At 52.3% G+C, this 70706-nt stretch overlaps 1 long non-coding RNA gene across 1 annotated transcript; it reads left to right on the top strand.

Moving 5' to 3' along the window:
• Positions 1–37800: 37800 nt before the first annotated feature.
• Positions 37801–51196, top strand: LOC148221332 (uncharacterized). Its single transcript, XR_015808186.1, has 7 exons — positions 37801–38021; positions 43864–43943; positions 45226–45345; positions 46535–46649; positions 47829–48636; positions 49135–49373; positions 50727–51196. It is a non-coding gene; the product is annotated as an uncharacterized LOC148221332 (long non-coding RNA).
• Positions 51197–70706: the final 19510 nt, after the last annotated feature.

Genomic DNA, 70706 nt, shown 5'->3' with positions numbered 1-70706 from the left:
GCACCTCATCCCTTTGCGGCCTCCCAGCGCCCCGTCCCCTCGGGGTCTCCCTCAGCCCCGCCAAGCTGCCCGGCAGCAGCACAGCCCCGACGCAGCTCCGCAGGAGCCGGATCAAGAGGCACCTCGGAGCCCTCAGCAATCCAGACAGCGACACACAGCCAAGAGGACACAGATGGCGCTTCCTGGCTGGGAGAGGCCTTATGGCCATCTCCAGGCACGGGTCTCGCAGGGATCCGCGCTGCTCCGGCCCCTGCCCACCCGCTCTGTCGGCAGCGTTAAGGCTTCAGCGGAGCCACCAAAGGCCTAGGGGCTTCTTGGCCATCTTCCCTTCCCTTCCCCACTGCACGCCTGGGCAGCTTGCTGAGCACAAGGACCCATCTTCCCCTCTTCCCCTATCCCCTGCGGACACTGGGCACCACAAGAAAGCTCCTGGGAGTCTGGGTATTAGAACACATCCTATATTTACATCCTAAAGAAAAAAGAGGAAGAAAGGAAAAGCAATCTTAAAAGAAAGGAAAAGCAATCCTAAAGGAAAGAAAAATCCCTGCTGGCTCAGGTGGCCCAGGTGACAGAGAGCCTCTCCACTCAGCTCTCCTCAGAGCACCAGCAGCAGAGCCGGCCACGGCCCCACAGACAAGACCGTTTCTCGCGTGCCCTGCGAAATCGATCTCGCAGCTTCTGCAAGACGGAGCCCGAAGCTCTCTCGATTGCCCGCAGGAGAAAGGCTGTTTCGAGAGCCTGGCTTCTGATGGCAGGGCTGATGTCCTCTGCCTTGTCTTCGAGGGCTGCAAGAGAGAGGAACAGAGCCACGGTCACATCCTGCATTTTTGGAGAGCCGAGGAGACCCCCGTGCGGGGGCCATGGCAGACGGCTCTGGCCATGGCCAGGAGGGAGCAGGGACCAAGGGGTTCAGTCCGAAGCTACTGGACACTATTGCCCCACGTGCCCCTGAAGTCCGTGTGGGTGCTCTGGCCACGGCAGCTCTGGTCCGCACAGGGAGCAGAGCCCTCGGCAGCCAGATTGCAGCTCCCCCCCGGCAGGCGGGACTGACAGCCAGCTGGCTTCCTTCACTCACCCTCACAGATGTGCTGGAGCTCTCGTTTGTGACCCCTGAGGTGCCGCCCGGCCATCCCTGAGAACACAGAGCCTGTCACAGCCCGAGCGGCACAGCTCCCTGCCCGCGGCGCTGCCAGCCCTGTGGCCGCACGCCCTCGTGCCCCCCGGCAGGGCTCAGCCCGGGCCCTTGCCGCACGCTGGCACCGAGGGCACGGCTGCGAGAGGGCGGCAGCAGCCCCGCGGGCAGGCGGGGCTCCACGGCGCCGGGCCCGGATGGCGTTGCCGGGGCAGCAGGCAGGGCTGGGGCCGAACTGCGCCGGGGCGGGGCGGGGCGGGGCGGGGAGGGGAGGGGAGGGAAGGGAGCCCGGGCTCGTGGCTCACCAATGAACCTGATGGCCGCCTGTCGCAGGGACTCCTGCGGGCTGTCCAGGTACAGCAGGGCGTGGCGCAGGTGCACGGCAGCTCGGCTCCTGTCCTCTGCCAGCTGGGGAGAGCGCCAGGAGGGTGCAGTTGGTGCAGGCTCAGCCCCTTGGCCGGGCGCTCGGTGCGGCCACCACTGGCCTCCCCTGCCTGCACAGCCCTGAGAGGCGGCCAGCAGCCGCTGGCGCCGGGCTCTGGAGGGGGCAGAGGGCCGGCTGCTGCCCGGGGAGCTACGGTGCCGCCCCACCGCACAGCCCAGCTGGGCCGGGGCTCCATCGGCACCCGGCTCGGGGCCACAGGAAGTGGGAGCAGAGCCCGCGTGGCCCAGGGAAGGGAGCAGCGTGTGGCTGCAGCACCGGGCAGGGGCGTGGCTGCCGGCCGCACACACTGAGCAGCGCGCTCAGGGGCCTCCTGCAGCCCAAGGCTGGGGCCTCCAGGCCGCCCTTACCAGGTGCTCGCCAAAACTCCAGGTCTGATCCGCCTGCAACATGTCCTGGAGATCCTTCCTCTTCAGGAACCTGGCTGAAGAATGCAGCATTTCCCGGGAGGCCTGGAGTGCAGCAGAGATGCGCAGGTGGCACCACAGCCCAGGGCACAGCAGCCACATCCCTGTGCCACGGCCGGAGGAGGCTGCAGCCCGCGAGGCGCAGGAGCAGGAGGCAACCGAGCCCCCTGCCAGGGGAATGCCGGCAACCGCCGTGTCCACACCTCAACCACGCGCTGGTTCTCGTTGTGGCAGTGGAAGAAGAGGGGGAGCAGGCTCTGGCGGACGTGTGACTTCAGGGCCTTTTTTATCCTTTCCGATGAAAAATCCATCATGTCTCGGAAGATGAACATGGAGCACAGCTGCACCTGGCTATCATCCTGTATCAAAGGAAGAGAAGAAGACCTCAGCGTGAGCTGCTTCACGCCCACCTGGGCACAGGCCTGAAAATGCACAGGCCACAAAGTGTGCGAGCAGCACCCAGTGGCTGTGGCTGGAGGCACAGAGCCTTACGTTGTCAAAGAGTCGCAGGAGCGCCTCAGCCAGCTGCAGGGCAAGGGAGGTGGCTATCAGGGTGCCATTGTACGGGAACAGACAGCTGAGGAGGACGATGCTCATCCTAACCACGTCGCTGTCATTTTCCCACAGGAGTTCCACGAGCCTTTCGTGCAGGCTCCACATTCGTATGGCCTGTGTGGGACACAAGCGTGTGAAACGCCACCCTGCTGCCGCAGGGCCCAGAGGCCAAAGGCCTGTGCCAAAGCACTCGGGCAGCTGAAGGGGGAGGCAGGAGAGCTGGGAGCAGCTGCCTCAGCACCCGAAGGCCAGCCTAGCCCAAGTGACCGCGTTCCCCGACGCCACGCCGGCAGCACGGCTTTAGCTGCTGCCCCCTTCTCACCATGGAGATGTTCTTGCCAAGCACCACAAGGCCTCTGAGTGCCAAGCGATGCCTCTCCCTGCAGTCGCTCTGCAGGTTCTTTGACATGATGTCCAGGACGCGCTCATGCCATTCATTCCAGTCCAGGTGCTCCAGGATCTGAAAGGCACAGGGTGCTGACAGGGGAGCCGGCGGGCAGGAGCCCAGAACCGCACAGGGCTGAGCCCAGGCAGCAGCACAGGGCGCAGGCACCGTCCCAGGCAGCTGTGGCCACGAGAGGGCAGAGAGCTGGAGGCAGCTCAGCGAGGCAGCGCTGCCTTTCAGGCTCACCTCCACAAGGAACGCCATGGTGGCCAAATCCCAGTACGGCATGTCTTTGCTGAGCAGCCCGAGCAGGTAGAAGGCAATCTCGGAACACAAGGCTATGGAGGCATGGCGCATTTCTCTGTCAGGAGGAAACAGGAATCAAAACCCTGAGCCAGCGGGGGCAAACCTCTCCCCGGACTGCCTCACAGAGGTTCATTCTCCAACCACCCTGCAAAGGGACCCGGGCCCTTTGGGAGGCAGTTGCTCTTGGGCACCCTCCACTCCCAGCCTTTTTGCAACCTCCTTGGCCCTCCCTTGGTGGCAAAGCCCTCTGGCCCACGACCACGGGGACTGTGTGGGACGCCCAGGGCCCAGGGCACAAGTGCCGGGGGCAGCTGGGGAGAAGGGGGTCTCACCTGGCCAGCATGCCCACAGCATAGTGGTGGGTGTCAGCACAAAGCAGTGTATCCCAGGCACGCTTGTCTTCCAGTGCCACCACCACATCCTTATAGTGCAGTCGGCAGAGCAGGGCCTTCAGGGTCTGCTCTGCAAAGCTGTGTGCAAAGCAAAGGCCAGGTCATGCTGGGAGCACTGTCTCCTGCCCTGGGGACATGGCAAGGACAGGAACACTGGCACGGAGCACCTGTTGGGGCTAGCGGCAAGGCCATGTTGCTGCTGCCACTCCTTCCAGAAGGTATCGACCGCCTCTGGCATATCCAGTGTGCTGGAGAGCACTTGGAAGAGCAGACGGGCAAAGAGGCGGGGGAAATGCACGGTCACTACATGTGGGACGCAGGGCATGTGGAGGATCTTCCATATCACCACAGTTGCCTGCAAAGGACGGAGCAGCCCGCGACAGCGCTTAGTGCTCTGAGGTGTCCACGTGGCAGGGCGCGAGCATGGGAGGCAGAGGCCAGCGGAGAGGCAGGGACAGCTCCGGTGCTGGTGGGCCTGAAGCTGCCCCTAGGCCAGGTTTCAGCCCAGCACCTGAGGCAGGGAGATGCAATGGGGGAGGGAGGATGGAGACCTGACGGACAGGTGACCTTGGGGTGAGCAAAGGCCAGTTGCAGAAACTCACAGCTAGGGCAAGGACAGCCGTGCGGTCCCCATCGGAGGTGCTCGTGCTGTGCTCTGGCCAGTTGCCCAGCACATCAAGGAGTATCAGCATGGCTGACTCTGCAGTCCTGCACGAGCACATGATGCTCTTCCACATGGCCATAGCATCTCTGTGGGGTCAGAACTGTGTCTCAGGGCGGTCTGGGACACAGCGCTGTGGCCTGGGCAGCAGCGGAGAGCTGAGCTGGCTGCCAGCCCTGCTTCTGCCCACTGTCCCTCACTGGCAGCAGCCAGGCAGCCCAGCCCTGTGGGGACTGGCCCCTGAGGGGCAGGGAGGGAGCATGGCAGCACGCTGGGGGCTGACATGTCAGGGCTGGCAAAGGGAGGAGCCAGAGGGCCCTGGAATTCTCTGTTTGCCAGACACCTGGAACAGGCTGTACAGGGTGATGGGCTGGTGAGCCCTGAGACCTCTGGGCACGTGGGCCCCATACCTGTCACATAATGGGGCCACACGCAGGAGAGCCATCACCACGTCAGCAGGCTGTGCCTCTGTCAGATCCAGAAGGGGCCTGAACACATTGTAGTCAGGCAACTCGTTGGCCATGAGCCACTGGTGGATGTACCTCACCATGGCAGGCACCTGCAGAAGGCATGGGGAGACTTGGAAAGCTGCCAGAGAGACTAATGCACCCAGCTGCCCTAGAGAAGTGACCCGGAGCTTTGGCCCCACTCGCATGGCCTCTGAGGCTTACAGTGACCAGCAGGCGTGGCTTGGGAGGCCAAACAATTCCTGGGAGGATCAAAGCCAGGCCACAGGCTGCTTACTTGCTTTGGATTGGAAGGACCTTCCTCCACCAGCATATCCAGCAGGGCAGCACTGGTCTTGGTTTTGAAGATGGGAGAGTACGCTCTGATCACAGTGCCCATGACGCTGGTCTCTTCCTCGTGAATTCTCTTCATGAATTTGCAAACCATCTGTAGCAGGACGGCAAGAAGGGAGAGATGTTCCATGGAGTGCTGCAAGCACGGTGCTGGGCTGAGCAGTGACAACAGGCCCAGCCCAGGTGCGGCTGGCTGCAGGTACCTGCGCTGTTCTGCAGAAGAGGCCGCGGGTGCCTTGCTGCTCTCGTGTGTGCTCCATGGCTGCACCTGGCAAACAGCGAGGGCAGCCCGAGCTGAGGGGCGGCGGGAGAGGCCGGAGAACAGAGCCCAGCCCTGTGCTCCCCAGGCAGAGACAGCCCCGGGATGCCCTAGGGCATGGAGCACAGCTGAGGGGTGTCTGCCTGGGCCCTCTTCTATCCCATCCATGGGCATGTCCCCAGGGGATGGGATGGGATGGGATGGGATGGGATGGGATGGGATGGGATGGGATGGGATGGGATGGGATGGGATGGGATGGGATGGGGCCAAGCTGTCTGCGGGCACCAGCCCTGAGGCCCAGCTCTGCCACTCACCCTCCGGCGGTGGCTGGAACTGCTTCACCTTTTCAGGCTGTGCAGGGGCAGTTCCAGCACCTTCTTTCTTCTTCTTCTCCCAGGCCAGCTTGAGCAAGCTTAGGGGTTTCTGCTCTACGTCACTGCCCGGATTCATGGCTACTTTCAGGAGTGCTGGCTCGGAAAAGGTCTGAGTCAGTGAGTCCTGCAGTCGTGTCTTGAAGGCACCTGCAAGAGAGAAGTCTCGGCAAGGCTACAGGACAGCGAGTCCTGCACTCGGGTCTCGAGGGCTCCTGCCACAAAGGCGGGGACTCCTCGTCAAGGACTGTGGTCAGCAAATGCCACAGTCTGGTCTTGACAGCAGAGGCTGCAGGGATGGGAGATGCCTCGAGAAAGCTCCAGGTCACCAAGTGCCACGGTGTGCACTGGAGGGAACCTGCAGAAGAGAAGCCTCGGGAAAGCCACAGGTCACCAAATGCCGTGGTCTGGCCTCGAGGTCACCTGCAGGAGTAACGCCTTGGAAAAGCTGTGGGTCAGCAAGGAACGAGTGTGCTGTGCGGATGCTCCTCACGGCAGCTCTCTGTCCCGTCCTGTCCCGTCACGTGCACCAAGCACTGTGGCGTGGCCGTGTCACCACCAACAGCTATGTCACTGCATGTCACAATGGCCCCTTGGACACGATGTCCTGTTCCATCCAACTATGACCACGCTGCACCGTGTCACAAAGGGCCCTTGCACACACTGCCACCTGCCCTGGAGCTGCCCCCAGCCCCCCCAAAGTGGCCCAGGTGTGAAGGAATGCCTTGCCCCAAGTGTCTCAGACAGCCTGACAGGATTCTTAGGAACGGCTCAAACCATAAGCAAACGCTCCCCTGCTCTGCAGGCTCTGGGCAGCAGAAGGAGCCCCCGTGGTTGCCAAGGCAGCTGCGACGGGAAGGGCACTTCCGCAGAAGCTGGCACGTCCTCCGTGGGACACGTCCCGCCTGGTGGCCGTCCTAAACGTGGTGGTGTGACACAGACGAGGAACGTGTGGAGCAGGGCACGAATGCTGCTCTGACCCCTGGGGCCCGGGGCGCAGTGACATCAGCAGGTGTGGCAGAGTCCCTGCCGAAGCAGGCCTGCCACTCCCCCGAGCCCTGGCAGCGCTGGTGCCTGGCTCCTGCCCCAGAGACCTGTGCCCCGGAGGGGCTTCTGTGCCACAGGGCAGCCAAAGCCAAGATGCATTGAGGGCTGTGCTCCATCCTACAGGGGCTGTTGGCAGGAGCGCCTGCAGCAACTGGTGGCAACACTTGGTAGTTGTCAGATGATGTTGCTCCTCCTTCCTGGAATGCTTTTTTTCATGGGAGGGATTAGCAGTAGCACAAAAGCACCAGCAGCTACTGAATTTCACAGGACAAAGAGACTCTGCCCACAGGACAGAGACATTGCCATGTTTCCTTGTGCTTTTCTGTCTTTCTTGCATTTTGGGAAAAAAAAGGAGTTGGCCCAGCCTCTGCTATTCCACACTGCAGTTGCTGTGTGTCTGCCTCTGGCAGCTCATGTCCAAACGCAAACGGGTGCCTGCTGAGCAACGGATGGCCTCAAACAGGGAGGTCCCCAGTGAACATCAAGGCAGACACCTGGGCAAGGTGCAGGGGCTAGGGATAACTCTGGGAGGAGAAGCTGTTCTGTGTCTCTGATGATGCTGCCAGCCCCCTGAAGGAGCAGCCAGGACAAGTGCTGCGAGCTGGCATGTCCTGCCCTTTTCTGCCATCAGATGCACACGGGACAGACTTGCTGCCACAGGTCCACTAGACTTGATCCAGGAACAATGGAGGGCCATGCATTCATTGGTAGGGAATGGCCTCCAGCAAGGGCAAAGCAGGACCTTCTATCAGTAAAACCTGAGCCTGTGAAGCGGGCCACCTCCTCAGCAGACGCCACGGTGCTTCCCTCCAGCCCTGAACATCGGCCACAAGTGCCTGCTTTCTTTCAGTGCCTGCTGCTTCTTCCTTTGTTCCAAGCCAGTCCAGGATTTCGTTTGGAAGCTCATGCACGTGTCTTTAAGGTGCCGGCACGGAGGAGAGGCATGGCAGCTGCAGCAAAGGGCTCGCGTCCCTCTCCCGATGGCAGCAGTGCCGCTGCCTTGGGGTGCCTGCCTGTGGAAGGCGAGTCTGCCCTCAAGCACGGCCATTGGAGTCAGTCGGGGCACAGGCTGCAGCTGCAGCTGCCAAGCGTTACTGTGAGGCTGACAAGTCAAGAGCAAAGCATTGTGGCCAATTCTGCTGAAGCCTTTTGCCAAAGCACGTGCAATGGTGCCCACAGTATGCCCCCTTTTGGCGTTGCGGCTGGTGCGGATGCCTCGTTGAGCAGCTGCTGGCGTTCGGGGTGCTGCTGTTCCTGTGCTGGCTCGGGTGCTGTTTGTGTGGCGCCCAGAGCCGCTGGGGCAGCAGCGACTCGGCAGCCCTGCTCGAGGAGACATGGCTCCCCTCCCCATGGAGGCAGAAGCTCTGCGGGTGCAGAACTCTGTGTCAGGGTATCAGCTCGGTATCAACTCGGTATCAGCTCCGTGGCCTGGGCAGCCGTGGGGCCCTGGCCTGGCCACCAGCCCTGCCTCTGCCCACTGCCCTGGCAGCCCCCAGTGACCGTGCCCTGGCAGGGCTCCTTGGCCTTCTTGTCCCCAGCCAGCCCGGCCTGGGCACCTCGGGGGTGTCTCCACCCTCCTGCTGAGGCCCAGCCTCGAGGGCTTCTGCCACAGGCGTGGCAGACTCTCTGGGGAAGCTCCAGAGCAGCCAGGTGGCAGGAACAAGGCGGCTGCCTGGGGGCTGCTTATGGCCTCTGGCACCCAATTCCTCAGGGCTTCCCACCAGCCCCGCCCCTCAGGGACCTCCTGACCCTTTGGAAGCTCCTGCCACCCACTCCCTCCCACCCACGTGGCCCTCGTGCCTTCCCACGGCCTTGTCCCTCCCATCAGGGCCTCCGCAGCACCTCATCCCTTTGCGGCCTCCCAGCGCCCCGTCCCCTCGGGGTCTCCCTCAGCCCCGCCAAGCTGCCCGGCAGCAGCACAGCCCCGACGCAGCTCCGCAGGAGCCGGATCAAGAGGCACCTCGGAGCCCTCAGCAATCCAGACAGCGACACACAGCCAAGAGGACACAGATGGCGCTTCCTGGCTGGGAGAGGCCTTATGGCCATCTCCAGGCACGGGTCTCGCAGGGATCCGCGCTGCTCCGGCCCCTGCCCACCCGCTCTGTCGGCAGCGTTAAGGCTTCAGCGGAGCCACCAAAGGCCTAGGGGCTTCTTGGCCATCTTCCCTTCCCTTCCCCACTGCACGCCTGGGCAGCTTGCTGAGCACAAGGACCCATCTTCCCCTCTTCCCCTATCCCCTGCGGACACTGGGCACCACAAGAAAGCTCCTGGGAGTCTGGGTATTAGAACACATCCTATATTTACATCCTAAAGAAAAAAGAGGAAGAAAGGAAAAGCAATCTTAAAAGAAAGGAAAAGCAATCCTAAAGGAAAGAAAAATCCCTGCTGGCTCAGGTGGCCCAGGTGACAGAGAGCCTCTCCACTCAGCTCTCCTCAGAGCACCAGCAGCAGAGCCGGCCACGGCCCCACAGACAAGACCGTTTCTCGCGTGCCCTGCGAAATCGATCTCGCAGCTTCTGCAAGACGGAGCCCGAAGCTCTCTCGATTGCCCGCAGGAGAAAGGCTGTTTCGAGAGCCTGGCTTCTGATGGCAGGGCTGATGTCCTCTGCCTTGTCTTCGAGGGCTGCAAGAGAGAGGAACAGAGCCACGGTCACATCCTGCATTTTTGGAGAGCCGAGGAGACCCCCGTGCGGGGGCCATGGCAGACGGCTCTGGCCATGGCCAGGAGGGAGCAGGGACCAAGGGGTTCAGTCCGAAGCTACTGGACACTATTGCCCCACGTGCCCCTGAAGTCCGTGTGGGTGCTCTGGCCACGGCAGCTCTGGTCCGCACAGGGAGCAGAGCCCTCGGCAGCCAGATTGCAGCTCCCCCCCGGCAGGCGGGACTGACAGCCAGCTGGCTTCCTTCACTCACCCTCACAGATGTGCTGGAGCTCTCGTTTGTGACCCCTGAGGTGCCGCCCGGCCATCCCTGAGAACACAGAGCCTGTCACAGCCCGAGCGGCACAGCTCCCTGCCCGCGGCGCTGCCAGCCCTGTGGCCGCACGCCCTCGTGCCCCCCGGCAGGGCTCAGCCCGGGCCCTTGCCGCACGCTGGCACCGAGGGCACGGCTGCGAGAGGGCGGCAGCAGCCCCGCGGGCAGGCGGGGCTCCACGGCGCCGGGCCCGGATGGCGTTGCCGGGGCAGCAGGCAGGGCTGGGGCCGAACTGCGCCGGGGCGGGGCGGGGCGGGGCGGGGAGGGGAGGGGAGGGAAGGGAGCCCGGGCTCGTGGCTCACCAATGAACCTGATGGCCGCCTGTCGCAGGGACTCCTGCGGGCTGTCCAGGTACAGCAGGGCGTGGCGCAGGTGCACGGCAGCTCGGCTCCTGTCCTCTGCCAGCTGGGGAGAGCGCCAGGAGGGTGCAGTTGGTGCAGGCTCAGCCCCTTGGCCGGGCGCTCGGTGCGGCCACCACTGGCCTCCCCTGCCTGCACAGCCCTGAGAGGCGGCCAGCAGCCGCTGGCGCCGGGCTCTGGAGGGGGCAGAGGGCCGGCTGCTGCCCGGGGAGCTACGGTGCCGCCCCACCGCACAGCCCAGCTGGGCCGGGGCTCCATCGGCACCCGGCTCGGGGCCACAGGAAGTGGGAGCAGAGCCCGCGTGGCCCAGGGAAGGGAGCAGCGTGTGGCTGCAGCACCGGGCAGGGGCGTGGCTGCCGGCCGCACACACTGAGCAGCGCGCTCAGGGGCCTCCTGCAGCCCAAGGCTGGGGCCTCCAGGCCGCCCTTACCAGGTGCTCGCCAAAACTCCAGGTCTGATCCGCCTGCAACATGTCCTGGAGATCCTTCCTCTTCAGGAACCTGGCTGAAGAATGCAGCATTTCCCGGGAGGCCTGGAGTGCAGCAGAGATGCGCAGGTGGCACCACAGCCCAGGGCACAGCAGCCACATCCCTGTGCCACGGCCGGAGGAGGCTGCAGCCCGCGAGGCGCAGGAGCAGGAGGCAACCGAGCCCCCTGCCAGGGGAATGCCGGCAACCGCCGTGTCCACACCTCAACCACGCGCTGGTTCTCGTTGTGGCAGTGGAAGAAGAGGGGGAGCAGGCTCTGGCGGACGTGTGACTTCAGGGCCTTTTTTATCCTTTCCGATGAAAAATCCATCATGTCTCGGAAGATGAACATGGAGCACAGCTGCACCTGGCTATCATCCTGTATCAAAGGAAGAGAAGAAGACCTCAGCGTGAGCTGCTTCACGCCCACCTGGGCACAGGCCTGAAAATGCACAGGCCACAAAGTGTGCGAGCAGCACCCAGTGGCTGTGGCTGGAGGCACAGAGCCTTACGTTGTCAAAGAGTCGCAGGAGCGCCTCAGCCAGCTGCAGGGCAAGGGAGGTGGCTATCAGGGTGCCATTGTACGGGAACAGACAGCTGAGGAGGACGATGCTCATCCTAACCACGTCGCTGTCATTTTCCCACAGGAGTTCCACGAGCCTTTCGTGCAGGCTCCACATTCGTATGGCCTGTGTGGGACACAAGCGTGTGAAACGCCACCCTGCTGCCGCAGGGCCCAGAGGCCAAAGGCCTGTGCCAAAGCACTCGGGCAGCTGAAGGGGGAGGCAGGAGAGCTGGGAGCAGCTGCCTCAGCACCCGAAGGCCAGCCTAGCCCAAGTGACCGCGTTCCCCGACGCCACGCCGGCAGCACGGCTTTAGCTGCTGCCCCCTTCTCACCATGGAGATGTTCTTGCCAAGCACCACAAGGCCTCTGAGTGCCAAGCGATGCCTCTCCCTGCAGTCGCTCTGCAGGTTCTTTGACATGATGTCCAGGACGCGCTCATGCCATTCATTCCAGTCCAGGTGCTCCAGGATCTGAAAGGCACAGGGTGCTGACAGGGGAGCCGGCGGGCAGGAGCCCAGAACCGCACAGGGCTGAGCCCAGGCAGCAGCACAGGGCGCAGGCACCGTCCCAGGCAGCTGTGGCCACGAGAGGGCAGAGAGCTGGAGGCAGCTCAGCGAGGCAGCGCTGCCTTTCAGGCTCACCTCCACAAGGAACGCCATGGTGGCCAAATCCCAGTACGGCATGTCTTTGCTGAGCAGCCCGAGCAGGTAGAAGGCAATCTCGGAACACAAGGCTATGGAGGCATGGCGCATTTCTCTGTCAGGAGGAAACAGGAATCAAAACCCTGAGCCAGCGGGGGCAAACCTCTCCCCGGACTGCCTCACAGAGGTTCATTCTCCAACCACCCTGCAAAGGGACCCGGGCCCTTTGGGAGGCAGTTGCTCTTGGGCACCCTCCACTCCCAGCCTTTTTGCAACCTCCTTGGCCCTCCCTTGGTGGCAAAGCCCTCTGGCCCACGACCACGGGGACTGTGTGGGACGCCCAGGGCCCAGGGCACAAGTGCCGGGGGCAGCTGGGGAGAAGGGGGTCTCACCTGGCCAGCATGCCCACAGCATAGTGGTGGGTGTCAGCACAAAGCAGTGTATCCCAGGCACGCTTGTCTTCCAGTGCCACCACCACATCCTTATAGTGCAGTCGGCAGAGCAGGGCCTTCAGGGTCTGCTCTGCAAAGCTGTGTGCAAAGCAAAGGCCAGGTCATGCTGGGAGCACTGTCTCCTGCCCTGGGGACATGGCAAGGACAGGAACACTGGCACGGAGCACCTGTTGGGGCTAGCGGCAAGGCCATGTTGCTGCTGCCACTCCTTCCAGAAGGTATCGACCGCCTCTGGCATATCCAGTGTGCTGGAGAGCACTTGGAAGAGCAGACGGGCAAAGAGGCGGGGGAAATGCACGGTCACTACATGTGGGACGCAGGGCATGTGGAGGATCTTCCATATCACCACAGTTGCCTGCAAAGGACGGAGCAGCCCGCGACAGCGCTTAGTGCTCTGAGGTGTCCACGTGGCAGGGCGCGAGCATGGGAGGCAGAGGCCAGCGGAGAGGCAGGGACAGCTCCGGTGCTGGTGGGCCTGAAGCTGCCCCTAGGCCAGGTTTCAGCCCAGCACCTGAGGCAGGGAGATGCAATGGGGGAGGGAGGATGGAGACCTGACGGACAGGTGACCTTGGGGTGAGCAAAGGCCAGTTGCAGAAACTCACAGCTAGGGCAAGGACAGCCGTGCGGTCCCCATCGGAGGTGCTCGTGCTGTGCTCTGGCCAGTTGCCCAGCACATCAAGGAGTATCAGCATGGCTGGCTCTGTAGTTGATGAATTAATGCACATGCTTCAGAAAGTAATGTGAAATGGACGGTCTGTGGAAGTCCGTTGGCGTTCATCAGAAGGACGCCTGTGGAAGACTCATTGTCTTCCTCCTTGGGAACACCAGAGTGTGCTGCACTTGCTTAGTATAGGTGCTAGTGATCGAATTCTTGGAAGTAATTTGTGTAACCACTTCTAACCAGGGAAAATAATGAATTTGTATGAAATGTAAGCATATATTGTGCTGTGTAATGTGCTGTGAGTGTGTGTTAGGTGGAGCAATCCCCCCCGTATCCGGCGCCCAATAAAACAACTACTCACTTCACTGACTCGGTCTCTGAAGTGACTCTTGGTCAGTGTTGGAGCCAATCAGTTCTTATATCAAAATGTTAAAACTTACTGATATCTATGAACTACAACACAACATCTGTGTTATATATGAGTTAATCTTCTATGTTATATTGTAAGTTATTGTTTCCTACAATGGAGTTTTGAAGTGTTGATGAATTGTTATAAAGTTGTGTGTTGTTGAATGAGTGGTTGTGTAAGAATCGTTGATGGACTGTTGCAGGCAGGTTGTGGGTTGGCAGTTGCTGTAGTGTGGGTGTGTGGCCACTGGGTGGAGGGCTAATGGGTGTTCGGTTGGTTGGATGAAGGGGACATTCTAGAACATTACCTAATGATGTGAGTACAGCAACTTGAACCATTATTGGATGATGAACCAGGTCTAATATCCAAGTATTCCAAAATGATTGGTCAAGATTCCTTCCTCAGTATAGACCTACCAACGTCCAGGAAGGGGACCAGTCACGGCGAAAATCCAACAACGCACCAATTGGCGTGAAGTTGAAATTATAAAGACTGCCCAGGTGCTCAGCGCCTGGTCCTCCGGCAGAAACCTGGGTCCAAATGAGCACCCAGTGCGTCTCTGTTATTTCATTTTTCTGGGTTGTCGCGTGGGACTCGGGCTTATCCCGAGTCCCCGTTCTCCACTGTTAATTAATTAATAACCTACAGCAGGTCGCAAGCCTTGTTTATAACATGTGGTTCTGGGAAAACAAACACACTACTTTCCTTCCTTCAACCTTTTTATTTCTGGACGAGTTTGTTTTCTTGATTTCTAGATTAGGTACCATACTCTACATATGCTGCAATTATTAACACAACCCCCATCCCACTTAGTGCCAGTATCACAATTGCAGGATGTAGCTTAGGTTGGAAAAGCCTGTGGTAGTTGAGGACCATCCAAGCAAGTTTTCTCACCAGTGATTCTCTCCATGCTCTTTATTTGTTCTAGGACATGATGTGCCTTTTCTATATTGTGAGGGACACTGATCAATGTCTTCTAACTTTTCTTCTAGCAGTTTTTTGACCATGCTAATGTTTATTTCAATTGGTGTTAGAGAAAAGTTGACGTGTAGGCTCTGTAACACTGCTTCTGGTAAGTGATAGTTGAAATCACATCCTCCTCTGTTAGTAAAGTTAAAATACCTACTTTTGAATGGTTGGCAAGCTGGATATGTTATCTACTGTTAAGTTGTCACAGGGGGTTCTGAAACACAGACATCCTTGTCTTATCCGTACTAGGATGGATTCAAGATCGTTGTTGGAATACATTTCAATGTGACAGACCCTTTGTTCTCGGCTTTCAGAGGATTACTTTCACGCTGTCTTGAGGGGTGGTTCATGGTGATATGAGGATATCCCAGGAACTGTCACTCTTTCCTACCCTGTGTCTCCCAGGGTTTGGGGGATATCAGGAGAGGTATAAGCTCCAAGATTCCAGGATCCCACAGAGGGTGGGGCCAGAGCTGCCTCTTTCCTTCCAGTGGGGGGGATCTGAGGAGCAGCTGTGGGGCTGTTGGGGTGTGTGTGTTTATCTAGCCAGGGGTATTTCTATGTTGTAACTTGGCGCTAGAATCGCATCTGCCTGCCTTCAGTGTTTCTGTTGGCTGCTGGTGGGTGACACTGAGATACATTGCTGCTTGATCCGATCTGCCTGCCCTCTCTGTTTCCTTCCCGCTGCTGCTGATGGTGCTGAGGCTGGTTGCTGTCTGTGAATTCACAAAAGGAGCGATTTCCCCTCTGCCCCTGACCCGAGACTCCATCGCACCTGGGGAGGGTGCCGGGCTCTCGTCGGAGCGCCCCCTGCTTGCCACGGGGAGTCATCGCTGCCGCCCTGCCTCACTGGGGCCTGCCCGCGCCCTCTGCCGGCTGTGGCTGTAACTGCACCAAAGGGGAAAGTGGTACTTGATGGGTGGAAAACTCCTCTTATTGTTTTTTTCTTGTTGTCTGTCCTTGGTTTTCTTTATATATTGTCGAGAACTCTTATTCCTTTTCCTTTCTTTTTGCCTGGAAACCCTGTAATTTTGAAGTTGTAATCATTTGGAGGGAGGGGATCATCTTTTCACTGTCCTAGCAGAATGGGTATGCAAGCTGAAGGAGGAAACTGCTAAGGGAGCGAATTGCACCAAAATGAATGTAGCCACAGCTTCCCGTGACCAAGCTGCCAGGTAAAACAGAAGGGAGGATAATATGTCAGATCTTGAAGAAACATCCAGAATATATGCCCAGGGAGGGAATGCTAGCCATGACTAGAGAGGCTCTGCCTCTAGCCAGGTAGAAGCCAGGGAAAATTGTTTCTTTTGGGCTGTGTGGATCCCATGGCCTGGCACATCAGAACCATAGAAATAGAAGGCTTTTGTCGACAGTGGTGCATGAGTGTAATCCCATTGGGACATGTGAGGGCAGAACCTGCTCCTATTGCTGGTGTGACAGGCGGATTGCAGCAGTTGACCGTGTTGGAAGCTGAGGTGAGTTTGACTGGGAAAGAGTGGAAGAAACATCTGATTGAGTGGAAGAAACATCCTATTGTGACTGGTCCAGAGGCCCTGTGTATTCTGGGCATATATTTCCTCTGGAGTGGTTATTTCAAAGATTCAAAAGGACTCACATGGGCTTTTGGAATAGCTGCTGTGGAGGCAGAGGGCATTAGACAATTGAAAGTCCTTGCCTGGGCTGTCCAAAAATGCTTCTGCTGTTGGACTCTTGAAGGTTGAAGAACAACTAGTACCAATTTCCACCTCAACAGTGCACTACCGGCAGTATTGGACAAATCGAGGTGCCATGATCCCCATCCACAAGATGATCCGTGAGCTGGAGAGCCAAGGAGTGGTCAGCAAAACCCACTCACCCTACAACAGCCCCATCTGGCCTGTGCACAAGTCTGACAGACAATGGAGATTGACAGTGGATTATCGTGCATTGAATGAAGTAACTCCACCGCTGAGCACTGCTGTGCCAGACATGCTGGAACTGCAGTACGAGCTGGAGTCCAAGGCAGCAAAGTGATATGCCACCATTGACATCACCAATGGATTTTTATCCATTCCTCTGGCAGCAGAATGCAGGCCTCAGTATGCTTTCACCTGGAACTGACTGCCCCAGGGGTGGAAACACAGCCTCACCAACTGCCATGGACTGATCCAGGCTGCACTGGAAAAGGGTGGAGCTCCAGAACATCTGCAGTACATTGATGACATCATTTTGTGGGGAAACATGACAATGGAAGTATTTCAGAAAGGAGAGAGGATCATCCAAATTCTGCTGGGAGCTGGCTTCACCATCAAGAAGAGCAAAGTCAAAGGGCCTACCTGAGAGATCCAGTTCCTGGGAGTAAAATGGCAAGACAGACAGTGCCAGATACCACTGAGGTAATCAATAAGCTCACAGCAATGTCTCCACTGACCAGCAAGAAGGAAACACAAGCTTTCCTAAGTGCCATAGGCTTTTGGAGAATGCACATTCCTGAGTACAGCCAGATCATGAACCCTCTCTACCTGGTCACCCACAAGAAGAACGATTTCCACTGGGGCCCTGAGCAGCAGCAAGCCTTTGCCCAGATCAAGCAGGAGATTGCTGATGTGGTAGCCCTTGGCCCAATCAGGACAGGACCAGAGGTGAGGAATGTGCTTTACTCTGCAGCCGGGAACAATGGTTTGTCCTGCAGCCTTTGGCAGAAGGTGCCTGGTGAGACTCAAGGCCAACCCTGGGATTCTGGAGCCAAAGTTACAGAGGGTCTGAAGCCAACTACACTCTGTGTTAGTTTGAAAGTAAAACCAGTGTGAGACTCCAAGTCAGTAATACAATTTAATAGGAGAAAAGAGAAAAAATAAAATACATGCAATAATATAAAAGAAACAACCACCAACACAGTCAGAAATACAACCTGACACCCTGTCAGTCAGGGTGTTGGTAGCAGTCCGTATAAATGGTGGCTGCAGTCCTCCTGGATGACAGATGTGGTTCCGTTGAAGCAGTGCTCCTGTAGAAGGTGCAGTTTTCCTCCGAAGATCCAGTGACGATGTGGAAATGATCCGATTTTCCTCTGGGATCCAGTGGAAAGGTCTGCCTTCACGTCCCAAACCCCAGTTTTTTATCTAGGTAGGAAAGGCTTGGCTCCTGCCCCTGGTTGGGGCATCTCCCAATGGGATGATGTAATCTTATCAGTCACACAATAGGACTTAATCGCCCATTAATGGAATATATCTTCTGGAGGAAGGATGGGTTGTGAAAAGATAAGATGATCATCCCCCGATCTTATCAGATGGCACATCAGCATAGGATATCTCCCATAGAGATAAGGATCACCACCCCTCCTACATTTCAACAGATGGTGATAGAATACACATTTTTGCATTGTACCCCAGGACACACTCCAATAGAGATTAAAATCTTGGCCACCTATGAAGGAGTTCAAGGTCAGAAGTGACTGGCACAGAGATACAACTCCTTCTGGCACCCAGACTGCTGGTGCTGGGGTGGATGTTTAAAGGAAAGGTTCCCTCCAGCCACCACGCAACTGATGCCACATGGAACAAATGGATTGTCCTCATCACACAGCACGCCAGTGTTAGAAACCCAAATTGCTCTGGGATCTTGGAGATAATTATGAATTTACCTGAAGGTGAGAATTTTGGTCTACCAGTAAAAGAGGAGCAGGAATAGGTGTCACGTGCTGAAGAAGCTCCATCTTACAACCAACTGCCACAAGAAGAAACATGCTATGCTCTTTACTGACAGTTCCTGTTGCATTGTAAGGATGAACTGAAAGTGGAAGGCAGCTGTGTGAGCCCTTTGCGACACGTTGCAGAACCTACCAAAGGAAAAGGTAGATCGAGCCAACTTGCTGAACTCAAAGCCATCCAGTTGGCCCTGGACATTGCTGAGCAAGAGAAGTGGTCAGAACTCTCCCTCTGCACTGACTCATGGATGGCAGACAATGATCTGTGGAGGTGTTTCCTGCCTGGCAGGGTGGAAAAAGGCCAACTGGCAGCATAGGGGAAAACCAATCTGGGCTGCTGATGAATGGCAAGACATTGCCACCCGGGTAGAGAAGAGAAACTATTTATGAAAGTGTGTCATGTAGATACCCATGTCCCCCAGAGTCGGGCTAATGAGGAACACCGAAACAATGAACAGGTGGATCAGGCTGCAAAAATCAAGGTGTTACAAATAGATATGGATTGGCAACACAAGGGACAGTTGTTCCTAGCTTGATGGGCCCATGATGCCTCAGGTCATTAGGGGAGAGATGCAAACTATAAGTGGGCATGAGACCGAGGGGTGGATTTTACCGTGAACAGTATCTCTCAGGTTATCCATGACTGTGAGACATGTGCTTAGATCAAACAATCCAAGAGGTGAAGCCCCTCTGGTATGGGCTGCCTTGGTCCAAATATAAGTATGGGGAAGCCTGGCAGATTGACTACATCACACTGCCTCAAACCTGCCAAGGCAAGTGCTACATGCTGACCATGGTGGAAGCCACCACTGGATGCTTGGAGATCTTCTCTGTGCCTCACGCTATGGCCTGTAACACCATCCTGGCCCTCAGTGTAGTTCTGTTGGTGCTGTCAGTCTCGGGTCAGCTGTGACTGCAGCAGGGACACCTGGAAGAGGCACAAGGCCTGGCTCAGATAAGTCCACGCTGGCAGGAGCATCCGCAGCCCATGGTACCGGCTGTCGGGGCAGACACAGCCTCCAATTCCAGCCCTCACCAACACTCTGCCCTTAGGGAAGGGGAAAGGAACAGGCTCCCAGACTGCCCCTGAACAGAGCTCAGATGCTCAACAAGTCCAGTTCGTGGCAGGCAAACCCTTCCCACGTACATCCCTCAGCCACCACAGCTCTATTAGAGAGAGTTCAACAGCATTTAGGAGCCCAACTCTGATTTCTGAAGCACACATTTGGGCCACTGACCCCTTTCTCCACAGGCTGTGCATCAGCAGGAGGGCTGCTGCTTCCCTGAGCTACTGGAGGACTCTTCTTGAGCTGTGGGACAGCCAGCCCAGGCATGAGGGGAATTTGGGGCTTGGGGTGCAAAAATGCCTCAGGAAAGCACCAAAAAGCCCCATTTTGCATGTCCCCATTTTAAAATTGTAACTTAACTACAGCTTTAACTGATTAATATTTATTAATCTTCATTATGCTTCTGCTCAATTTTAGTTAATTTTGAGGGATTCTTAAAGGAGTTTGGAAGTTTTCTTGGTTTTGCCACATTTTAGTGCACAATCCACCTTTTCAACCCTCCATTGTTTAAATATAACTAAAATATAGCCATAAATATTTCATACTTATTCAAATTTATTAAATTTTCATCAGTTTTGTTGTGACGTCAAAGATGTTTTGAGGCTTCTTTGGGTTATTCTGGGTACCAGCTGAGGGGAGTTTGGCTGAGGCGGGAACTGCTCCCGCCCCGCCCCCGTCCCGCCCAGCCAATCCCTGAGGGCGCTTTTCCCGCCCACGGTTTGGGTGGGAGCCGCCCCCCCATTGTCAATCCCTGAGGGGAGTTCGGCCGAGGCGGGAGCTTCTCCCCACCCTCCCCTCGCCGATCACTCCCGCCCCTGCCCTGCCTCGCTCCCAGTGCCCCCTTGTGACTCTGAATTCTGCCCAGCTGCCCCACTGTGGACTGGATTATACTGGTTAATTCTCCCCCCTCTCCAGTTAGAGGAGCTTCGGTGTCCCCTATCCCCATCCCCCAGAGCGCAAAATTCACATTGCTAGAGGTTCGTGTCTGTGATAATTGATAAAAGATTCATGTTAATCACAAAAGCATTGGGGTTTGTATAAATCAGAATACTAAGCTCTGAAGTGAAGCATGGACACTAGATAAAGGAAATTATATGATAAAATCATTCTGTTTAAAATCGCCTTGTTATGTTGTATTATATTGTGTTATATTACATTATATTATGTTATATTATGTTTTCCAAATAAGTTGTCTCGGCTACCAGCTTGCAAAATTAGACTTTCCAATAGCCCTTCCTGCCTTTGTCTGATCAATACTGCCTATCCCAAAAACCAGACTCCCAGAACTTCTCTGGTGATTATCTACAAGGCCCAGATGGCTATCTGTGACTGATTCACAAACCCAAAGGCTTTGTGAATTTGTGTAAAGATGTTTATTCAAACACCACTGCTTATGATTGTAACGGCTTTTTCCCGGCCAAAACAGAGTCTTTCACCCTTCTCCGGTCTAGCTCAGGTGTTGGGGTGATATTCCCCTGGGCCCTAGCCACAAAGACGTAGATAAGATATCAAAAGAGGCTCTTTCCCCTGATAAAGTTACAGGTTTATTTCTCGTGGGTAGTGAGTGAAAAGGGAAGGGAAAAGAGCGGGGGAAGAGAGAGAAAAGAGGGGGAAGAACAGGGTAAAAGCGTGGGGGGGGGAAAGAGAACGGGGGAAGAGAAAAAGGGGGGGAAAAAGAAAGAGCGGAATAAGAGATCTGGGGGAAAAAAAGAGATGCGGGAAAAGAGAGGGGGGAAAAAAGAGAGAACGGGATAAGAGAGCGAGGTCAGCGGGTCCTGACCTTTTCTAGGGTCTGGAAAGGGGGGGCGGGGAGAAATTGGATCCCAGCCAGCTCTATGTGGCCAGGAGGGGAGAGGGACCAAGATACAGGGTACAGCAGGGGTCACGGGATGTACCATTTACAATGTATCTAGGGAACGCAACATCTCCCGGTTTTTTGTTTAACAAAGTTGAAAGAAGGATATTGGTATTATTCAAATTACGATTTTGCCCACCACTTGTAGCTGGCGGGAGGGTTAGATTGTTTCAAGTCTTTCATTTCTATGTGATTGACTACTGAGGTAGAGGGAATGAGACTATGAATAGCCTTGAAAACCAAGTGACGTAGGATCCCGAATGCCATTATTACAAGGAAAAGAATAACAAAAATTAACATAATTGTTTTGACTATAGATGTCCACCACCCTGTGAGTCCCCAGCCTTTGAACAGTCCATTGAACCAATCTTCAGATTCTTGCTTTACTTGTCCGATTAAGTTGTTCATGTTTCGGAGGGCAGCATGGATGTTAGGAGCTCTCGAGGTCAGGTCCATACAGCAAAGTCCTTCAAATTCCTGGCACTCATGTCCGTGTAGTAGCAAGAGAAAATCTATTTTCTTGTTGGAGCGTCTGTGCCAGGGTCACCCAGACGTTCTGACGTGGCTGAGGGACAATCCATGCAGCTGCTAGACTGTTCAGTGTTAGCAGGAAGACAGTTTGGATGGGGTTCATCACGGGACTGAGAGAAGAGAAGGTTTTCTCTAGAAGGAAAAACAAACATTATAAAACCTATTAAAAGTCTCTATTTGCCGGAATGCCACCTTCTATGAGGATTTCTTTTCCTTTTTTTCTGCGGCGTCTTCTTTTTGAAGCCACTGCTACCTGCTCCTCGTTCTCCTCAGTTGGAGCAGGATGTTTGGGAACAAATGGTTTCACCCACTTTTGGGGAATCCACCGAGGGCCTGAGGGAGTGGATACACACGCATAGCCACGCCCCCAGGTAACAAGCTCATAGGGACCTTTGATTTCCCAGGTTTCTGGATCCCTAATCAAAACTGGAGGATGCTGGGATAACTTGAATTGTTTGCTACTGTTAAAGTGACGTACCACAGGTGGACTCATGTTTTCAAATGAACAATTCAGGAAATTGATAGTAAACATGGCTTTGCAGAGCTTCTGCTGTGGAGACATCCACACAGTTGAACTGCTCTGTTTAGCCAAAACCTGCTTGAGCGTCTGATTGGCTCTCTCCACTATACCTTGGCCTGTGGGGGAGTGGGAGGTGCCAGTTTTATGTTCCACTCCCCACTGCTGGACGAATTCCAGGAACTCCTTGGACTTATACGTTGCGCCCTTATCAGTTTTGATTTCCTTAGGGATCCCCAACACTGAAAAGGCTTGCACTAGGTGTTGTTTGGCATGCATAGCCCTTTCTCCTGCATGGGCAGAGGCATAGACTGCGCCTGAATATGTGTCTATGCTTACATGCACATATTTGAGGCAACCAAAACTAGGAATGTGTGTGATGTCTGTTTGCCATACCTCACAACTGCCAAGACCTCGGGGGTTAACCCCCATGCCCATTGAGGGCATGGTGTGCAGCTGACAGTTGGGACAGGTGGCCACAATGGCTCGAGCCTGACTCCATGTTAGCTGGAACTGACGCATTAGACCTGGTGTATTCTGGTGATACTGCTGGTGGCTCAGCTTTGCCTGTTGGAAGATGTCAGGAAGGCGTGCTTGTTCTGCTGGGGTTGCTTGTTCTGCTGGGGTTGCAAGGGAGTCTGCCTGACGGTTCCCTTCTGCAATTTCGCCTGGCAAATCTGTGTGTGATCTCACATGCATCACATAGAACGGGTGTTCTCTATGAGAAATCAAATAAATTAGTTTGGAAAGCAACCTGAATAGCTGCTCATTTTCGATGTTTCTGAGCACTGCCTGCTCTGCCCTGGACACTATCCCCGCTACATAGGCTGAGTCTGTCACCAAGTTTATTGGCTCTGAGAACTTTTCAAAGGCTCTCACGACTGCTGCCAGTTCAGCTACCTGGGGTGACCCTTCCACAAACTCAACATCAGCTTCCCAATGCTGAGTCTGAGGATCTCTCCAAGTCATCACCGACTTGTGGGATGCCCCAGATGCATCTGTGAACACTGTGAGAGCTTTGAGTGGTCTCCGACTCCTCTTCTCACGAGGAATGAGGTGGAATTCCTCATTAAACAGCTTGTGAGACGGGGCATGGACTGATATTTGTCCTCTGTAGCTGTCCAGGGCTAATTGGAGACTGGCATTGCTCTGGAGCAAATGCTCAAACATCTCTTTAGTCAATTTTTCAGGAGAGTTCTTTCCCTCCTCAGACAGTTTAACAGGGAGGTGAATACATGTGAAGTCACAGCCAGCTAGTTCATACAGTCTGATCCTTGCTTTCCGAATCAGCTGAGCTATTAACTCTTGTGGCTTAGTGATAGTTTTGGATCTCTGGTGGGAGAGGAAGACCCACTCTATGATTAAGAGTGACTCTCTCTGCTCCTTGATCCATTGGAATATTAACCCGTGTAAGTGTGGCAGTTTTCCTAGGACAATGAATTTGAAGGGCAGCTCGGGCTGGTAACGGTGAGCTTGCCTCTCTCCTAAGGTCTTTTGTACCTTTTCGATTGCAGTCCTTGCCTCTGGGGTCAGTTCCCTGGGAGAAAGCAGCTCTCTCTCCCCTTTCAATAAATTGAAGAGGGGTTCTAGGTCCTCATTAGTGAGGCCTAGCCAGGGCCTAACCCAATTCAATGACCCACACAGGGAATGGAGATCTGCTAAGGTTTTTGGATTACAATTAATTTCCAATTTCTGCGGAACAATGGTCCGTGCAGTAATTTCCAGGCCCAGGTACTTCCAAGGTGGCATCCTTTGGACTTTGTCCTCCTGCAATTCAAATCCAGCAGAGGTTAAAACTTTAACCACTAGGTCAAGTGTGTCCTGGAGTAGAGAGTTATCGGGTGCACACACTAGCACATCATCCATGTAATGAAGGATGATGGCCTCCCCTCTCTGGGCACGCACCTGGGACAGCAATGAGGCCACATGCCACTGGCAGATGGAGGGACTACATTTCATTCCCTGTGGAAGAACTTTCCAGTGGTAGCGCTTCATTGGGGCCTCTCGATTGATGGTAGGAACCGAGAAGGCAAACCGTGGGGCATCCTCTGGGTGTAAGGGAATATGAAAGAAACAATCCTTGATGTCTAGAACAGCCAATTGCCAATCTCTGGGAAGCATTGTTGGAGAAGGCATTCCAGGTTGGAGAGAACCCATGTCTTCAATTACTTTGTTTATTTCCCGGAGGTCGTGGAGCAGCCTCCACTTGTCTTTCCCTGGTTTCTTTACCACAAAAATCGGGAAATTCCACGCACTTGTGGTCTCTTCTAAGTGGCCTTTAGCCAATTGTTCCTCCACAAGCTCCTCAAGCGCCCTGAGCTTCTCCTTACTCATCGGCCACTGTGCTACCCACTTTGGGGGATCATCTAGCCATTTTAACTTTTGGGTAGGGCGCCCCACAGTGGCCGCTTCTAAAAATCCCGAGGAGTTTTAGGAATAATTAATTTTACCCCCCACTGTGACATGGTGTCTCTCCCCCATAGAAGGCATTTATAATCTGTAACAAATGGACGGATGCTAGCCAATTTTCCATCCGGCCCCTCAATTTGTACGATGCTTTTTGATATTTTTGCCAATTTTACTCCTCCTACACCCTGGATTCTGCCTGCCACAGGCTGAAGTTCCCAATGTGACGGCCACATCCTTTCAGGTATGATAGTCACATCAGCACCCGTGTCCAGTACCCCCTCCACATGGAGGTGATCTGATCCACGGGTTAAGTTGCATGCCAGAGAGGGCTTGTCCTCACCCACCACTTCTGCCCAGTAGACTTCAGGTGATTTTCCATCTACTGGGACCTCCTGTGGAACAGGAATGGCCTGGGCAAGGATTTGTCCCTCAGCCAGGTAATATGGTGGTAGAGGACATCGTGCCAAGAGAATGAGGCTAGTTATGCTTCCCTTGATGGTCATGGGAACCACCTCAATCTCTAGGGGTGTGTGTGCTGTGTCACCGACAACAAAGTACTCACTGTCCAGTTTCATGTGGTTTAACGTCACGTCCTGTGTACTGTTAGGTAAGTCCACTGTTATGACTGTCCAATCAGGTGACCTGAAATGAAAACCTCTGGTAGTCACAAGCCTAAAACGGCCTAGTGGCTTCCAAACCTTGTTAACTGAACATTTGATATTTTCATTGACATACATCCCCACACCCTCTATCCCATCCTCCCCCTTTTTGTTTATGAAGAGAGAGTCTTTTGCCAGTGTGGAGCCCGCAGTATTTATAGCCGAGTGCGCTATGGTGTTAATGGCGGGTACGCGCTGTAAAGTTAGTTTTTTTGTTTGTTGGTTTTCTTCTGTTTCTGGTTGTGTGGACAGTCCCTGGCGAAGTGTCCTGGCTGCTTGCACTGGAAGCAGATGATGTGCTGCAGTTGCTCTGGTGACACTGGTTGCTTCTTGGCTTCCGGTGTTACAGCTGCCATGGTCCTTGGGTGTGCCAGTCCTGGATTTCTTTCATGTCCACTGAACAGTTCTGCTTTTCTGGCGCAAGCTTCCATCATCTGTGCTAAGCTAGGTGCTGGCTCCAGGGGAAGGCCAAGGATAACCCTACGGCAGGTTTCATTAGCATTCCTCTGAGCCATTTCTTTAATTAATTCAGCTTGTAATACTGGATCAGACACTTGTCTTTCTACTTGCGTACGAAGGCGGTCCACAAACTGTAAGAAACTCTCAGAAGTAAACTGTTTAATGTTAATATAACTGCCTTTAGTATCTACTGTTGGTAATTGGTTAAAGGCTTTTTCTGCAGCATTGCATATCTTATCTAAGACAGACTTAGATAGTACTCTAGTTTGGTTTTCAGGGCAATGCCAATCTTTCTCCCCACATAGGTGTTCATATGTGATATCATTATTATCAGCATCCTTTGCATTATCTGAGCTTTTTAAAAGCTCTTGTAAAAGCACTTTTAAAGATCTTTTCCATAGGCTTTCCCATAGATCATATTCGGAAGGGGTTAACAGACACCGGAAAAGCTCTTTGATATCATATGGAACCAGTTCGTTTGAATTAAAAGTGGCTCTCATTATGCCTTTAAAGATTTCACTATTCCTACCAAATTCTCTTTGTACTTTACAAATTTCTTTTTTATCTTGGTAGGACAAAGGTTGATAACTTCTTTTTCCGTTTCTCTTACCAAGATAAACTACAGGAGCAACTGATGGTACATACTCTTTCTCCTGGTGCTGACTTTCAGGTTTAGGCACCCCCCCCCCCACCGGGCCCGGGAGGCTGCCCACCTCCCCCCACCACGGGAGCACCATACATCCCCCAGGGGCTGTGAGCTGATCCCTCCCCACCCCCACCCTCACCAGCACTGAACCCAGCAGGGGCTCCATCGCCCTCCCCCACCCCGCAGCAGCTTGGAGGGAAGGAATGTGAAACCGGAGAGGGGGAGGGGTGGTGGAATCCAGGGTTGCAACACCTGTGGGCGGGGTCGCCAGGTACCAGGCAGGACAGGGTCTTGGAGGGGGGAGGGGGCGGTGGAGCCGAGGGCAGGGAGGAGTTATGGGAGGGGACAGGCTTAGGGGCTGGGACCAGAGGGTAAAGGGGGTTGCGGGATGAAGGAGGAGACACGTGGCTGCCACCATATCGGCCCCCCCCCTCTCCCTGGACCGCATGTCCAATGCTATCTGGGACCCCAACCTGTCCAGATACGGCCACGTGTTCGTGGCCCGCGGGGGAAGGGAACAAGGAAGGAGAACAGTTACAGCCGTGCTGAGCACGCTGCATTCCCAAGGGAGACCCTGGGGTGCTTTCCAGGTTATGGTTATAGGGATTTTTGGAAAGGGAAGGTGAGCTTGAATAATTTTGCTGCTGCTGTCTGTTGTTTTCTGTCTGAATTAAAACTTTCCGAATTTGTAAGAATATCGGAAGGAATACAGAGGCAGTTTTATCTCCATTTTCTACTTTTAAAGTTAATAAATCCCCTATTTCATCCCAAAATGAAATCGAATTTACATTTTGCAATTCAAGGTCAGATTTTTCAACAGACAGCCAGCTGGCAAAACGGGCTAGTTTTTTATTAGATATTAAAACATTTCCTGAACTTAGTATTTCTTTGAGTTGTTTTGTTATACTCTTTTGTAAAGCAGATTGCTGTATCCCCATAGTGTTAGCAATTTGCACTATATCTACCCCACTACCGTTAAAACACAGGAAAGGAGTTAGTTGTTAAGACGTACACCACGGTTTTCAGGCTTTACTAGATGCGGAACCGATGTTAATTTCGCCGTTTTTTGTCAGCAAACCCTATGTGTGGCGCCCGCGCCGCTATAGGGACCGCCCCCGCGCCGCAACAACCCGTAAAAACCGCAAAAACGCAAAAAAAACCCCTGTGCCGCAGCTCTGAAACCGATCAAAGCTGCCTGCCTGCTGCGCCGCGCCTGGGGTGGCCGCGTCCAGCCCTCCCCCCAGCCCCCGCACCGCACCACGTGGCCGAGGGCTTCCAAGCCCCGCGCACGCTGCAAACGCCTGTGCCGCCTCTGCTCCCGAGAACAGCGCCGGGCCGGCAAAATGCCACCGGTGAGACCCCCCGCGGAGCTCCGGGAACTACCCGCCGGAAAGGGACGCTTAACTCACCTTTTCTCTTGCAGGCAGACACGTCTGTGTACACGGTAGTGGATCCACGTCGTGAACCGACCTGTCTGGGACTGACAGGCTGCCGGTTCGTGCTGAAAAGTCTTCGAACTGCACAAAATGCAGCTTAAAGAAATTTTAGCTAGTTGATCAGCTCCTATGCTGGTTGAATCCCGAAATTAGGGATCACAGCGAAACGTGGGTGCTTTAAAGAAACCACACACGTGGGGCGCCAATTGTAACGGCTTTTTCCCGGCCAAAACAGAGTCTTTCACCCTTCTCCGGTCTAGCTCAGGTGTTGGGGTGATATTCCCCTGGGCCCTAGCCACAAAGACGTAGATAAGATATCAAAAGAGGCTCTTTCCCCTGATAAAGTTACAGGTTTATTTCTCGTGGGTAGTGAGTGAAAAGGGAAGGGAAAAGAGCGGGGGAAGAGAGAGAAAAGAGGGGGAAGAACAGGGTAAAAGCGTGGGGGGGGGGGGAAGAGAACGGGGGAAGAGAAAAAGGGGGGGAAAAAGAAAGAGCGGAATAAGAGATCTGGGGGAAAAAAAGAGATGCGGGAAAAGAGAGGGGGGAAAAAAGAGAGAACGGGATAAGAGAGCGAGGTCAGCGGGTCCTGACCTTTTCTAGGGTCTGGAAAGGGGGGGCGGGGAGAAATTGGATCCCAGCCAGCTCTATGTGGCCAGGAGGGGAGAGGGACCAAGATACAGGGTACAGCAGGGGTCACGGGATGTACCATTTACAATGTATCTAGGGAACGCAACATATGATGACAAAAAAAAAAAATAAAAATTGATTACAACAAGAAACCACAGTATAAGAAGAGGCTGCAGTGTCCATACAAGAAGCAAAGGAGTTCTATGAAAGTCCCTTGATTCAAACAAAGGGAGTCCATCAGGCGTGTATCCAGCGGGGTCTCTCTCAATTATTTGGAGCAAGTAGCCTTCTTTGCTCCTCATTTCCAGGCCACATTTTCCCCTCATTCCCTTTCCCCGTTGGCTGAGGTATTTGGAAGGTACTCGGGACTTCCCGATCCGCCTATCCATGCCCCCCTTAGTGTGTACCCTCTGTAAAACACATGATCCGTGATCATTACAACCAGCTAAATCAACTGATACTTTTTGTAAGCTTTACTAATTGACGTGGGCTGCTCCTCAGTCAAGTTCACACTAAACTCCTGAACTTTGGGTAGAAGAACAAAGACTTTATAGGACTGTGAGAACAAAGACTTTATAGGACTGTGAGAGATGAGGTGCTATTTTGCTAAAGCCAAAGGTTATTCCCCCCCGCCCCACCCAGTGCCACTGGTACTCACAGAGGGCCATGGCCTGAGGGGACACCCTGGTGGCCTTCAGGTGGGAGCTGACGAGGGCATCCTGGCCAAGGAGCTGTGGGGCTTCCGCCCCTCTGGGGGAGGCTGGGAGGAGCTGCACCCCTGAAATGGTCCCCGCAGCCCCCTCAGCCATGCAGCTGCACTGGTGCATGACTGGCTCTATGTGTTTGGAGGTGGGAAGGGGTCTCAGGGAGTCCAGGGCAGCTCCTGGGGGGCTTTGTAGGGGCTACAGTGGCTGGGGGAGCCTCAGGGCATCTTGGGGGCATGGGGGCAATTTGGAATGGGAGGGATATGGAGGGGCCAGGGGCAACATTTTCTATGTCTTTAAAGCTGGGGAGGGGACTGGGGGCCTGATTTTGGGGCCCCCTCTGATTATTGGGTGCCTCACCCAAGCAAAGGGCCGAGGTTGTTTTCTTCTTCCATCTGGGTGGGCTTTGAGGATCCTGTCTTCTTTGTGGGGGGTGCCTTTGTCACCGAAACTTCCGGAAAACTAAAAAAACCTTCTCCAACAGCATTTTTAGTGTTAGAGAATCAAAGTCATTACTTTATTCTGGCCAGGATGTGCAACAAATCATTTTATCCACACATTGGCCAGGTGTATGGAGAAAATCATTCCATCACTCATTAATTTTACTAGATTTTTCATATACTTACACAGTCAAAACCCATCAAAATGCATGGTTCGATGTACACTGGTCCCACGTTGTGCAGTTCTCAGTATTTGCTTGCCTATTCCTTACAGATCTTTTCACCTCTGATGCTGATTAGGTTCTTCTTTTCTCTCTTTTCCCAGACCAGGAATCTCCAACCAGGCCGGGGGTGATGTTTAGAGCTGATTGTTGTTAATGGTTGTTAATGGTAATTTTCTTTTGTGTAGTTTCTGTGCTACTCCCAGTCTGTTGAGTTGTTAAGCTCGTCAGACCTCACCTGCTGGACCAGTCCCCTGAAAAAAAAGTTCAATTTCCTTACCCCGTGCCAAGGGTGAATAGAATTGACTAAAGTTACATAGAAATTTTAACCTTTGTAGCATTTCCAACACTTTCCTGATTTTGGGGTCTCCCCTGTGATTTTAGAGTTCCCTTAATTTTGGTGGTCCCCCCAGGATATACCTCCATGGACATGTTCTCCTCCCATCTGAGGAGAATCGGGGGTCTCAGCTTCTTTGGCAAAGGTGTTGCCCTGATATTGGGGGCTTCCAGCAAGATTTTGGGGTGTCCCCCTGTTTCAGAGCTCCCTTAATTTTGGGGCCACCCCCGATTTTGGGGTCCACACATTATGTGTTCTTCTCCCACCAGAAGGTTGGGGGTCTCTACTCCCATCTAGGGAGGCCTAGGGGATCTGGGGATCCCATGTACTGATGTAGGTATTCCCTCTAATTTTGTGGGCCCTCCTCCTATTTTTGGGGGTCCTCTCCCCAGGCCGCACAGCCAAGGATGTTTCCTCCTTGGAGATGCTCTGGCTCCCGCTGTGGGGGAGGCCAAGGGAGTGATTAGGGGTTTAGAGGCAGGGGAGAAGTCCCCCAGCCACCCCCAGCTACTTCATGGTTTTCCACCTCCCTTTCATGCCCTTCTCGTCTATGGAGATACCAGCCCTCTACTGCTACATGGGTACATGGAGAGGGTACTGGGAGTGCTGAGAGGGGATTTAGGGGGAGATATGAGAGGAATATCGGGGGTAGAGAGTCCTGAAGGTCTCTGGGTAGTCCTCAACAGGGGGACATAAGATGAGTTATGGGGTCTGCGAGAGCTCTTGGACTCTCTGGGGGTGGTTATTGGGCTGCCCCTCACCTGACCTTGCTCATTCCTGCCACACCCTTCCCCTCATTCTTCCTACCCTGTCTGGCCCCTGTCCTGCCCCTCACCTGCCCCACCCTCTCACCTGTGCAGGTCCAGTGTCCAGGTGAACTGCACCAATTTGTTCCACATGGATTGGCAGCACTGCAGGGCCGGGGTATGGGGGTGGTCTGGAACCCCAAGAACGTGCCTTCCCTAAAGCCACCATCACTGGGGACTACTGATGCCCAAAACTAGACAAGAAAATAAAACTATAGTTGACTCAGCTACAGAGCAGGTATCTGTTTATTCAGTGCTGGAAGTGAGGAGAATCTCTCTGCCAAAAACTCATCCAATCTCTTTTAGCCTTCAGTTACATTTTAAATGTTCTTCCTTGCAACGTCTTGTTTACAACTTATTATTAGCATACTCATATTTGCATAAAGCTGTCATGGTTTTATAGCAGTTTGTTGCTTTCATGCATGCGTCATTCTTCTTGTGAAAAAAAAAGGTTCACTCTTTAAAATTTTAAAAAATTTTAAAAGGGCTAAGAGGGACAGTAAACAGTGCTGGGTGCTTGGAAAAGTGCTAGAGGCATGCAAGTTAGTATAAAACAATTTTCTTATGTAGCTTTTCATTTCATTGGTTAAACGTATACTCAAGACAATCATACATATTCAAACATTCTTTTGAGTTTACATTTTCTGGGAATTCCTTTGCTTGGTTCAACTCTTCACCCATCTTCTTAAAGTACATGCCATACCACAGATGAAATTTGTATCTTTTATGTCCTCACAAGGCCCTCTATTCTGTGTTTTGATAGTTCTTCATAACGGGAAGGTCAATGATAAATTCCTCTTTGCATTCTTCCTTTCAATGTTTATTTTCCTGGTTCTTCTCAATGTTATCTTATCATACAGATAAGTACACAAGTACATGAAATCAACATTAACTGAGTTATTCTATTGTAGTTTAGTTACACAAATAAAGGCACAAATAAAAACAACAGTAGTAGTACATACTCTGTATTTTGATATTTTGCGAGATTCTAAACTATAATATTGTCCTGGGGTACAATGCAAAATGTGTATTCTATCACCATCTGTTGAAATGTAGGAGGGGTGGTGATCCTTATCTCTATGGGAGATATCCTCTGCTGATGTGCCATCTGATAAGATCGGGGGATGATCATCTTATCTTTTCACAACCCATCCTTCCTCCAGAAGATATATTCCATTAATGGGCGATTAAGTCCTATTGTGTGACTGATAAGATTACATCATCCCATTGGGAGATGCCCCAACCAGGGGCAGGAGCCAAGCCTTTCCTACCTAGATAAAAAACTGGGGTTTGGGACGTGAAGGCAGACCTTTCCACTGGATCTCAGAGGAAAGTCGGATCATTTCCACATCGTCGCTGGATCTTCGGAGGAAAACTGCACCTTCTACAGGAGCACTGCTTCAACGGAACCACATCTGTCATCCAGGAGGACTGCAGCCACCATTTATACGGACTGCTACCAACACCCTGACTGACAGGGTGTCAGGTTGTATTTCTGACTTTGTCGGTGGTTTTTTTTCTTTTGTATTATTGCATGTATTTTATTTTTTCTCTCTTTTCCTATTAAATTGTATTACTGACTTGGAGTCTCACACTGGTTTTACTTTCAAACTAATACAAATATGTTAATCACACTATATAATTGTGGTTTCTGCGCTGCAAAGAGAGAGAAAAGACAACACACATGGACCTCTTTTGGGGGAAAAGGCCGACTTTATTGTACAGACATCCCGTATTTAAAGTGTGTTACGTGCAGCTAGGACAGGACTGTAGTTCATTGGACAATTGGGACAAACATCTCTTGGGACAGCATGTCCGGATGTCCCATGGGAAAGACAGCAGGCGTTAATCTTTGTTATGAATTCCCTTCTGTTTTTCACCAAGTTATCACTCTGGGAGACTGCCTCCCTTAACTGAAGCTGTAATCAGCTTGTCAGCCTGGGAATGGACCTGAGAGACAGGAGAAATCCAGGCCTGAAAGGAATTGCCAAGCTGTAATTTCCTAGCTCTCTAAACGTGTGTGTCCACAGGTCCCCCTTTTACTTTAAAACAAAAAAGGAGAGAAGTGTTTGTAATCTCTTTGCAGGGCCCTTTTCAAAGGAGAACAAACGTGACTCAAAAGACCTGAAAAACATTCCCAGGAGGAAGGAGTCTTTGAACCTGGTGTTTTTCCCTTACAGAATCCTATCCAAAGACAAAAAGGAAAAAAAACTATTAACATTATTCTAAATAGTTCTGAACATATTTAATAGTATTTCAATTGGTTTTAAAAAACAGTTCCACTACGAGCAGATAGGTGTTCATCTTCTGCTTGTAGAGGGGCCATCACTCTGGTGGTTGGCCTGCTGGTCAGCATTTGAAGGCTGTGCATTGGCCACATTCTGTCTCGGACATTGCAGGTCAGGGCAGACACATCTCACAGGCAGCCAGCGTACCAGTATCTGTTGAGACGCAAGCATACCTGCGACCCCAGACAATAAGGTCATGCAGGCCCTCCCACCTATTCATGGTCAGGTCCCGTATAAAGACCTTTGCTCGAGGTATTCATCTCTCATCCAAGGCCTGTAACGACGAGAAATTATTCACAATAACAGGATTATCGGAATCTTTTGGCACAGTAGGATGATTGATGGTGTATAAAGCTTTTTCTAATCGGCTGTGTGGTGCTACCCCAGCCATTCCCCTTTTCTGTTTATCTAGAACACATTTTAAGGTGCCATGAGCACGTTTGACAATGGCTTGGCCTGTCGGAGAATGTGGAGTGCCAAAATTATGTGAGACTCCCCACATTTGCAAAAACTGCCTTGCCTTTTGGGAGACGTAAGCAGAGCCATTGTCAGTTTTCACTGCAGAAGGTATGCCCAAGATTGCAAAAGCCATTCTCCAATGGGCAATCACATCTCGACCCTTTTCCCCTGTATGAGCAGATGCCCAAATGGCTGAAGAAAAGGTGTCAATAGAGACGTGCACATACTTCAACCTGCCAAATCCAGCAATGTGAGTGACGTCTGTCTGCCAAAGCTGCAGGGCTTTAAGACCCCTGGGGTTTACCCCCGATGGTAAAGGAGCAGCCAGGCCATGATAGTCATCACAAGAGGCGACAATGTCACGAGCCTCAGTGGCTGTTAGATGGAATTGTTTTTGCAGAGTAGGTGCGTTCTGATGGAAAAACTCATGTGATACTTGCGCTTGTGCAATCTTATCAGGCTGAGGTGCCACCCAGGCTGGGTTAGCCAACCTATCAGCCCTGGCATTACCTTCTGTCAGAAACCCTGGCAAGTCCGTGTGGCTCCGTATGTGCAGAACATAATATGGATGAGCTCGGGCTTGGATTGAGCACCACAAGGTCTTCAAGAGCTGAAACAGGACGGCGTTGTCAACCTCTTTCAGGAGCGAGCAAGCCAAACGCTGAGCTATATCTGCAACATACGCAGAGTCAGTGACCAAATTCAAAGGTACCTGTGAAAACCGTTGGAATGCCCTAGTGACAGCCTTCAATTCAATGATCTGACCTTCCAACGTTTGCCAGCCAGAGTCATCCTCCCAGGTAACAATGGCCTTCCCTGTTTTGCCTGACCCATCAGTGAAGACAATAGGACCTTGCACTGGCACCCGACTATATTCGGGTCTTAATGACAGTTTAACTGTCTTTGCCATATGCAGTAGCTTATGGCTGGGGAGATGATAAACAATCTGCCCCTTAAAATTTTGCAGCGCACTTTGCAAGGGGACACTATTAATAAAAGCCCCTTCAAAAACGTCTTGCTCCACAGGGAGCACAAGTATAGCGGGGTCTGCTGCCATCAATTGCACGTGTCGTTGATGGCATTTCAGTAACAGTCAGGCAATTAATTCGAATACTGTATTTACCGTCTTTTTCAGCTGATGCGGCAGAAAGACCCATTCCAAAACGTGCAAGGGATAAGGCCAGGTCTACTCGGCATACTTGACGGGTAGACAGAGCATGCTGCACCTGCTGCAGTGCTCGCCGTCCCTCAGGGGTTAATGTTCGGGGGAATCCAAGCAAGGATTCCCCTTCAGGATACTGAAGAGTGGGGACAATTGCTTGGTGGTCAGTCCTAAATAAGGACGCAACCAACCAATGACACCCAGCAACTTCTGAGCATCATTTAAAGTTTTTATAGAATCTGTGAATTGCACCTCCTGATGTTGGATCGTTCGATCCAGGATCTTGACCCCTAAATACTTCCAGGGAGGCTGTCGCTGGACCTTTTCCAGAGCCACCTGAAGCCCATAACAGCGTAAAGCAGTGAGCAGCTGAGGTTCTATCCTCAGCAACTCATCCCGAGTAGGAGCTGCTACGAGGACGTCGTCCACGTAATGATAGAGATACGTGTTAGGGAACTGCTCACAAACTCCAGACAAGGCCTGAGCTACGTACCACTGACAAATGGTTGGACTGTTTCGACAGCCTTGAGGCAAAACCCTCCATTGATATCTCTGTCCAGGCTCTGAATTGTTCACTGTTGGTACTGTAAAAGCAAACTTCGGTCTGTCGTCAGGGCACAAGGGGATAGTAAAAAAACAGTCTTTCAAATCAATGACCAGAATGTCTCATCCAGCGGGAAGCATGGTGGGCGATGGCATCCCAGGCTGCAATGTCCCCATGCTCTCCATGACAGCATTTATCTTTCGGAGATCTTGTAACAATCTCCATTTCCCTGACTTTTTCTGTATCACAAAGACAGGGCTGTTCCAGGGACTGTTGGAAGATTCGAGGTGTCCCTGTTCTAATTGTTCTTGGACTAATTGGCGAAGGGCTAATAATTTTGTTTTTGGCAGGGACCACTGTGCTTGCCAGACCGGGGTATTAGTCAACCACCGGAGAGGCACTGTAGGATAATTCCTGCCCTTCATTTCAGTGGTCCCAATTACAAATTTGACTGAATGCGCACTCCCCAGGCAGCCAAAACATCCCGTCCCCAGAGGTTGATTTGAGCTGAGGTTATGTAGGGTCAGATGGTAGCCATCTGCCCTTCCAAATTCCTGATCAGCACAGGCCACTGATTTACAAAAGTCTGTGTTGCGCCTCCCACACCTTCAATGGCCTGGCCAAGAGGGGCCATGTGGGAGGCCAGGCAGAATAGGAAATCACAGTGCATCTGCCCCAGTATCGAGCAAACCTCTGAGCTGGATCTGGGGTGGGTTGGCAGTTGGCACCAACAAAGTGCACACCATCTGTGGGCGCTGGTCGGAGATATTAATTGTCCAAAAGACCTGTGGTGTATCCTGTGGAGCCGAAACCGCTGTCTTTCTGGTCTCGATGATCAGCCCTGGGAACATATGAGGGAAAAGGCACAAGTTGGGCGATGCGGGTTCCTGCCAGGATAGTGACAGGAGGACATGGAGTAGAAACCATGGCACAGATTTGTCCTGTGAAGTCAGCATCAATGACCCCTGGGTGGACAGATTCCCTGGATGGTGGCACTGGATCAACCCACGAGCAGTGCACTGAGCCCATGGCCCAGAGGACCAAAGGCATCCAGAGGGATCTTGTGCACACCGACAGAGTCTAGGACAACTGTGGCTGCGGTGTGCAGATCCACACCAGTGGAGCCCCTGGTGTGGGCTGCATGCTGACTGAGGAAACCTGTGCCAGTGAGGGGTTCTGGGGTGCTATTTGTGTCAGAGCACCACACGCCTGGGTGCTCGTCAGCCCATTTCTCTGGTCCGGCAGAGGCTTCTTTGTTCTGCACTGACTGGCATAATGTCCAGGTTTTTTGCATTTAGCACACAGAAAAGTAGGCATGTTAGCCTTCTGTTCCTGTGGCTTCTGCTTATTGTTATCATTATTTTTCCCATGCTTTTTCTGACCACCTCCTGACATGTTTTGATGATTCCACATGGCAGCCGCTAAAGTGGAGATCTCATGATCTATGGTTTCCACCTTAGCACATGCCTGGATCATCTCAGTCAAAGAAGGGTCCCCTGGCATAGCCTGGATGATTTTTAAACAATCAACATTAGCATTGTCCCTAGCCAGCTGTTTACATAACTGTCTTAGGGAATCATCCTCAAACTGCTTCTCCAAGGCAGCTGCAATTTTCTCAACAAATTGTAGGAAAGGTTCTCTGGGACCCTGTGTAATTTTCACATACTTTTGTCGTGGGGCAGCAGCTTCCATTGTTTTTAACATGGCTGCAAGCCCTATTTTCTGGCACTATTCTAGAATCAGGGGGTCCCAGGTGGCTTGCACGTCAGGGCTAGCAAATTGATGTCGACCCATCAAAGCATCCGTCCCCACAGCAAATCTAGGATCTGGCCGGGGTCGCTGCATATTCTCAGCAGCAGCCCTGTCAGCCATCTGTCTCCAGTTGTCCTCAAACAGTCTAAACTGGACAGGCTGGAACAGCACCTGGGCCAGATGCTTAATATCATAGGGTGCTAATAAATCGGTATTCAATACCCTAATAATTTGCATCACTTGTGCAGAACCAAGCCCATATTTTGCTACCTTGTCCTGTAAATCTTGGACAACACGCCAAGCTATGACGTCGTGCCTATCTGCCTGCCCTGAGCCAGGCACAGCCTTGAAGACAGGAAAGGCCTGAGGTCCCCCGGTCCCCCCAGGGACCGGGTTGAGCTCAGCTGGATCTACCTGAACACCTTCTTCCACCCGGAGAACACCACCCCCCGGCATTCCCAAACGTTCTAGTAAATCCCAGTCTCCTTGTTGCAATGCTTTGACTTTCACCGCCTCCCAGAAGCTGTGATGATTCTTGGGCCAGACTGTGACTGAACACGGGGGCAGGGTCCACAGGCTGCTCCGAGGGGAAGCTGAGGGACCAGCACAACGTCGACTGTCCGATGTGAGTCCTCGCCTTCGGAGGAGAGTCTGCTGTGCCTCTCCACTCGAGGCGCTGGGCTGGAGTGACGAGCGCAGTCCCTGTCCCATGGAGAATGGTGCAGCAGACACAGGCACAGATGCAGCGGCGCTTTGCATGGTCGGCGGAAGTAGATTTGTTGACGGAAATGCACAGAGTTCCGGCAGCAGTCCTGGTGCACCGGGGGGAGAACCCTGTGCTTCCGGGTGGGCGGGGTGCATCATAGGGGGGCGGCACGTCAGACGTCACAGCCCCGCCCATCGCCGGGGCGGGCTGCTGTGGCTCCACCTCCAGAGGCAGGCCAGGCTGCGACATCACCGAGGAGGGAGCGGGCAGCACCGCCTTCACCTCTGCAGCCGGCGCCACCTGCTAGGGGGGTGCATCACTGATATAATCATATTCTATTTTAATCACAGGTTTCAAGTTGGGGCAGCAGCGCTTCCCACAATTTTTCATCAAAATTAGGTCTTTTTGAGAGTATATTGGATTAATGTGAACAGCTTCCTTCTCCTGTGTTTCTTTTGGTGAGTCAGTATGCTTTGAATTTTTGGCTCGTTCTTCTCTTAGGGCAGCTTTTAACAAATGATTTTCATTCCTTTCTTCATCTAATTGTTTTTGCAAGATTTCGACTAAGTTTTGTAGAGAGTCTATAATTGTTCTTTCCTCACTTCTTCACTTAGAGCGAGTTTCTATAGCTGCCGTAAGACAAGCTCCCAAAACTGAGCAGAGTATGGTTTTATTTTTGCCCAGTTTGAACTCTGATTCATGTTGCAAAGAACATATTCTATCAATCACATTCTCCAGATTTAACCAATTATTGTTTGCCCATTCCTCCCCACCTTGGGACGGTCTGGCGCTATACTTAGTTAATAGAGCATAAAATGCAGCTTTATCTGTTACAGTGGAATTCTCAGTCAATTTGTGAAAGGATAACTAAAAACCACAACAGGGAGGTCTATTGCTTAAGTTACCACACACAACGAAGCAGCTTTCGCTGTGTGCCCCCCTTCGCTTCCCTGTGTGGGTGAAGAGACCAAACTACTTGGGAGGCACTCCTTAGTTACAAAACACCAGGTTGTCTCTTCGCTGCACCAAGTAGTCAAACATCATAAAACAACAACAACAACAACAACAACAGTGTCACGCCTTTTGCACCTGTTGGAGTCAGTAAGTCAGGAGTCTCTGATTTCTTCAGAGAGAAATCAGAGTGCAGGGATTGAATTAAAGTCTTTGAATGGAATGAGTAAGTGAATAGATGGAGTGAATAAGTAAGTAAGTTAAGGGAATAAGTTTTAAGTGCTTTTAGTGAGTAAAAGGTCTTAGATGCCTGAGAAGTAGTACATGTTCTAATGAAGGTTGAAAAACATACTAGTGTTTCCTTAGAGGCTCCAAGAACGTAGCTTCAGACATAATAAGAGTTAAGAATATTGCTTACATTTTTCAGTTAGAACAAGATAGGCCATGTACGTAGTCTATACGTAGTCTGGCGTGCTAAGAAACCAGAATTCTAATAGGTTAAGAAATCGTGGTCCGAGTTTGTCTTAGCTAGTTGGAAAGTTTCTATAAAAGAACATGCATCAGGGAGAGCTGGGGCTCTATGCCATGGCTTTATGCCATGTGCATTTTGCCATTGTATTTTGCCACTGCAGTTTTGCCATTGCTTTGCTTTGTTTTTGCTTTTGAGACTGATGTGCTTCTACAATAAATAACTTTGCAGCAACTATTAGCTGCTTTGCTTTTTACACGAAACGAGAATAAGCCCAACAGTGTGGGTGCCCAAGAGGCACCCGGAGGTTCTGCAAAACCTCACATGCACCAGGAGACCTTTTGTGAAATTCTGACTACAGAGCCCTCAAACAAGCCTGGGGATGCTTTACACCAAGGTGTCTGCAGTCTGCGGGAAATCAGAAAAAAACCCCTTGCTTTCTAGACAGGCTCACCCTTTCAAGGTAGCCAGCTAAGTGCAGCTGGAGTAAGACTTCCTTCCTCTGATACAGAGTACAGACAATCTTGCATCCCTTCTGTCTGCCAGAAAATCCTGTCTGTGACGCCAATTTAATGTCACGATCCGCTGTTAATACAGAGCTGGGGGCGTGATGGTTCGTATGATCTCAAAAGTGCAAACAGGCAAAATGCAGGGGACAAAATCAGTTTATTCAACAACAGCAATGAATTTTTATTAAATGCCAACAACTCAGTAGTGATAGAGGGGAGAGATATGGGAAACAAAGTATAGAGAGAGAAAAGGAAGGGGATGGGAAAATAGCTACCAACAAAGGAGACAGACGTCCTCATGGGCCAGCCAATAGACGAGTCTTCATCTGTGGGGAGTTCTCAAAGGGTCTTCCCCAGAGGATCGCTCTTTTATAGTCCTTCTCCAAAGCGAGTGGCTTCTGGCCAAGAGGTGGGGAGATTTATGGAGCATTGTGTGGTGCTGCGGGAGACAGGTGCAGTCGTGCAGTACATGCAGGTTTCAGCTGGTACAACACAATCTCTGGCTGGTGCCACAACAGCACAGTCCAGTGAACACACTACACCAGCACATAGTCACCTGACAAGCATCCATCTTGGCCAGGCCAGGAAACCATTGTCCAGAGTCAACCTGGGTGGGGGTCCTCGAGGTCTCCTTGCGACGGTCGAGAAGAAGAACGAGGGAAACTTTGGACCCTTACAGTCCCCCAAACCCTTACCTGGGACCCACAAAATCCTACCTGGATCCCCCACAATTCACCCTAAAATCCAGCTCGGATTCCCTTCAATCCCCCAAATTCTACCTGGAACCCCAGATTCCACCTGGGACCCTCCAAATGCCAAAACTTCACCCCAAAATTCACCTCGGGCCCCTGAAATTCACCTCAAAATTCACCTGGGAAACTCTAACTCCCCTAAATTCACCCCGAAGTCCCTCCTGGGACCCCCAAAATTCACCTCGTAACCTCCAAAATTCCTAAAATTCAACGCAAAATTCCACCTTAGATCCCCCAAATCCTCAGCTGGAACCCCCAAAGTTCCACAAAATCACCCCAAAAGTCACCTGGACTACCAAAATTCACCTGGTAACCTCCAGAATTCCACAAATTCACCCCAAAATTCCACTTGCACCTCCCAAATCCTCACCTGGAACACTCCAAAGTTCCACAAATTCACCCCAAAATTCACCTGGGACCCCCAAATCTACAGAGATCACCCAAAGTCCCACCTGGAAGCCCCAAATTCCCTCACATCTCCCTCAAAACACAGGACCCCCTAAAACCACCCAAATTCACCCCTAAATGCCTCCAATCTCCCTCCAAACCCACCCAGATACCCCAAAATCCACCAAACTCACCCCAAGACCCATCTGTGACTCCCACATCTCCCAAATTCTCCCCAGAATCAACCTGAGATCCCTCAAAACTCACCTGCATCTCCCAAAATCCCCTGCGCTCAAATTCACTTGGCAACCCCAAAATCCCCAGAATTCAGCCCAAAATTTACCTGGGACTCCCAAAATTCACCTGAGATCCCAAAACCTCCCGAATTCACTCCAAAATTCAACTGGGATCCCCAAAATCCTCATCTGGGACCCCCAAAATTCCACAAATTCCCCCCAAAATTCACCTGGGATCCCCAAATCCCTAGAGGTCACCCCAAAGCCCCACCTGGAAGCCCCCATATCCCTCAAATCTCTCCCAAAACCCAGTCCTCTCCAAAACCTCCCAAATTCCCCCTAAAAATGCAACCAATTCCCCTCAAAACCCACCCAGATACCCCCAAATCCACCAAATTCACTCCAAGACCCATCTGGGACTCCCAAATTCACCAAATTCACCGAAAACCCACCTGCATCCCCCCAAATTCATCCCACAATTCACCAGGACTCCCAAATGATCACCTGGGACCCCCAAAATTCCAGTAATTCACCCTAAAATTCAACTCGGGCTCCAAAAATTCCACAAATTCCCCCCAAAATTCACCCGGGAACCCCAAAGCTCCCAAATTCTTCCCATGATCAACCTGAGACCCCTGAAAACTCACCTGCATTTCCCAAAATCTGCCCCACCCCACCCCCAAAAATACTTGACAACCCCAAAATCCTCAGAATTCAGCCCAAAGTTCACCTGGGACCCCAAAATTCACCTGGGAGCCCAAAACCTCCCAAATTCACTCCAAAATTCAACTGGGATCCTCAAAATCCTCATCTGGGACCCCCCAAAATTCCACAAATTCCCCCCCAAATTTCACCTTGAAGTTCTCAAAATCCACCAGGGACCTCTAAGATCTCACAACCCCCCCCCCCCAAATCCACCTGGGACTCCCAAATCCTATCCTGGCAACCCCAAAAGTCAAACCAAAACCCATCTGGGAACCCCCCAATTCCCTCAAATCTCCCTCTAAACCCACCCAGACTCCCAAAACCCACCTGGCACTCCCCAAATTCCCCGCAAAATCCACCCAGGTGCTCCCAACCCCCCCCATTCACCCCCAAACCCACCCGAGAACCCCCAAAGCACCCCAGAAAACCCCTCAGGGACCCCCATAACCCCACCTGGAACCCCCCCCCCCGAATCCCTCAAATCCCCCGAAAATGGCTCCAATCCTCAACATAGTCCATCAGGGATACCCCCCCAGAATCCCTCCAATTCACCCTAAGTCCCCCAGATTCATCCCCAAACCCATCCCAGACACCCCAAAATCACTCAAATCCCCCTCAAAACCCACCTGGGTTCCCCCAAAACCCCTCCAACCGCTGCCCTGCTTGCTCTTGGCCGCCATTTTGCGCCCTTCTTTCCTCGCGGCCGCCGCGCTCTGATTGGCCGCGCACCGTGAGGTACGCAGCGCTCTCATTGGCTGAGCGTTTCCCGCCCTTTCCATACCGCTCACTGATTGACCAGTGTCCGTTGCCGAGGCCAGACCGTGAGCTGATTGGCTGACCGGGAAAGAACAGGGTGGGGAAAAGGGCGGGCTATTCTCAGGCAGTCGGCGTCGTGATTGGCTGAAAGGCGGCAAAGGGGGAGGAGCTACCGAGATGATCAAAGGGGCGCCGAGGCTCCCGCAACCCTCAGTCCAGCGCTAGCAGCGGTCGAGCTTGGTCGGGTCTTGCGCAGTTTCAACCATTCATTCCTTCATTCAGTTAATTTAATGAACCTCATTAGTGGCGGTGGGCTGGCGGCGCTCAATTAAAGCGCTACTTGGCGCCGCGGTGGGTGACCCGAGGCTGTTTTGGCTTTTAAAATTAGAAACCCGGCCATGGAGGGGGGAAGGGGGAGGTTTCAAGCGCTTTTCAGTTGAATTATTAAGCTGTTCTTCAAATTTCACCTTCAACACCCTTCTAAAACCCCTCAAGGATCCTCCAAAATTCCTCCAATTCCTCCAAAATCCACCTGGGATCCCCCAAACTAACCACAAAACCCACCTGGGAACCTCCAAAACTCCTGAACTTGTCAATAAAACCCCTCAGAGACCTCCCTAGACCCACCTGGGATCCCCCGAAATCCCTCCATCTTCAACAAAAACAAACAAAAACAAAAAATCCAACAAAATTTTGGGGATCCCTCAAATTCACCCCGAAACCCATCTGCGACCCTCCACCAACATCGCTCCCATGCCCCCAAAATCCATCCAGGAGCCCTCAAAATCTTGCTAAGCCCTCTCAAAACCCTGCAATTTCACCCCACAACCCATCCAGGAACTCCCAAAATCCCTCAAGTCCTCCCAAAACCCACGCAGATGCCCCCAAATCCCCCAAATTCACCTCCAAATCCACCCAGGACCCCCAAAATCCCACCACTTCATTCCAAAGTTCACTTGGGACCCACAAAACTCACATGAGACCCCCAAAATTTCCCGCAAAACCTCCAAAATTCACCCCAAAATCCCACCTTGCTTCCACCAAACCCTTACCTGGGACCCACAAAATCCCACCTGGATCCCCCAAATTCACCCCAAAATTCCACCTGGAACCCCAGATTCCACCTGGGACCCTCCAAATGCCAAAACTTCACCCCAAAATTCACCTCGGACCCCCGAAATTCACCGCAATAAAATAAAATAATAAATAAGAGGAGTCTGGATAGAAATCTAACACTGCTACGTTTGAATATCCATCCTGAACACAAGAAACATTTTTGGGTGCAATTCATTACGATCTTTACAGGGAGGTTTTTTACGGTGGATGTAGGAACGAGGTAGATGACAGTTAGCTCCTTATCGGGCAGGAAACAGTTGGCCTTGAACAACAACAATCTCAGGTTTATTTTCATTGCCAAGATGGCTGTAAATAAAAGAAAGCCCAGTAGTATGGATATTGGGATTCATAATTTTATATTTGAAGTACTGACTGGTTTGTATTCTAGGATACCTGACTCTTGTTTCCTACTTTGATAGCACCTTGTTGCCTCCAACACGTGCCAAATCCGATGGAAACGAATGGTGCAGAACTCTGGAGAATTGAAGCAAAAGTCTAGGTAGGTCGGGAAATCCTAAGAACAGTCTGGAATTCAAGCAATATTTTCTTTTCTCCTGGGCAACGATGAGGCAGACGGTTGCTTTGAGAGTGCATGTTTGCTCTATTCTTTGTTCCGTGTGTTGCCACATACCTTCTCAGTTGCTCGGAGGTGGCAGTAAGAGCCAAAGAAGCTGCCTGTGGCATGGCTTTCCTTTGGCCAGTACAAGCACCTGTGCATGGGGAGATCTAGCAGGAACTGGCTCGGTTAGAATGAATCTGGGGGAAATCAGAAGTTAATTTTGACGTGGATCCCTTCTCAATCATACAAAAATACTCCTTTTTAACTCTTGGAGAAGGAGAGAGGAAGTGTGAGAAGAGGGGAAGTATTGGAGATACTTCCTTTCTCTGTGTCCTTGCAGCATGCCTTCCCGCTCTGTGTCTGCCTTCTCTTGCTCCAGAGCACATCCAGTTGGGATGTTTGTAGCCTGTATGGTAGCAAAGAAGTTGGTAGCGATTGTAAGTACCTTGCTACTTTGAAGCATAATGATAAGCAGCTGTGTATGAAAATGTCTTGATTTCTTTGGCTGGTAGTGTCTGGTGTCTGTAGGCACTGCTGGCATCTGTTCCGTGTGCTGAGATTCAGCACGTGGCCTCTGTCATGTTTCCATGTCACACTGCACTGTGAAAGATGGGAATTTTGACTGTGGTCTGTTCCGTATCATTCAGACAGCCCTAATGTGGAGTGCATGGAGAAAATGAGCATCCAGTATGAGCTGGTCGAGGGCAAATGTCAGGAGAAAGGGCAGATGTGCAAGTTGAGTGCCACAGCACTGTGATAGCCGTGGTCCAACGTGTCATTAGAGTAAAATGCGTCTGAGGATACACCAGACATTGAGATAACAAGTGGAATTCCTTTTTAACCTCCGCCTTACTCTGTTCAAAAAGTAAGCCATCCGTTTGGTTTCACAGTAGTAGTTGGTATTTGTGCTTGAAATGTGGAAAAGCCGTAACAAATGCCAGTAATGAAGGGAGTGCTGTCCTACATGAATGTGGAAGATGCAAGGAGCCTCAGCCCTTGTGCTAAATCTGTCTTATCTTGGGAAAGAAATTCCACCTCTGCCTCAATTTCTCCCTTTGTGTCCAACCAGATGGTATTGTTTAGTAATCTAATATGGCATGTAGGAGGCTGAATCTATCTCTGTCCATCACAAGAAAAGAAACACTACGTTTAGTCAGGCTCTCTGAAAGCCACACAGTATTTCTTCTGTGCATGTCAATATTTTGTTCTTCTTTTCCTTCAGATGACCCTGTTGGATATGAACATTTGCACAGCAGAAGATGCTGAAGTTGTGCACTCCAACAGGCTTCAGATGACTGAGAAACGAAAATGTAGGTTTGAAGAAGAAGTGGAGCACGTGGATGTACGTTTCTTTTATTTGATGGCATATATCTTCATCACTCCTTGGGATTAGTCTGTTCTTCCTGTGCTCCCACCTGCAATGCCTTCTGCGTGGTAGGCTATTGATGTCACCTTAGAAAGAGGTCCATAGTGTGACAAAACACTCCAGAGAAACAGTTTGGTGTGGAAGAGTTTCATGTGGAAGTGTTCATAATTCTTGTGTTTATTATTTGTAATAGAAATAGATTGTATTTTTATGATCATTTCTATCTGAAATACATAGGATAGCGATGAATGACGTATGGCCCAGTCTGCTTAAGATCAGACTTTAGGAATAGCTGGAAATGATCTCCCAAATGTCTTCCAATCTTTTCTGTACATAAAAAAAGTCGGGCAGTTGTTTCTAAAGGGATAAATTATAGAATGTGATTTGGTGCTTTATGGTGCCAGAATAAACAGAAGTTTTGAGAATCCGCATTCTTACCAGTTTACTTGGAGACTGATTTTTTTTTACTCTCCAGATAGAAGACGCCATGTTGGATACCAGTCGTAAAATTCCAGGCAGCCTTTTATCATGTTACATATCCTCTTACTCATTCATTTCACCTTCCAGCAGTTTAGAAAGAACTTGTTCACTTGAATGTTTTTCTTTGGAGTGATTTGAAGGAGACGGCTAAATGGCCATAATCCAGGTAGAAACATAAAAACAAGGGTGTGCTATAAAAACAGGACTTCTTAATGCAAAGAGCCCTCTGAAATTCAAAATACCTGCTATAAAATTAAAAATGTAATCTTTGACTTTTAGATGCGAATTTCTACTCTTCAGTTTCATTCTGTCAGGTGCATTTTTGCTAACTGCTTGATTCACACTGAATGGACAGTCCTGTCTTATTGTTGGTATGGCAACAGTGATAGAGATCACTGCTGCTTTCTGTAGAAAGTGGCTGCAAGTTGCTATGACGAGATCTTGTGCAGGTCTAGAGTCTGATTGGATGTGAGGTTCTCATTGTTTCAGAACACCAACTTGGGGTGGCAGTGTCAGAGGTGTTCATTATCTAGGAAGATTTTCATAGGCCATGAGTTTTGCTGAGGTAGCTTTCTCTTCTGGGTGTAGAAGATCTGTGCATAATTAACTTCCTTGAATCCTAAAGAGTTGGGGAGATTTTAGTATCTACGAAACCATTTTTACTAGCTTTTTTATGTGGCCTTAGATGACGAAAGTGATCTGGATACAATCTTAGAAAAAAGGCAAATGGTGAGCTGTGAGGAAGAGCTGAAGGAGTATTTGGAGAACACCCTTTCTTCTTGAGATCAACTTAGAACAAGGTATAAATTTTGTATGTTTTGTAAACTTAAAAGGTAGAGCATCTTTGAACATTGGTTGTACTACTTAGGCCTTGTTTTAATGCTGTTGTGTGAAGGTATGGAAAAAGAGTGCTTTTCACTTCATGTAAGAATATAGAATAATGTCCCTATGGAACAAGGTTAAGGCAAATAATGCCCACGGTTTAGGAATGGGACAAAGGAAGACTGCTATCATTCAAAAACCATAGCACATCAGTATTACTGTGCATACCATCACATCCATGCCTTATTCAGAAGGTAAAAGTAGTAGTGCAGATTCTTGGATCACTGGAATCAGAAGTTGGTCTGCACCATCATCTCTTCACTCATAGATTTGATCTCATTCAAACTTCTAGGAACTCAGACGTTTAAGACAGCCCAACACTGGCAACTTTAAAAACCATCTAAAAATGGGTACAATACCGCTCTCCTTCCTGAAGATCTTAGCAGCAGCTCTGAAGCCATAGAGGAAGCAGCACTGTTCACACACCCAGGAGGTCTTTCCTACCTGCTCGATCAGAGGCACATTAGAAGAGCAGTATGGACCTGAGGGGCAGATGCACATACCTTCACACACCTCGCAGTGGGACTGTGGTTAGAGCTGGAGGTTTGATACTCTTCCTAATAATTTGAGCCGTTAAAACAAAGCCAGAGGTAACAGACCAAGTGAAAATACAATGCCAGGTTGCGGAAAGAGAATGTTACCTATCTGAACTCGTACAAAAATTCCCCATCATTCTCTTTGTTTAGGAGACCAAGCCAATGTCCGTGTAAATGAAAACAAGTGTGAATATTGATTTTTCTTGAATCAAGACTCAGCTTTATGTCCAAGTCAAAGGCAAATAAACCAGAAAGGCTCCGCTGAGCACAGTGCAGAACTAACATGGAAGACAGTCATTTGACCTCTTATGTAAGCAGTGTTGGAATGGTTCCCCATCCAAAAGGAAGGATGTCAAATGCTTCTCTGGAAATATTTTAACTTCTCTGCGTTTCTTTCTTTGTAATGAACTAATCTCTAACAAGCCAGGACGTGATTGTGTTCAGTAGAAACAGATCAATGGCAACATTTAGCCTAAAGGTTTTATGAGATTGATCAGGAAGTTCGATTTAGATTTAAAGGCACTGTAGTCCTATTTAATTATATTTCTCTCCGTACTTGAGTCTCTTAAACAGGGACCTTCAATTGGACAGGAACGGGACACTGAAGCAAATTGTAATGGATGACGTAATGGCTTACCCAGAAGCATTTTGTGGGAATTGATTTCTTCCAGGTATCCATCAGCCAGCATTTTAGTGTGAAGGGAATCTTCAAACAGGTAAAACAAAAATTCCCATTGGTTTCAAACCTGACTGCTATATTAATTTTTCACTTTGGAGAAAATTTTCATGACCTTTAAAATTCAGACTGTATCAAGTATTGTTTCAGCCATTGAAGAAAGTGCTTTTGATGGAGATAGGAGAGGGAAACCAAAACATTTCTCAGAGCCACACTTTGAGCTCTGTCCTTGTTACAAATGGCACTTTAGCAAATTCATTTGCCTTTGGTACAGAAAACGACAAGGTAACAGGCTTATCATTACGGATTTGAGTGTTCCAGGTTCTTTAGATAGTAAGTGATCTATTCAAGATGATCTCTTCCTGAAATAGATCCATTTTGAGAAGGGATATGGATTTCTTAGAAGAAGGCAAATCCCTATGTTAAAATGGTGTGGTGGGTGTTTTTTGTTGTTGTTGTTTTGCTTTTAGAACTTGCAAGGCACAATCGACTTCATAGTTCGAGATGCAGATAAGACCACGACATTCCAAATAGGTGTTTCTTTTTGGTTGTTTTTCAACCTGTCTATCTTTGGATTGTAACCAGTAGAACTGTGCTTGAACTGGAAAGAAGTAGCGGAGGTTTCAGAAGTGGAGCATGCGGTGGAACAGTAAGCTGAGAGCATTGTGCAAGGAGAGGAAAGAGGGGAAAATGGTAAGAGTTTCCTGAGTCGGAAGGGACCCCTAGGGATCGTCAAAGTCCAACTCCTGGCCCTGCACAGACACTCCAACAGTCCCACCCTCTGCATCCCTGAGAGCATTGGCCAAACGCTCCTGGATCTCTGGCAGCCTTGGGGCTGTGCCCATTGCCTGGAGAACCTATTCAGTGCCCGACCAGCCTCTGAGGAAAAAAACCTTTCCCTGATAGCCAGCCTAATCGTCCCCTGACACAGCTCCTGGCATTCCCTTGGCTCCTGTCCCTGGTCGCAGAGAGCAGAGAGCAAAGCTGTCCCTGTGCTGCCCTTGGGAGGAGCTGAGAGGTCCCAAGTGAGGTGTGAGCTCAGTGTCCTCTCTGCAGCTGAACCAAATGCCCTCAGCCACTCTATGTATGGCTTCCCCTCCAGCCTCTTCACTATCCCTGTGTCCCTCCTTTGGACATTTCTCCAATAGCCTGAGGTCTTTCTGACGCTGTGGCATCCAAAATTGCCCCCAGGGCTTGAAGAAAGCGCAGTCCCTGCCCAGAGCAGAGCGAGACAATCGCCTCTCTCGAGCGAGCGGTGCCAGAAGATAGGGACAGTTGTCAAAAAATCAGCTGGAGAAAGAAATCTAACTGAGAAACAGGTGATCTTGGCACAGGAAATGGAAGAAGCAGAGGAAGAAGAAGATGAGGAGAGGATTCCTTGTAAAAGTGAAGAAAATGAGCATGCAGAACAGGGACTAAGCATTATGCAGGTAAGTGAGCAAGAGAATAAGTTTGAAAGTGAAGGCAGTTTTGTCCAAAAGAAGGAGGAATAGGAAGTCTTTTTTGCTGAGAATGAATAGAAAGGTTTTTTGCATTTAGTTTGTATACGAAGCACACAGGGCTCTAGATCCTTTTGTGGGAAAATGGAGTGTGTAAAGTTGCCAATCATTTTGGAGGGAATTTGGAGGTTTTTGGGGTCCCAGGTGAATTTTGGGTTGAATTCTGGGGATTTGGGGGTGCCCAGGTGAATTGGGGGGGTGGGGGGGGTGGCGGGGCGGGGATTTGGGGAGATCCAGGTGAGTTTTGAGGGGTCCCAGGTTGATTTTGGGGGAGAATTTGTGGAATTTTGGGGGATCCCGGGTAGCGAGGTTTGGGGTGAATTTGTGGAATGTGGGGAGTCCCAGTTGAATTTTAGGGGGAATTTGTGGAATTCTAGGGATCTCAGGGGAATTTTGGGAATACGTGTGAATTTTAGGGTTCTCAGGTGAGTTTTGGGGATGCCAGGCGTATTTTGGGGTGAATTCTGTCGATTTTGGGGTATCCAGGTGAGCATTTGGAAGTCGTGGGAGAATTTTGGGATGAATTTGGGGGGATGCAGGTGGATTTTCCGGGGAATTTTGGTGATTTTTGGGAGTCCCAGATGGGTCTTGGAGTGAATTTGGTGGATTTGGGGGTATCTGGGCGGGTTTTGAGGGGGATTGGAGACATTTTGGGGTGAATTTGGGAGGTGTTGGGGGGACTGGGTCTTGGGGGTGATTTGAGGGGTTTTGGGGGTTGCAGGTGGGATTTTGGGGTGAAGCACTGGGATTTGGGGGTCCCCCGTGAATTTTGGGGTGAATTTGTGGAATTTTGGGAGTTGCCTGGTAAGTGCTGAGCATCCCAGGGTGGACTTCGGGGTGAATTTTGGGGATTTCGGGTTTCCCAGGTGAATTTCTGAGGTGGAAAGGTTCAAAAAGGTTTTTTTTGAAAACAAGTTAAAGCCAGAAGGTTATTGAAAATTAATAGATGTGATGCAAGTAGGTAATATGCAGACAATACACAGCGAGACAAATCATGGGAAAAATACAGTGGTAACACATGAGTGTGTGAGGATGGGATCAGTATAGCTAAGGCTCAGTTGAAGCTGAATTTGGAAAAGCATGCCAAAACTAAGAATAATAAAGGCACCTACGGGTATTTCAGTGGGAAAAGGAAGATGAAAAGAAACCTATCACACCTCCCCTATTCCCCCCCACCCCCATAAGCCAGACAGGACTAGTGACAACAGACAAGGAGAAGGCTGAGGTACTCAACAAGTGTTGGTCTCAATTTTTACTGCCAGTCACTATTTCCACATCTCTCAGGTTATTGGACTGGTGGACTTGATTCTAACCCATAGTAGCAGGTCAGCTTTCAGACCACTTGAGGAACCTGAGCATGCAAGACCATGGGACCCACCCAGAGGCATGTCAGGGCCCTGAGAGAACTGGCAGCTGTAGTTGCTAAGGTGCTTCCTCCATCATATTTGAGAAATCAAGGCAACCAGCTGAAGTCTCCAGACACTGTGTTGTATTGACTCCAATCCTCTTGGTCTTTTTTGTAAATCTTAGAGCTCTGAGTCAATTTCTGCAGAGGATTCCCAATGCAGTTTCAAAAATGGAATCTTTGTTACTGGTCCTCATGTTGATCTTGGATATTTCCATTTTCTGCACTCCTTTATTTTCGAAACATTTGTAATGACTGAAAAGAAAGCTGAGACGAGGCATTATGCTCTTTCCAGTGATATAAATGGACCTGTATTCTTTTCAGACAAATATATTTTTGCTGTGTCTAAGCACATGTGCATACCTGTGTTTGATTTATGTGTCCAGGTTTTGGCAGTGGGGCAGCCACAGGGCCGTCCTGTGACAATGGCCCAGGTGCTGCCCCGTCCCGCTTTCTTCCAACTGGCTCCACTTCAGGATGTCCTCCCTGCTGAGAGAAGAGGCTGGGACAGCACCTTTAGAAATGTGACTTTCTGGGGTTTTTTTGTTTTGTTTTGTTTTGTTATTTTTAAAGTTACTAAAAACCTTCACCCTGAAGTTGTGTTGGGTTTGGGTTTTTTTTTCAGTTTTGGGTGGGTTTTTTGGTGGGCTTTTTTGGGGGCTTTTTTTGTCTCTTTGGGGATTATTGGTTGGGGGGTTTTGTGTGTTTGTTTGGTCTGCTTTTTTTGGTTGGTTGGTTGGTTGGTTGGTTTTTTATTACGGTTTTGTAGAGTTTTTTAAACAAATTGATTGGAAAACTGAATAGTCCTCCACTATAGTCTCCTGGATTCACCTGAGACTCTTCCTAGGCATCTCCCTGATCCTTTTTGCAATGAGTCTCACATCATTCTCCTGAAGAAACTGTCTGCTTATGGTTTGCATGGGTGGGCTGTTTGCTGGGTGACAAACTGGGTGATGGCCAGGCCCACAGAGTGGTGGGAAATAGAGTTCATCCAGCTGGTCCCCAAGGCTCAGTCTTGGGCCCAGTCCTGTTTAATATCTTGCTCAGTGATCTGGACAAAAGGATAGAGTACGCGCCCAGGAAGTTCACAGATGATGCAAAGTTGGCTGGTAGTGTTTTTTTCTTCTGGAGGACAGCAGGCTCTGCTTCTTCTTCCTCCTGTTCTGAGGTCGCTGCTCCCTCTTCATCCCTCATTAAGTGTGCTGATTTTGTCACTTGGATGAGAAAACAAACAATTTTAGCAACAATACTAGTGGCAGGGTACAAGAAAGGAAGAGTTCACATGAATCCCCCCCCCAACAACAGACAATACCTGATGGCTCCTCTGCCCAGCTTACTGACTACACTGGAACCCATTGTCCCCCAAAGATACTCCCTTCTCCCTGCCCCCAGCCATGATGTGAGATGGAATAGAATAACTAAGATTAAGATTCTCCCTATGGAACTCCATCATACTTCGATTCTGGGAAAAAAAATTTCTTGAAGTTCTATCATTTCAGATCATTTGAATTTGAATTTGCATACTAAAAAGTCTAGCCAGAAACTCACGACAATAGCCCATTCTAGAATGTCCGAGATGATAGACACTTCTTTCAAGAGAATGTGATACCTCACCTGACTTCTCCAGGATTTAAATGAACAGCGGGAGTAGTCTACAAGATTCTTGCTGCCATCTGGATTTCCTGTTATTTGGCTGGTCTATGTAAGCCAACCAGCTATTCAGCAGAGGGAATATTAGTGTGATACTTGATGGTATGTGAGATGGAACACCGTAATTTATGGCTTTTTGCATAGTGATGAAGCTGTAAAGAAAGCTCCATAATGCTCAGACAAGGAGGCTGCTGGACTTCAAGCAGCAAAGGCCCAAAACGAACCAGTGAAAAGGTATCATTGAAAAAAAAAAAAAGCCAGGTGGGGAGCAAAGTGATACTTAAGGGCAGTTTATTGAAAGAGGAAATCTAGTGAAAAAAAAAGTCCAAGAGTGAAGGAATAACAGGGAAAATGAAACTAAGGAAGGAAATCAATCTCAGCTAATCATTTCAGAAGCTAACAAGTTGTCATTGCAATGATACATAAAGTGAGAAAAAATAAATATGTCTGCGCCAAAATCTGAATTATGAACTTTATTGCATTCTGTCTTTCACGGAATCATACAACAGTCTGTGATTAAAGATCATGTAGTCCAACTTCCTTGCCAGGTAGATCTTACAGTAGATAAAATTGCTCAAGACTAGCCAAACTGATAAGGAGCACTCTCAATGATGGGGCATCCATAACTTCTCTGGAACAGCCGTTTGAGTGTCTCACCAGCTTCATTGTAGAAAAGTTTTTCCTTTTAGCCAATCTAAACCTAGTCTCAGTTTGAAAGCATGGCCCCTTGTCCTGTCTCTGCAAACTTTCCTAAAAAGTCTTTCTCCATTTGTCTTATACCCTCTTTACATATTCAAAGGCCACAATACTGTCTCTCCAGAAACCTCTCTTCTCCAGGCTAAAAGATCCTATTTTTCACAAGAACCAGGTCATAGACTGAGATGGAAGACATCTCAGGAGATCAGATCATCCAACAGCTCAGCATAAGAATAGCTCTGAAGTCAGATCAACTAGCTTAGGGCTGTGTCTGTTTGAATTTTGAAAATTAGCAGGACTTGAAATGCTTCAAGGAAGAGGGTGGCTCCAGAAACAGCCTGAGAAACTCGAGCAAACTCGAAACCTCAGAAACTACCACTGCTTTCTCTCCCTCAGCCCAAGCAGTCCCAAAGAAGAAGTGTTCCCAGCAGGCTGGGATAGCACACATATACACTACGTATACGTGACAGGCATCGCCAGCAGCCACATCCTGCTCCTTTCTGTGGCTGGCAAGAGTGAGACTGGATGTTTACATGTGGGCAACCTGGGTCCCTCCAGCACCTCAGACACTCAGCCTGCCCAGTGACCCCACTGAATTCCAGTATTCGCAGTGTCCCAAGGCCACAGCACTACTCCGCTTGTTGGCACAGACCATCACACGCCTCCTAAATCAGTCAGGACTCCCCTGGTCCCACAGCCAGCACCCCACTTGCCCTCCGCCAGGCCATTGCCATTGTTCACCAACTTCTCCACTTTGATCTTTGCTGGTGCTCTCAACACTGGCACACCCAGATGTTCTGCAGCTGTTGTCTCCTGGTGGAAAGGACTTGTAAAGCCATGTTTCCTAACAGGACTTCCACAACCTTTCAAAGCAACCTTTTCATTCAATCTCATTCAAATGTCAACATTTCTTTTCCCATATGTGAAATCAGAATTTCCTTCTTCCGGGCATGCCCAAAACAAGGCACAAACTACATTGTGCCTTCTGTTTCACATGCTGACTCGTTTGTAAACAATGCTAGGAGAATACCTGTTTTGATCCAAGCTAATCTCTGGCCCTTATAGTGCTTTCGGTAGTTAGTTTTGCTTTGCTATTTACTTGATGTCCCATTGAATTGTTGAATCATAAACAGATTACCTGTCTGTATAGCAGCATAGCAGTGATGAATAAATGCAAGAGAAGGAGCAAGGTGATTGTTTGCTAGACTCTTCCTAGAAACTGAGAAATCTGTTACTTAATGCTGACCACAGCAGATGGAGGAAGCATCCTACATGATGTCAAAGCAATGAAGCTGTAATCACTTTTATGATTACAGTCAAGGCACTGCTTTTGCCACCATAAGTGGAGTGCAGGGAATCTTAAAAGACGACACTCTAACTATTGTCCATGCTCACTGAGAAAATAATGCTTTTACAGCAGAGCAGGTCTCACCGCAGCTAAATCATGGCTTCAACTGTACACCGCCTTCAAAAAAGCCCACAAAAACACAAATGAAACGATTTGGAACCCAAGGGAATCTCGGATTGTGACATCAGCACACTCTGGATTCCTTCCAAATTCTCAATTCCATTTTCTTCCGAGCCAATTATCCCACCTAACTTGAGATATAATTTATGGATTTCCAACACATCTAGTTACTTTAGAAGAAGATTGCCACTAGCCAAAAAGACAGAAAAAAATAGTTAAGTGAAGACGGAAACCATGGGTGTTTAGAACAACAATACTTGGACGAAACTATTCTGAATAAAACCAAAACTTTTAGGACTTACCCATGTATTTCTGGAGGTGGAAAAAGTTTTACATCCAAAAGTCCCGAGGGACCTATAACTCAGTGCCTGGAGAGGCGCTCTCGCTCACCTTTCAAGGAACGATTCGTCACAGCACAGGCAGCAGAGCACAAGATGGCTGACGAGAAGGGGCAGCGTAGAACTCTCTGTCTGTCTGTGTCTCTACTCAGTGTAGAACGTCCCTGTCCTGGCACATTTTCTTGTGCGATACGTCTCTCCGGGTCTTCGGTCCTTGCGAAGCTCTATGTACTGCGAGCGCAGCAACTTACAGCTGAGAAGGACCGTGGAGCTAGCGGCAAATTCGGAGAGCGCTAAGCACGAAGTCAAGAAGCGAGACGTGTCCCTGCAATGCGGTGCTAAGAGCAGCTTTCTCGCGGCGGGGGCGAGCTCCGGCCACAAGACATTCTCGTCCTGGCAACGGATCTCTGTGAAGGGCGTAGGAGAAAAGCTTTCATTTTCCATTCGAACTGCGAGAGAGGCAGACTGTTGCACGGAGCTCTGAGGACAAAGGTGCACGCCCTAGGCGGGCTTGGGCAGAAGCAGCGTTCTCGAGCTCTTGGCTGCCGGCACACTGCTGGCTGTGTGGCGCCCCTGCAGCGGCTTCTGGCCGCCGGCAAGTGAAAGCGGCTCCAGGCTTGGGCGAGGGCGGTGAACGAAGCAGCACTAGTCCCGTGCTTGTGTGCACCACGTTACAGGCTACTAGGAGAGGAAGGTGGTTGACTCTCGCTTGCCTTCCCAAGTGCCCTTAGCAGTCGGAAGGAGCAAGCTGAAGCCCTGCTGCTTGTGCTACTCTTTGATTCCCTTGCAGCCCGCTCTGAAAGCATTGGCCGTCACTTCTAGACGCAGACTTGCACACACACAGCACCACGCTAAGTGCCGCGGAGAAGGGAAATCCAGAGTGCAGCGAGGAGCTGCACGTGGCTTACGTGCAGTAAGGAGAAGGTGAACCTAGGCACTGCCTCTTCAATCTGGCCCCCTCTGCTCTCGTAGCAACTTTTGCAAGTCGACAGAGGGAGCCGCGAGTATGTAGAACGGAGGGCAGCGAGACGCCGAGTGTTATTCGCCCTTTCAGGGCTGCTGACAGGGGGCTACTTTAAGAACGCTTTCTTCTTCCTCGCGTTCTTCTCGCTTCGCTCTAGCTGCATGGAGTACAGCACAGCGAAGGAGTGAGGACGGGCGCTGCACCAGCTTTTGCCCTGGCGTGGAACGGCTGTGTGCTGCTTTTCCAAGCAGCAAGAGCACTGAGAAGTGAAAGCGATTGTGAAGGAGCCACTTTAGAGGCTACTAGGAGAGGAAGGTTCTTGACTCTGGCTTGCCTTGGCAAGTGCCCTTAACAGTCGGACAGAGCTGAACTCCAGCGGACAGTTTCAGCTCTGCCCAACAGCGTGTTCTCAGTTCTGCGGGCAAGCACGCCTATTTGCCTTGGCTCCGAGTGCAAAGTCCCTAGCGAGCACTCACTCAGTGCTATGCACCCAGTAAGTCGCTCTCGCTCGTCTTTCAAGGAGCGATTCCTAACAGCAGAAGCAGCAGAAGCACAAAGTGGATGACGAGAAGGGACAATGTAGAACACGTCTCTGTCCTGGCACATTTCCGTGTGGGATATGTCCCTACGGCTCTTCGGTCCTTGGGAAGCTCTTTGTACTGCCAACGCAGTAACTTGCAGCTGAGAAGGACCGTGGAGCTAGCGGCGAATTCGGAGAGCGCTAAGCAAGAAGTGAAAAAGCGAGACGTGTACCTGCAATGCGGTGCTAGGAGCAGCTTCCTCGCGGCGGGGGCGAGGTCTGACCAAAAGACATTCTCGTCCTTGATCTCTGCGAAGGGCGTAGGCGAAAAGCTTTCGTTTTCCATTCGAACTGCGAGAGAGGCAGACTGTTGCACGGAGCTCTGAGAACAAAGGGGCACGCCCTAGGCGGGATTGAGCAGAAGCAGCGTTCTCGAGCTCTTGGCTGCCGGCATACTGCCGGCTGGGTGGCACCCCTAAACGACTTCTGGCCGCCTGCAAGAGAAAGCGGCACAAGGCGAGGGCGGAGAAAGAAGCGGGACAAGTCCCACGCTTGTGTGCGCCACGTTACAGGCTACTAGGAGAGGAAGGTGGTTGACTCTCGCTTGCCTTCCCAAGTGCCCTTAGCAGTCGGAAGGAGCAAGCTGAAGCACTGCTGCTTGTGCTGCTCCTTGGTTCCCTTGCAGCCCGCTCTGAAAGCATTGGCGGTCGCTTCTAGGCGCCGAGTTGCTCACACATAGACTCACGGCGAGTGCCGCGGAGAAGAAAAATCCAGAGTGCAGCGGAGAGCTGGACGTGGCTTACGTGCAGTAAGTAGAAGGTGAACCTAGGCACTGCCTCTTCAATCTGGTCGCCTCTGCTCTGGTAGCAACTTTTGCAAGTCGGCAGATGGAGCGGCAAGTATGTAGAACGGAGGGCAGCGAGACACCGTGTGTTATGCGCCCTCTCAGTGCTGTTCCAGGGGGCTACTTTAAGAACGCCTTCTTCTTCTTCCTCGCGTCCTTCTCGCTTCACTCTAGCTGCATGGAGTACAGCACAGGGAAGACGTGACGACGGGCACTGCCCCAGCAGTTGCCTAGGCGTGCAACGGCTGTGTGCTGCTTTTCCAAGCAGCAAGAGCACTGAGAAGTGAAAGCGATTGTGAAGGAGCCACTTTACAGTCTACTAGGAGAGGAAGGTGGTTGACACTCGCTTGCCTTCACAAGTGCCCTTAGCAGTCGGAAGGAGGTGAACTCCAGCGGACAGTTTCAGCTCTGCCCAACAGCGCGCTCTCAGTTCTGCGGGCAAGCACGCCCTGTTGCCTTGGCTCCGAGTGCAAAGTCCTTAGCGAGAACTCACTCAGTGCAATGCACCCAGAAAGACGCTCTCGCTCGTCTTTCAAGGAGCGATTCCTAACAGCAGAAGCAGCAGAAGCACAAAGTGGATGGCGAGAAGGGACAATATAGAACACGTCTCTGTCGTGGCACATTGTCGTGTGCGATACGTCCCTCCGGGTCTTCGGTCCTTGCGAAGCTCTATGTACTGCGAGCGCAGCAACTTGCAGCTGAGAAGGACCGTGGAGCTAGCAGCGAATTCGGAGAGAGCTAAGCACGAAGTCAAGAAGCGAGACGTGTCCCTGCAACGCGGTGCTAAGAGCAGCTTCCTCGCGGCGGGGGCGAGGTTTGACCAAAAGACATTCTCGTCCTTGATCTCTGCGAAGGGCGTAGGCGAAAAGCTTTCGATTTCCATTCGAACTGCGAGAGAGGCAGACTGTTGCACGGAGCTCTGAGAACAAAGGGGCACGCCCTAGGCGGGCTTGGGCAGAAGCAGCGTTCTCGAGCTCTTGGCTGCCCGCACACTGCTGGGTATTTGGCGCCCCTGCAGCGGCTTCTGGCCGCCGGCTAGTGAAAGCGGAGGCCGGCGTTGGCGAGGGCGTGGGCGGTGAACGAAGCGGGACAAGTCCCACGCTTGTGTGCACCACGTTACAGGCTAGGTGGACAGGAAGGTGGTTGACACGCGCTTTCCTTTCCAAGTGCCCTTAGCAGTCGGAAGGAGCAAGCTGAAGCCCTGCTGCTGGTGCTGCTCCTTGGCTCCCTTGCAGCCTGCTGGAAAGCATTGGCGGTCACTTCTAGGCGCCGAGTTGCACACACACAGCACCACGCTAAGTGCCGCGGAGAAGGGAAATCCAGAGTGCAGCGAGGAGCTGCACGTGGCTTACGTGCAGTAAGGAGAAGGTGAACCTAGGCACTGCCTCTTCAATCTGGCCCCCTCTGCTCTCGTAGCAACTTTTGCAAGTCGACAGAGGGAGCCGCGAGTATGTAGAACGGAGGGCAGCGAGACGCCGAGTGTTATTCGCCCTTTCAGGGCTGCTGACAGGGGGCTACTTTAAGAACGCTTTCTTCTTCCTCGCGTTCTTCTCGCTTCGCTCTAGCTGCATGGAGTACAGCACAGCGAAGGAGTGAGGACGGGCGCTGCACCAGCTTTTGCCCTGGCGTGGAACGGCTGTGTGCTGCTTTTCCAAGCAGCAGGAGCACTGAGAAGTGAAAGCGATTGTGAAGGAGCCACTTTAGAGGCTACTAGGAGAGGAAGGTTCTTGACTCTGGCTTGCCTTGGCAAGTGCCCTTAACAGTCGGACAGAGCTGAACTCCAGCGGACAGTTTCAGCTCTGCCCAACAGCGTGTTCTCAGTTCTGCGGGCAAGCACGCCTATTTGCCTTGGCTCCGAGTGCAAAGTCCCTAGCGAGCACTCACTCAGTGCTATGCACCCAGTAAGTCGCTCTCGCTCGTCTTTCAAGGAGCGATTCCTAACAGCAGAAGCAGCAGAAGCACAAAGTGGATGACGAGAAGGGACAATGTAGAACACGTCTCTGTCCTGGCACATTTCCGTGTGGGATATGTCCCTACGGCTCTTCGGTCCTTGGGAAGCTCTTTGTACTGCCAGCGCAGTAACTTGCAGCTGAGAAGGACAGTGGAGCTAGCGGCGAATTCGGAGAGCGCTAAGCAAGAAGTGAAAAAGCGAGACGTGTACCTTCAATGCGGTGCTAGGAGCAGCTTCCTCGCGGCGGGGGCGAGGTCCGACCAAAAGACATTCTCGTCCTTGATCTCTGCGAAGGGCGTAGGCGAAAAGCTTTCGTTTTCCATTCGAACTGCGAGAGAGGCAGACTGTTGCACGGAGCTCTGAGAACAAAGGGGCACGCCCTAGGCGGGATTGAGCAGAAGCAGCGTTCTCGAGCTCTTGGCTGCCGGCATACTGCCGGCTGGGTGGCACCCCTAAACGACTTCTGGCCGCCTGCAAGAGAAAGCGGCACAAGGCGAGGGCGGAGAAAGAAGCGGGACAAGTCCCACGCTTGTGTGCACCACGTTAGAGGCTACTAGGAGAGGAAGGTGGTTGACTCTCGCTTGCCTTCCCAAGTGCCCTTAGCAGTCGGAAGGAGCAAGCTGAAGCACTGCTGCTTGTGCTGCTCCTTGGTTCCCTTGCAGCCCGCTCTGAAAGCATTGGCGGTCACTTCTAGGCGCCGAGTTGCTCACACATAGACTCACGGCGAGTGCCGCGGAGAAGAAAAATCCAGAGTGCAGCGGAGAGCTGGACGTGGCTTACGTGCAGTAAGTAGAAGGTGAACCTAGGCACTGCCTCTTCAATCTGGTCGCCTCTGCTCTGGTAGCAACTTTTGCAAGTCGGCAGATGGAGCGGCAAGTATGTAGAACGGAGGGCAGCGAGACACCGTGTGTTATGCGCCCTCTCAGTGCTGTTCCAGGGGGCTACTTTAAGAACGCCTTCTTCTTCTTCCTCGCGTCCTTCTCGCTTCACTCTAGCTGCATGGAGTACAGCACAGGGAAGACGTGACGACGGGCACTGCCCCAGCAGTTGCCTAGGCGTGCAACGGCTGTGTGCTGCTTTTCCAAGCAGCAAGAGCACTGAGAAGTGAAAGCGATTGTGAAGGAGCCACTTTACAGTCTACTAGGAGAGGAAGGTGGTTGACACTCGCTTGCCTTCACAAGTGCCCTTAGCAGTCGGAAGGAGGTGAACTCCAGCGGACAGTTTCAGCTCTGCCCAACAGCGTGCTCTCAGTTCTGCGGGCAAGCACGCCCTGTTGCCTTGGCTCCGAGTGCAAAGTCCTTAGCGAGAACTCACTCAGTGCAATGCACCCAGAAAGACGCTCTCGCTCGTCTTTCAAGGAGCGATTCCTAACAGCAGAAGCAGCAGAAGCACAAAGTGGATGACGAGAAGGGACAATGTAGAACATGTCTCTGTCGTGGCACATTGTCGTGTGCGATATGTCCCTCCGGGTCTTCGGTCCTTGCGAAGGTCTATGTACTGCAAGCGCAGCAACTTGCAGCTGAGAAGGACCGCGGAGCTAGCGGCGAATTCGGAGAGCGCTAAGCACGAAGTCAAGAAGCGAGACGTGTCCCTGCAATGCGGTACTAAGAGCAGCTTCATGGCGGCGGGGGCGAGCTCCGACCAAAAGATATTCTCGTCCTGGCAACGCATCTCTGTGAAGGGCTTAGGTGAAAAGCTTTCGTTTCCCATTCGAACTGCGAGAGAGGCAGACTGTTGCACGGAGCTCTGAGAACAAAAGGGCACGCCCTAGGCGGGCTTGGGCAGAAGAAGCGTTCTCGAGCTCTTGGCTGCCGGCACACTGCTGGGTATTTGGCGCCCCTGCAGCAGCTTCTGGCCGCCGGCTAGTGAAAGCGGAGGCCGGCGTTGGCGAGGGCGTGGGCGGTGAACGAAGCGGGACAAGTCCCACGCTTGTGTGCACCACGTTACAGGCTAGGTGGACAGGAAGGTGGTTGACACGCGCTTTCCTTTCCAAGTGCCCTTAGCAGTCGGAAGGAGCAAGCTGAAGCCCTGCTGCTGGTGCTGCTCCTTGGCTCCCTTGCAGCCTGCTGGAAAGCATTGGCGGTCACTTCTAGGCGCCGAGTTGCACACACACAGCACCACGGTGAGTGCCGCGGAGAAGGGAAATCCAGAGTGCAGCGAGGAGCTTGACGTGGCTTACGTGCAGTAAGGAGAAGGTGAACCTAGGCACTGCCTCTTCAATCTGGCCGCCTCTGCTCTGGTAGCAACTTTTGCAAGTCGGCAGAGTGATTCGCGAGTACGTAGAACGGAGGGCAGCGAGACGCCGTGTGTTATGCGCCCTTTCAGGGCTGCTGACACGGAGCTACTTTAAGATGGCCTTCTTCTTCCTCGCGTCCTTGTCGTTTCGCTCTAGCTGCCTGGAGTACAGCACAGCGAAGGAGTGAAGACGGGCGCTGCCCCAGCTTTTGCCCTGGCGTGCAACGGCTGTGTGCTGCTTTTCCAAGCAGCAAGAGCACTGAGAAGTGAAAGCGATTGTGAAGGAGCTCTTTGGCTGCTCTTGTGCTCTTCGCTGCACTGCGCCGCTCGCAAGCGGCTTCGTTCTTCGGCGTCTGCCGTCCGGAGAGAGCTGAACTGCAGCGGTCAGTTTCAGCTCTGCCCAACAGCGTGCTCTCAGTTCTGCGGACAAGCACGCCCTGTTGCCTTGGCTCCGAGTGCAAAGTCCCTAGCGAGCACTCACTCAGTGGAATGCACCCAGAAAGACGCTCTCGCTCGTCTTTCAAGGAGCGATTCCTAACAGCAGAAGCAGCAGAGGCACAAACTGGATGACGAGAAGGGACAATGTAGAACACGTCTCTGTCCTGGCACATTGTCGTGTGCGATACGTCCCTCCGGGTCTTCGGTCCTTGCGAAGCTTTATGTACTGCGAGCGCAGCTACTTGAAGCTGAGACGGACCGCGGAGCTAGCAGCGAATTCGGAGAGCGCTAAGCACGAAGTCAAGAAGCGAGACGTGTCCCTGCAATGCGGTGCTAAGAGCAGCTTCATGGCGGCGGGGGCGAGCTCCGGCCACAAGACATTCTCGTCCTAGCAACGGATCTCTGTGAAGGGCGTAGGCGAAAAGCTTTCGATTTCCATTCGAACTGCGAGAAAGGCAGACTGTTACACGGAGCTCTGAGAACAAAGGTGCACGCCCTAGGCGGGCTTGGGCAGAAGCACCGTTCTCGAGCTCTTGGCTGCCCGCACACTGCTGGGTATGTGGCGCCCCTGCGGCGGCTTCTGGCCGCCGGCAAGTGAAAGCGGAGCAAGGCGTGGGCGAGGGCGAGGGCGGTGAACGAAGCGGCTATGTGCCGTGCTTGTGTGCACCACGTCAGAGGCTACTAGGAGAGGAAGGTGGTTGACTCTCGCTTGCCTTCCCAAGTGCCCTTAGCAGTCGGAAGGAGCAAGCTGAAGCACTGCTGCTTGTGCTGCTCCTTGGTTCCCTTGCAGCCCGCTCTGAAAGCATTGGCGGTCACTTCTAGGCGCCGAGTTGCACACACACAGCACCACGCTAAGTGCCGCGGAGAAGGGAAATCCAGAGTGCAGCGAGGAGCTTGACGTGGCTTACGTGCAGTAAGGAGAAGGTGAACCTAAGCACAGCCTCTTCAATCTGGCCGCCTCTGCTCTGGTAGCAACTTTTGCAAGTCGGCAAAGGGAGACGCGAGTATGTAGAACGGAGGGCAGCGAGACGCCGTGTGTTATGCGCCCTTTCAGGGCTGCTGACAAGGGGCTACTTTAAGAAGGCCTTCTTCGTCCTCGCGTCCTTCTCGCTTCGCTCTAGCTGCAAGGAGTACAGCACAGCGAAGGAGTGAGGACGGGCACTGCCCCAGCTTTTGCCCTGGCGTGCAACGGCTGTGTGCTGCTTTTCCAAGCAGCAAGAGCACTGAGAAGTGAAAGCGATTGTGAAGGAGCTCTTTGGCTGCTCGTGTGCTCTTCGCTGCACAGCGCCGCTCGCAAGCGGCTTCGTTCTTCGGCGTCTGCCGTCCGGAGAGAGCTGAACTGCAGCGGTCAGTTGCAGCTCTGCCCAACAGCGCGCTCTCAGTTCTGCGGACAAGCACGCCCTGTTGCCTTGGCTCCGAGTGCAAAGTCCCTAGCGAGCACTCACTCAGTGCAATGCACCCAGAAAGACGCTCTCGCTCGTCTTTCAAGGAGCGACTCCTAACAGCAGAAGCAGCAGAGGCACAAACTGGATGACGAGAAGGGACAATGTAGAACACGTCTCTGTCCTGGCACATTGTCGTGTGCGATATGTCCCTCCGGGTCTTCGGTCCTTGCGAAGCTCTATGTACTGCGAGCGCAGCTACTTGAAGCTGAGACGGACCGCGGAGCTAGCAGCGAATTCGGAGAGCGCTAAGCACGAAGTCAAGAAGCGAGACGTGTCCCTGCAACGCGGTGCTAAGAGCAGCTTCATGGCGGCGGGGGCGAGCTCCGGCCACAAGACATTCTCGTCCTAGCAACGGATCTCTGTGAAGGGCGTAGGCGAAAAGCTTTCGATTTCCATTCGAACTGCGAGAAAGGCAGACTGTTACACGGAGCTCTGAGAACAAAGGTGCACGCCCTAGGCGGGCTTGGGCAGAAGCAGCGTTCTCGAGCGCTTGGCTGCCGGCACACTGCTGGGTATGTGGCGCCCCTGCGGCGGCTTCTGGCCGCCGGCAAGTGAAAGCGGAGCCAGGCGTGGGCGAGGGCGGTGAACGAAGCGGCTATGTGCCGTCCTTGTGTGCACCACGTCAGAGGCTACTAGGAGAGGAAGGTGGTTGACTCTCGCTTGCCTTCCCAAGTGCCCTTAGCAGTCGGAAGGAGCAAGCTGAAGCACTGCTGCTTGTGCTGCTCCTTGGTTCCCTTGCAGCCCGCTCTGAAAGCATTGGCGGTCACTTCTAGGCGCCGAGTTGCACACACACAGCACCACGCTAAGTGCCGCGGAGAAGGGAAATCCAGAGTGCAGCGAGGAGCTTGACGTGGCTTACGTGCAGTAAGGAGAAGGTGAACCTAAGCACAGCCTCTTCAATCTGGCCGCCTCTGCTCTGCTTGCAACTTTTGCAAGTCGGCAAAGGGAGACGCGAGTATGTAGAACGGAGGGCAGCGAGACGCCGTGTGTTATGCGCCCTTTCAGGGCTGCTGACAAGGGGCTACTTTAAGAAGGCCTTCTTCGTCCTCGCGTCCTTCTCGCTTCGCTCTAGCTGCAAGGAGTACAGCACAGCGAAGGAGTGAGGACGGGCACTGCCCTAGCTTTTGTCCTGGCGTGCAACGGCTGTGTGCTGCTTTTCCAAGCAGCAAGAGCACTGAGAAGTGAAAGCGATTGTGAAGGAGCTCTTTGGCTGCTCGTGTGCTCTTCGCTGCACTGCGCCGCTCGCAAGCGGCTTCGTTCTTCGGCGTCTGCCGTCCGGAGAGAGCTGAACTGCAGCGGTCAGTTGCAGCTCTGCCCAACAGCGCGCTCTCAGTTCTGCGGACAAGCACGCCCTGTTGCCTTGGCTCCGAGTGCAAAGTCCCTAGCGAGCACTCACTCAGTGCAATGCACCCAGAAAGACGCTCTCGCTCGTCTTTCAAGGAGCGATTCCTAACAGCAGAAGCAGCAGAGGCACAAACAGGATGACGAGAAGGGACAATGTAGAACACGTCTCTGTCCTGGCACATTGTCGTGTGCGATACGTCCCTCCGGGTCTTCGGTCCTTGCGAAGCTCTATGTACTGCGAGCGCAGCTACTTGAAGCTGAGACGGACCGCGGAGCTAGCAGCGAATTCGGAGAGCGCTAAGCACGAAGTCAAGAAGCGAGACGTGTCCCTGCAATGCGGTGCTAAGAGCAGCTTCATGGCGGCGGGGGCGAGCTCCGGCCACAAGACATTCTCGTCCTAGCAACGGATCTCTGTGAAGGGCGTAGGCGAAAAGCTTTCGATTTCCATTCGAACTGCGAGAAAGGCAGACTGTTACACGGAGCTCTGAGAACAAAGGTGCACGCCCTAGGCGGGCTTGGGCAGAAGCAGCGTTCTCGAGCTCTTGGCTGCCCGCACACTGCTGGGTATGTGGCGCCCCTGCGGCGGCTTCTGGCCGCCGGCAAGTGAAAGCGGAGCAAGGCGTGGGCGAGGGCGAGGGCGGTGAACGAAGCGGCTATGTGCCGTGCTTGTGTGCACCACGTCAGAGGCTACTAGGAGAGGAAGGTGGTTGACTCTCGCTTGCCTTCCCAAGTGCCCTTAGCAGTCGGAAGGAGCAAGCTGAAGCACTGCTGCTTGTGCTGCTCCTTGGTTCCCTTGCAGCCCGCTCTGAAAGCATTGGCGGTCACTTCTAGGCGCCGAGTTGCACACACACAGCACCACGCTAAGTGCCGCGGAGAAGGGAAATCCAGAGTGCAGCGAGGAGCTTGACGTGGCTTACGTGCAGTAAGGAGAAGGTGAACCTAAGCACAGCCTCTTCAATCTGGCCGCCTCTGCTCTGCTTGCAACTTTTGCAAGTCGGCAAAGGGAGACGCGAGTATGTAGAACGGAGGGCAGCGAGACGCCGTGTGTTATGCGCCCTTTCAGGGCTGCTGACAAGGGGCTACTTTAAGAAGGCCTTCTTCGTCCTCGCGTCCTTCTCGCTTCGCTCTAGCTGCAAGGAGTACAGCACAGCGAAGGAGTGAGGACGGGCACTGCCCTAGCTTTTGTCCTGGCGTGCAACGGCTGTGTGCTGCTTTTCCAAGCAGCAAGAGCACTGAGAAGTGAAAGCGATTGTGAAGGAGCTCTTTGGCTGCTCGTGTGCTCTTCGCTGCACTGCGCCGCTCGCAAGCGGCTTCGTTCTTCGGCGTCTGCCGTCCGGAGAGAGCTGAACTGCAGCGGTCAGTTGCAGCTCTGCCCAACAGCGCGCTCTCAGTTCTGCGGACAAGCACGCCCTGTTGCCTTGGCTCCGAGTGCAAAGTCCCTAGCGAGCACTCACTCAGTGCAATGCACCCAGAAAGACGCTCTCGCTCGTCTTTCAAGGAGCGATTCCTAACAGCAGAAGCAGCAGAGGCACAAACTGGATGACGAGAAGGGACAATGTAGAACACGTCTCTGTCCTGGCACATTGTCGTGTGCGATACGTCCCTCCGGGTCTTCGGTCCTTGCGAAGCTCTATGTACTGCGAGCGCAGCTACTTGAAGCTGAGACGGACCGCGGAGCTAGCAGCGAATTCGGAGAGCGCTAAGCACGAAGTCAAGAAGCGAGACGTGTCCCTGCAACACGGTGCTAAGAGCAGCTTCCTGGCGGCGGGGGCGAGCTCCGGCCACAAGACATTCTCGTCCTAGCAACGGATCTCTGTGAAGGGCGTAGGCGAAAAGCTTTCGATTTCCATTCGAACTGCGAGAAAGGCAGACTGTTACACGGAGCTCTGAGAACAAAGGTGCACGCCCTAGGCGGGCTTGGGCAGAAGCAGCGTTCTCGAGCTCTTGGCTGCCCGCACACTGCTGGGTATGTGGCGCCCCTGCGGCGGCTTCTGGCCGCCGACAAGTGAAAGCGGAGCAAGGCGTGGGCGAGGGCGGTGAACGAAGCGGCTATGTGCCGTGCTTGTGTGCACCACGTTAGAGGCTACTAGGAGAGGAAGGTGGTTGACTCTCGCTTGCCTTCCCAAGTGCCCTTAGCAGTCGGAAGGAGGAAGCTGAAGCACTGCTGCTTGTGCTGCTCCTTGGTTCCCTTGCAGCCCGCTGTGAAAGCATTGGCAGTCACTTCTAGGCGCCGAGTTGCACACACACAGCACCCCGCTAAGTGCCGCGGAGAAGGGAAATCCAGAGTGCAGCGAGGAGCTTGACGTGGCTTACGTGCAGTAAGGAGAAGGTGAACCTAAGCACAGCCTCTTCAATCTGGCCGCCTCTGCTCTGGTAGCAACTTTTGCAAGTCGGCAAAGGGAGACGCGAGTATGTAGAACGGAGGGCAGCGAGACGCCGTGTGTTATGCGCCCTTTCAGGGCTGCTGACAAGGGGCTACTTTAAGAAGGCCTTCTTCGTCCTCGCGTCCTTCTCGCTTCGCTCTAGCTGCAAGGAGTACAGCACAGCGAAGGAGTGAGGACGGGCACTGCCCTAGCTTTTGCCCTGGCGTGCAACGGCTGTGTGCTGCTTTTCCAAGCAGCAAGAGCACTGAGAAGTGAAAGCGATTGTGAAGGAGCTCTTTGGCTGCTCGTGTGCTCTTCGCTGCACTGCGCCGCTCGCAAGCGGCTTCGTTCTTCGGCGTCTGCCGTCCGGAGAGAGCTGAACTGCAGCGGTCAGTTGCAGCTCTGCCCAACAGCGCGCTCTCAGTTCTGCGGACAAGCACGCCCTGTTGCCTTGGCTCCGAGTGCAAAGTCCCTAGCGAGCACTCACTCAGTGCAATGCACCCAGAAAGACGCTCTCGCTCGTCTTTCAAGGAGCGATTCCTAACAGCAGAAGCAGCAGAGGCACAAACTGGATGACGAGAAGGGACAATGTAGAACACGTCTCTGTCCTGGCACATTGTCGTGTGCGATACGTCCCTCCGGGTCTTCGGTCCTTGCGAAGCTCTATGTACTGCGAGCGCAGCTACTTGAAGCTGAGACGGACCGCGGAGCTAGCAGCGAATTCGGAGAGCGCTAAGCACGAAGTCAAGAAGCGAGACGTGTCCCTGCAACACGGTGCTAAGAGCAGCTTCATGGCGGCGGGGGCGAGCTCCGGCCACAAGACATTCTCGTCCTAGCAACGGATCTCTGTGAAGGGCGTAGGCGAAAAGCTTTCGATTTCCATTCGAACTGCGAGAAAGGCAGACTGTTACACGGAGCTCTGAGAACAAAGGTGCACGCCCTAGGCGGGCTTGGGCAGAAGCAGCGTTCTCGAGCTCTTGGCTGCCCGCACACTGCTGGGTATGTGGCGCCCCTGCGGCGGCTTCTGGCCGCCGGCAAGTGAAAGCGGAGCAAGGCGTGGGCGAGGGCGAGGGCGGTGAACGAAGCGGCTATGTGCCGTGCTTGTGTGCACCACGTCAGAGGCTACTAGGAGAGGAAGGTGGTTGACTCTCGCTTGCCTTCCCAAGTGCCCTTAGCAGTCGGAAGGAGCAAGCTGAAGCACTGCTGCTTGTGCTGCTCCTTGGTTCCCTTGCAGCCCGCTCTGAAAGCATTGGCGGTCACTTCTAGGTGCCGAGTTGCACACACACAGCACCACGCTAAGTGCCGCGGAGAAGGGAAATCCAGAGTGCAGCGAGGAGCTTGACGTGGCTTACGTGCAGTAAGGAGAAGGTGAACCTAAGCACAGCCTCTTCAATCTGGCCGCCTCTGCTCTGCTTGCAACTTTTGCAAGTCGGCAAAGGGAGACGCGAGTATGTAGAACGGAGGGCAGCGAGACGCCGTGTGTTATGCGCCCTTTCAGGGCTGCTGACAAGGGGCTACATTAAGAACGCCTTCTTCGTCCTCGCGTCCTTCTCGCTTCGCTCTAGCTGCAAGGAGTACAGCACAGCGAAGGAGTGAGGACGGGCACTGCCCCAGCTTTTGCCCTGGCGTGCAACGGCTGTGTGCTGCTTTTCCAAGCAGCAAGAGCACTGAGAAGTGAAAGCGATTGTGAAGGAGCTCTTTGGCTGCTCGTGTGCTCTTCGCTGCACTGCGCCGCTCGCAAGCGGCTTCGTTCTTCGGCGTCTGCCGTCCGGAGAGAGCTGAACTGCAGCGGTCAGTTGCAGCTCTGCCCAACAGCGCGCTCTCAGTTCTGCGGACAAGCACGCCCTGTTGCCTTGGCTCCGAGTGCAAAGTCCCTAGCGAGCACTCACTCAGTGCAATGCACCCAGAAAGACGCTCTCGCTCGTCTTTCAAGGAGCGATTCCTAACAGCAGAAGCAGCAGAGGCACAAACAGGATGACGAGAAGGGACAATGTAGAACACGTCTCTGTCCTGGCACATTGTCGTGTGCGATACGTCCCTCCGGGTCTTCGGTCCTTGCGAAGCTCTATGTACTGCGAGCGCAGCTACTTGAAGCTGAGACGGACCGCGGAGCTAGCAGCGAATTCGGAGAGCGCTAAGCACGAAGTCAAGAAGCGAGACGTGTCCCTGCAACGCGGTGCTAAGAGCAGCTTCATGGCGGCGGGGGCGAGCTCCGGCCACAAGACATTCTCGTCCTAGCAACGGATCTCTGTGAAGGGCGTAGGCGAAAAGCTTTCGATTTCCATTCGAACTGCGAGAAAGGCAGACTGTTACACGGAGCTCTGAGAACAAAGGTGCACGCCCTAGGCGGGCTTGGGCAGAAGCAGCGTTCTCGAGCTCTTGGCTGCCCGCACACTGCTGGGTATGTGGCGCCCCTGCGGCGGCTTCTGGCCGCCGGCAAGTGAAAGCGGAGCCAGGCGTGGGCGAGGGCGAGGGCGGTGAACGAAGCGGCTATGTGCCGTGCTTGTGTGCACCACGTCAGAGGCTACTAGGAGAGGAAGGTGGTTGACTCTCGCTTGCCTTCCCAAGTGCCCTTAGCAGTCGGAAGGAGCAAGCTGAAGCACTGCTGCTTGTGCTGCTCCTTGGTTCCCTTGCAGCCCGCTCTGAAAGCATTGGCGGTCACTTCTAGGCGCCGAGTTGCACACACACAGCACCACGCTAAGTGCCGCGGAGAAGGGAAATCCAGAGTGCAGCGAGGAGCTTGACGTGGCTTACGTGCAGTAAGGAGAAGGTGAACCTAAGCACAGCCTCTTCAATCTGGCCGCCTCTGCTCTGCTTGCAACTTTTGCAAGTCGGCAAAGGGAGACGCGAGTATGTAGAACGGAGGGCAGCGAGACGCCGTGTGTTATGCGCCCTTTCAGGGCTGCTGACAAGGGGCTACTTTAAGAACGCCTTCTTCGTCCTCGCGTCCTTCTCGCTTCGCTCTAGCTGCAAGGAGTACAGCACAGCGAAGGAGTGAGGACGGGCACTGCCCCAGCTTTTGCCCTGGCGTGCAACGGCTGTGTGCTGCTTTTCCAAGCAGCAAGAGCACTGAGAAGTGAAAGCGATTGTGAAGGAGCTCTTTGGCTGCTCGTGTGCTCTTCGCTGCACTGCGCCGCTCGCAAGCGGCTTCGTTCTTCGGCGTCTGCCGTCCGGAGAGAGCTGAACTGCAGCGGTCAGTTGCAGCTCTGCCCAACAGCGCGCTCTCAGTTCTGCGGACAAGCACGCCCTGTTGCCTTGGCTCCGAGTGCAAAGTCCCTAGCGAGCACTCACTCAGTGCAATGCACCCAGAAAGACGCTCTCGCTCGTCTTTCAAGGAGCGACTCCTAACAGCAGAAGCAGCAGAGGCACAAACTGGATGACGAGAAGGGACAATGTAGAACACGTCTCTGTCCTGGCACATTGTCGTGTGCGATATGTCCCTCCGGGTCTTCGGTCCTTGCGAAGCTCTATGTACTGCGAGCGCAGCTACTTGAAGCTGAGACGGACCGCGGAGCTAGCAGCGAATTCGGAGAGCGCTAAGCACGAAGTCAAGAAGCGAGACGTGTCCCTGCAACGCGGTGCTAAGAGCAGCTTCCTCGCGGC

Source organism: Sturnus vulgaris, chromosome 23 (genome assembly GCF_052056855.1).
Source record: "Sturnus vulgaris isolate bStuVul1 chromosome 23, bStuVul1.hap1, whole genome shotgun sequence".
NCBI classification, from domain to species: Eukaryota; Metazoa; Chordata; class Aves; order Passeriformes; family Sturnidae; genus Sturnus; species Sturnus vulgaris.
This window is presented reverse-complemented; position numbering and strand designations above follow the sequence as displayed.